The sequence below is a fragment of the Aptenodytes patagonicus genome, chromosome 2, assembly GCF_965638725.1.
Source record: "Aptenodytes patagonicus chromosome 2, bAptPat1.pri.cur, whole genome shotgun sequence".
Taxonomy (NCBI): domain Eukaryota; kingdom Metazoa; phylum Chordata; class Aves; order Sphenisciformes; family Spheniscidae; genus Aptenodytes; species Aptenodytes patagonicus.
In genome coordinates, this window is record NC_134950.1 from 96,124,678 (window position 1) to 96,196,766 (window position 72,089).

General features: G+C 40.5%; 1 protein-coding gene across 3 annotated transcripts; it reads right to left on the bottom strand.

Annotated features, from left to right (window-relative positions):
• Nucleotides 1–1,896: 1,896 nt before the first annotated feature.
• ECI2 (enoyl-CoA delta isomerase 2) lies at nt 1,897–35,246 on the bottom strand. Of its 3 annotated transcripts, XM_076330474.1 has the most exons (12): nt 35,121–35,185; nt 21,515–21,651; nt 20,527–20,582; nt 16,148–16,310; nt 14,749–14,847; nt 12,906–13,097; nt 12,008–12,077; nt 10,059–10,161; nt 8,348–8,468; nt 5,104–5,193; nt 3,273–3,416; nt 1,897–2,445 (listed from the first exon to the last, which is right to left on the bottom strand). In XM_076330474.1, exons 2-12 carry the CDS (start codon nt 21,530–21,532, stop codon nt 2,290–2,292), a joined length of 1,212 nt encoding a protein of 403 aa, XP_076186589.1. In that variant the 5' UTR covers nt 21,533–21,651; nt 35,121–35,185; the 3' UTR covers nt 1,897–2,289. The 3 variants fall into 3 exon arrangements, with proteins under 3 accessions (XP_076186589.1, XP_076186591.1, XP_076186590.1); XM_076330476.1 differs by lacking the exon at nt 21,515–21,651 and having other exon boundaries at nt 35,121–35,221; XM_076330475.1 differs by lacking the exons at nt 20,527–20,582; nt 21,515–21,651 and having other exon boundaries at nt 35,121–35,246.
• Between the last annotated feature and the right edge of the window lie 36,843 nt (nt 35,247–72,089).

Below are 72,089 nucleotides of genomic sequence, written 5' to 3' on the forward strand. Positions count from 1 at the left end.
CTCCCCCATCCCACCGGGTGGGGGGCAGTGAGCGAGCGGCTGCGTGGTGCTTAGTTGCCGACTGAGATTAAAACATGACAAGCCCCAAGCCCAGTGGCTGCCCTGGGCCAGGGCCACAGCTCTTGACCTCCTCCTTGCCCCACACAGCTGCCGCCATTTTGCAGCCAGCACCCAGCCTCACACCTTGGGGTGCCCCAGCAATGCCTGCCCAGAGTCTCAGCATGGTTCCTTGCCAGAAGCCCAATGGCTGCCCTCTCTACAGCAGGGTGCACCTGGGTGGGATAGCAGAGGCCGCTGCCTCATGGGGCTGGGGCACCATGGTGGCCCTGAGCCTGCCTAGCATGCCAGCAGCACTTGCCTCCCACCTGGGTCTCCACCTCAGCTTCTTCTTTCATTGCCTCTCCTGCCACCATCCCCTGGGCCTCAGCCACGCCTCAGTTCCCACCATTGTACTGGCCCTGGGATGTTGCCCATGCATGTCGCCCCGCAGAGACGTCCTTCCTCCCACCGCCATGCCTTGGGCCCTGGGGCCACATCCCCTCTCTGGGCGCTGGGAGGGAAGGCGGAAGAGTCCCACCGCCCCTTGGCTGTTTCACATCTGCTGGAAGCATGCCCTCCCCGGCCCTTTTCCATGGCAATAGGAAATTATTTTGGTTTCCCTCTTTCCTGTCAGCTGGGTCCAAGGCTGGCCTCAGGTCGCCCTGGCAGATTTACCCTCTCCTTCTCCCCTGTACCTCTCTACTGCTCCACTCTCCCCGTGTTTCTGTCAGCCCTGCTTCTGCCATCCTGTGTGTGACAGCAGACTTGTTTTTGCTGGTTATCCTATGTGGCAGCATCAACTCTCACAGAGGGTTAAGGAGGACCCTAAATACATTTAATACTACTTAACATCAAATTTAACTGCTGTAGCATAGCTGAGTGATGCATACCCATGCTTCTCATTTTCTTTTTCTCTGACCCCATTTACCTTCTTTCTCAACAGTTAAATCCCAAGGGCCAGGTACCACATTGGAGGCAAAGTCTGGATATTAAGACCTGCTTACCATGTGAGGCGGTGGTGACACTGCCGAGCAGCCATCCTGCACATCCATGCTGCTCAGGCACAGGTGACTTTCCAACAGCAGCACTGCAAGTCTTGGCCAAGGCACACTGGTGGCAGCCAAAGCCATCCATTTCTGACAGCTTGCTGCTCTGCTCCAGCAGTTCCCATCCCTGTGCTGCGCCCTGGTTCTCTGGCACTTGCATCCAGACGAGAAACAGGCACCCACCTCAATCTCTGCTGCACCTATGCCAGCCTCCCTCTGCATTGCCCGTAGGCACCTGCAGCAGCCAGGATCAGAGTGCCACCTTTTGGGTTTCTCACCATCAACATTCTTGTGATCAGAGTCTAGAGCACTGAAATTAAAGATAGCTTTGTTGTAAAAAATAATAAAAAAAAAAAAAACCAGCTCCTCGTCATTGAGAGGCTTTTCTTGATGAGTAACCGCTGCTTCTCCACAATTTCCTTTCATTGGCCTGAGCTAAATGCCTACCTACTTCCAGCAGCCTGACCCTGTCCTCTGCAGTGCCTGGTACACTCTCTACCCAAAGACATCCACGAACAGTGGAGAAATTTTCTGTTGAAAAAGAATTGTTTTGTTAATTTAACTCCAAAATGGTTACAGTAAAAGGTCATACTATCTTTAATGGGATTTTTCACAGAAAAAGAGCAACATGAAGCAATTTGTGGAAAAATATATTTAAGGTTAGAACCATAAAGCTCACAACAAACATCTTTAAGAATCTTCAAGTTCATTAAGTGAATACTTTTTGTAAGTATTATATTAATACACCTCCAGGAACTACTTTCCCTCTCACTGAGGATGTTTAACAGAAGGAGTAAGAATCAACACAACAGTAATTAAATACTTCTATTTATTTTTTCATTAATACAGTATTTCCTTCCCCACAGATGAATAAAAAGAATCACTCATAAGACATTTATTGAAGAGCTATCAAAATACAGTGCTATTGAATCTGTTGCTTCTTTTGGAAGACAATCTGCTTTAGTATTATTCAGAGACATCACTGCTGCCTACAGAATAATGAACCTTTTTTCCCCCACCTAAACATCCATAATGGATCCAAGGCACATAACACGGTATTAATTTTATGAACCAGTTTTAAGCCAGTACTCAGAACAGAAATATACCACAACAGAAGGTATAAGAATTATTTGAGGAGAAAGTTTACTAACAATAAGGGCAGATTAAGCTATTGCCAGAAGGTGAATTATTCTACTGGTGAAGATTAGAGTTTTGATTTCTTCTGAAAGAAGCTCATAATAGCATTTACACATTCATCAGATAACCACCTCTCCTTCAGGACTTCACACTCTTTACTGTTGACTGCATGGAGCTTCTCCTTTTCCATACTTCGTATCAGTTGCTTTGACACTGCCAAGGACTGGAGGAGAAAGAGAGGAACATTAGGAAGTTTGTTTTCCATACCTTAATTTAATGTTTCGGAAAATAGCACGATAAACACACTGGAATTCAAAGAGAGTTGTATTAACATTGTACTACTTAGCTTTTAGTCAATCTTTTCACTGGAAGTAATTATTGCATTTAATTACTAAGACTGCTAATAAGGCGGAGGAGGTTCATGGGAAGCGAAACAGCAGTCCGCTAAGTGTTGATAATCAGAGTAGATGGGCATAAGAAGCGAAACCCGTTCAACTGTCTGCAGTGCCAAATGCAACCTACGTTATCAGCAGTTGGCACGAGTGTCTCCTCTTGTCCAACGTAACATAGTACCATTGTGACTCAAGTAGTTTCACAAAACCTAAACTAAGTGAGCAGGATGACTGAATTCAGCAAAAAGTAAAGCCACCCAGCATCATCTTGAGCACCCACAGTGCACACAGTACAATTAATATTGTACAACCAGTGGTAAGGCTCTTGAACCTAAACTATTGTCAAAATAAAGATCTAAGAGAAGGCATCCAAGGCACGCACACGGAGACTGCAAGTGGATTAATTAGTTAGTTTTTAAGGCTCTTCAGCCACTGAATCTCTGTGTACAGCGCACTGTCTTAGACTCAGCCAGGGTAGAAGAGAGGTATCTGTTTCACAGCAGCAGAGGAACAGGGACAGATCTGTGCTTGAAGGAAGATATATTGAGTCTTGTTATTTCAATTAAGGATGAAGAGAAACCCAGTAACAGGATAGGTTTGGCAGGAGGATTAGGATTGCTACAGGCTTACAAGGTGGAGAAAAATTTGAAATACTGACGTTTTTGGGGAGGCTTGCATAAGCTTCTAATCTTGCCCAAACTTCCTTCTGAAAAGTCCTGTCGGGGAAGACTTCAGTCACAAGTCCCTGGGCACAGGCTTCTGCTGCAGTCAGCTTTTTATTGAAAAGCAAAATCTCATTTGCCTATATAAAGAAAAGTAGAAAGTGTGATTCAACGAGACACAAGACTTGAGTCATCTGAGAGGAAAGGTACAAGCTTCCAAGTCTGCCCTCTGAAAAGAACACAGAATAGATGAGGTTGGAAGGGACCTCCAGACACTGCCTAGTTCAAACTCCCTGCTCAAGCAGGGTCAGCTGGAGCAGGCTGCCCAGGACTGTGTCCTGTTGGGTTTTGAGTACCTCCAAGGATGAAGACACTTCTCCAAGGATGACGACTTCACAGCATCTCTGCACTCCAGCTGTGGTCTCAGCAGTGTTGAGCAGAAGGAAGAATCACCTCCCCCCTCAACCTGCTGGCAACGCTCCATCTAATACAACCCAGGATACCGCTGGGTCTTCTCTGCTGCAAGGGTGCGTTGCTGGCTCGCGGGCAACTTGCTGTCCACCAGGACACACAAGTCCTTCTCTGCAAAGCTGCTTTCCAGCCAGTAAGCCCCCAGCATGCACTGGTGCATGGGATTATTTCTTCCCAGGTACAGGACTTTGCCTTTTCCTTTGCTGAAGTCTATGAGATTCTCCAATTCTCCAGCCTGTCCAGGTCCCTTTGAATGGCAACGCATCTAGTGTGTCAACCATTTCTCCCAGTTTTTTATCATCTGCTGAGGGTGTACTCAGTCCCATCATCCGGGCCATAATGAAGAGGTTAAATAAGTATTAGACCCAGTATCAACTCCTGGGCTACGCCACTAGTGACTGGCCTCCAGCTCCTATTGTTCACCAAGAGTCTACGTGCCTTTTTGAGCAGAGCTCCAAGGTTGTCACCTGACATTACCAAATCATAAATGTGTTTGTTCACTTCCTGCAGTAACTCCAAGATTGCTAGAACATGTACTAGTAGGTTATATGTCACTGAATAGACTAGCCTTGATACTTGGATGTTTATGAAGCACTTGCTCTACTCCTTACAGATTTAAACCCTGCTCAACAAAAATACATTATATTAACGCAGACAATAATATCAGATAAGTATTTGAAACTATCCAGTTTTTTGTGGGATTATCAAAAGAAGCAGAAAGGGAGTTATGCCATTCTAAGAAAAGAAAATTTAGATTCTGCTGTCTCTCCTTTTTTTTCTTTTTAATTTTTATTATTTAGTTTCCTTATTTCTAGAGTAGACACAGAAAGTAAGAGTATGGACAGAAGACCAATACATATTAGAACAAAATAGATAATCTAAAAGGTCTGGAAGTAAATACATAAATGGATTGCTTCACATTCACATTTGGAGGAATGGTTGAATACAAATTACTCACAGGGTTGGCAGAAACCACTGCAACACTTGCTCCCTCGCCTGATAAAGGCAGGCTACCAAGACATTTCTTAAAAGTGCTCTTATTTTATTTTTTTGATCCTTCTTTATATCATTCCCTCCCATTGCTGGAAGAAAGTTACAACCTTTCGCTATATAGAAATTGTATCAAGAAGGTGGAAGAAACCATGAGAAAGAAAACCTTCATCGGTATCACAGTATGGCTTTACAAGCTGTCACTACTCTGTTATGGTGCCTGTTCTAACACTGTCATTACATTTCTTGATCTTTGTTTCAAAGATGCAAACAGGAGCTTTCTCTGAGGACTCTTGCTGTGACTCCACGTGCTCTTACAGTTGGAAGATACCAACACACAAAGGTCAGATGATCCCATATTCTTACCTTAGGTAAGCCCATGATTTTTGGGAACAGGTAAGAGGAACATCCTTCTGGGCTCTGTCCAAGTTGACTAAATGGGCTGTGAAATGTAGCCTGGGGGGGGGAGGGGGAAAAAGAAAAAAGAACAAAACAAAGCAAATCTCACAACAGAGCACAGGACTAAAGTACTAGGATTTAGTTTTCATTTTAGAGCTTCTACTGTGACAGAGTTCACCAGAAATACATTTGAACTGTTACCATAATAGTCTTTAAATACCATCCGGTAACACTGCTTCATCCTCTCAATGCACCTAAGAGCTGACTTTGTCTGTATAATTCAATTCCCTTATCATAACAACCCCACTGATGAAGTTACCTTATTTGAATACAGTGCTTAGAGAAACTAATTTGCATGTGCAAAATCTTTACAGAAAAGATGTTCATACACTTCTGCGCTAAGAGTTATTAAATATATAGCCCAAATAACTTAAGAGGTAAAGAGCATTTTGCTTTCTGAAGGCACACTAAGTTTACTCTACTCCTGAATAATTCAAGTCATTGAATCTTATTTCCTCAAATTTTATGCAAATTTAAGAAGAACCTGTGGCAGAAATGCATCATGGGATCATACAAAACAATACCCTAGTTACAAGTTAGAACTGAACTGCAGAATTTTATGTTTTGACAACTTACATCAACTTTAAACAAGGAAGACAAAATGCTTGCCTTTATTTCCATTTAAAAATATGAACTGATACACAAAGAGTGCACAAGTTGCCAATGCAGCTTTCACTGTAATAGAAGGTAGTCATCTCTTACTGTACTGCAGATGGCCATACAGTAAGACAGATCAATAGACTTCCTAGGAAGAAAGTGACAATTATATCATTGTAAGAAAAGATTAGACAACATCTGCCAGGATACAGGCTAGTGTAATTGGTCCTGCTTTAGCAAAGGGGTGGGGGGGGGATGAACTATACCAGGGGTACAAACTGGTGCCCCAGGAACTGGAGCAAAAACCAGTGCAGAAGGCAACGTTAACTGACCGCCCAAAATGCTGATCTGTTGTCAGACTGGGCTGCGCAGTGTCCTGTAATGTGGTTGGTAATGATCTGCTCTTGGAATACCTGGCTGAGAATAAAATCAGATCCTGGACATAGCAAAGCTGGCCACTTCTGGAGTAGGTAGTCAATGCCTAAGGCACCCCCAACCAAACTACTAGAAAATGTGAAATTAAGTAGTAATTTGGATGAGAATGACCTTACTGCACGAGAGTTCACAATCCTGGAAAGGGAAGAATAGAGAACAGTCACCTTTGAGAATGCTTCAATAAACTTGAAGTTAATAGGAAAGTTCTCATGAAGACTAATCTAAGTTAGACCCTACAGAAATCCTCAGAGAACTGTTACCAAGGGCACAAGCAAAAGCTGTCCCAGTGCAGGTAGGAAGGTACTAACAGATTGTCTCAGCTAAATCATGAGCTCGTCACTGACTTTAAATACAAATACACAGAAAGTGAAAACTACATCAGACAACTAAGTATGAAACAAATATAAGCATGCAGAGATTAAAAAAATAGAAATACAAGGCAAAAATAAGATGCATTTACCAATCATTATGTATACAAGTAGTAAAAGGAAGCTCAAGTATGAATCTCAAAGTATGAAGAATCCTTCGAGAAAGAAGGATACTATTAACAGGACAAAACATTTAATGCTTATTTGGATTAAACTTCAACTAAATCTATAGTAACTTATGGCTGTAGGAGATGATATGCCAAGGGGGAAGTGATTAGAATTCAAAATCGTCTTAATAAAGTGGAGAGGTATGAGTAAGAAGATGCTATTTAATACAGACAAGTTAAAGTTTGGTGCAAACTTGATATACTTGATATACAGTATACGATATACACTAGGGACAACTGTTTAACTGGCTACTCTACAGCAAGGGATCCAGGTGTTATAGCAGATCGCAAGTATGCAAATTAAGTAACATTGTGGAATGTCAAAACAGAAATACAGTCTGCAGAATGTGGAGAAGTTCTGCTCTACTTCACATCAGTGAGACATGAGCTGGAGTGATGGGTCTGGTTTGTACCACTATGCTTAAAGAGACACAGAACAATTGGAAGGAGTCCAGAGGAATGTGACTGCAGGCCTAAGAAAGCACATGAAGAACAACTGAATGAATGAATTGCAGCCGTTCAGCTCAAAAAAAGAAAAGATTGAGAGAGTGGATGTAAACCTGAGATATATCTAACAGTTTAAGTACACTGATGGCTAAGCACACTTACGGCTATTGTAAGGGAGGATGAAAAACAGCCTGTTCTTTAAATTCAGGAACAAGAAACAATAGGTTCACCCTGCAGCAAAAAGAGATCAGATGGGAAGGGAGGAAGAGGGAGAAACCCAACTATTTTCTAGTAAAAGAGGAGATCTAGGTACCAGAACAGACTGAACAAATCATGCACATTATACAAGCACACACAAGTATACACACGTCAGGAGTGACATGGTCCTAGCTGATCCTGTTATGGGGCAAGCAGAAGGAGTCGGTCCCTTGCAGATCAATTTTCCTAAGTCTCATAGTGACAAACCCAATCCAGCAGGGACTTTGAGGAAAAATCTGACACAGTGCTGAAGCAGGAGTCAAAGTACCACCCATCACAGACGCTTCTGCAAGCAAAACCTTGCCTAAAATTAATTAAGACCTTGGGTTAAGTTCTGTATCTGTCTAATAACCTTATGCAAATGAATGGCACAGAACATAAAAAAAAGGCATATAATGGGATTCTGTGCTATGCCTTAAGATAGCCTTTGGTTATCTATTTGGCAAATTACCTTAAAAGGAATCTCAAGTTGAATAAACCAAAGCTTTTCCAAAGTTACCTTGGAACACAGATTAGATAAAGTGCCATTTACTGCACTTCCATTCCATAATAATCTTTTGCTCCCCCTCCCACACCTGAAAGGGGCCTTACAACCATCATTTCACATCAGCTACTCTTTACTTTACCCACTGATACAGTAATGAGTTTCTAAACTGGAGTCAGTAACTTGATAACCATAACTACAGCAGGGAAATTCCATGCATGTTAACCACTGGCTGATGCACCTCTGTGCTGGTAATTAATATAAGTGTTTCTTGACATGATAAAAAGCCTTTACACTTGTGTGTTCTTTTCTGTCAGATTACCCCAAACCGAATAATATTTGCTACAGAAAGAGGCTTAAAGACTGCTTTGGGATCAGCTATGTAATGTACTTACCCTGTCAGAAGCATAGACAATATCACACAATCCAAGCACTGTTACAGAGATTCCAATAGCTGGGCCATTTACCACTGCAATCAGTGGTTTAGGAAAATCAATAAAATGACCCACGAACTCTCTAGAGAGAAGGAAAAACAGAATGTAAGAGACACATCCTAGTCTTTTTCATCAAATATAAGCAACTTTCAAAACACATGATCAGATACTGCATAACAAAAACCATGAGCTAGATTCTATGTTTTTGTCCCTTTCCCAAATTAATTCTGGCGAAGAAAATAAGAGCTATTTGAAATACCTGCATTTTCTTACCAACTAAGAATCAAACACACACATGACAGCACAGCTTTCCTAGTTCCTGCAATCAAGTTATGAAAGTGCTGTCCTCTTCAGCTACAGTTCCTGAATACAGCTCACTAACAAGAACAGTCTTTTGCCCTGCCTATTTATCTGCCTATATGTCCATCCCAACTCCACCCATGGCATATCCATTCCCTTCACAGATTCTGTTCTGCAGTGAAGCCCCAGCAGGCACCAAAATTGTGATGCTACCACAGCACAGAATTCCCTAGTGCTGTTCTGTCTGGGTTTCAGAAACAGTGTTGTTTCATTTGACAGCTACTTCTCCATCCAAGAAGTACAAAATACATTCTCAAAATATAGTATTTTTCAAAAGTGAACAGTGCTGTAAAAACTCTGCTTCTCTGGCATCTCTATGCATCAGTTGTAATGAAGCACTGTGCTTGTGCAATAGTAACAGCATAGCAAATACGGTCTTCTCACAAGAGCAAGACGAAAGGCCATAAAGTACATGTGAGACTATGCATCATGTTGAACACCCTACAAAACACTGCAGGCTGGAACACTTGCCAGATACTACTAAGTAACACCTTTGCAACAGATTCGGACTGCATGATTATCACTTTGTGGGGGCAAGCTGCAAAACCGAGTATGTACTTGCAGTTCATCTTTAAAATATAAATCAAAAGAGTTGTTTGCTTTTCTGTGTATTTTAGTTTTTCAGTCAATTGCAAGTGCTTGAGAAAGCAATCCAACTTGCAAGCATCTCAGATGTAATCATCATGTACAGAAGAGAGAAGAAAAAAATCTGCTTAAATAGGGGAGAAAGAAACATGTTGTTTGTCCCAAAAAACCACTTCAGCCACTGTGTCAGATGATGCCCCTGATCTCCTTGGCCTTAGAAAAATAAATTAGTTTAATAGGTAGATTCAGACCCAAAGATGGAACCAAGATCTCAGAATTCCTGGGCAATTTTGAACACGTTCATTACACCTCGTCTCTATTCAAAGAAGTCTGACAGTGAAGGTATTTTGGCATGTCCTGCTAGTGTAGACACTGCTGGATATCAAAAAATCCACAAATTTTTCATTGCAGCTTATAAACTATACAGTCAAAATCGTGTTTTTGTCATTACCTCTGCATGTACTTTGGGGACTAAAAAATAGAACAGTCTTTAGCATCACTGTACTTAAGAAGATTTATAATATTAATCTCATTTCCTCATTTCACACAATTAATACTACTTCTCCCACACGATCTTTGTGTTTATGCACATGATGAGCCCTTAGACACAGTCATGGATGTATTGTAGCATAACTAGGTCCCTGCTGTCGTGTTTTCTAACAATGCCTGCAAATTATATTTTACCCATTACAGTAACTTATGCATATATGAAACCAAGATGTTCTACTTGAGTAATACTGCTCCATCTTTTGCCATCTTCTCCATTTCACCAGGTTGGATATTAGTAAAATTATTCAGATCATTTCCACTACTATAGTAGTCTCCATTTCCTGCAGAGAACACATAAATAAATGCACCAATGGTTTCCAAGTAAGTAAGAGAAGAGAAGCTTTCATTTATTACATTTACAAAAGAATTTCATTCTAAGTGTCTAACATTATTAAGTCATTAGAGGGATTGTCTCAAAGTATACACACTACCTTAAAGGACATCTATGGTTTAAAAAATAAGTTTTGACTGACAATTCACTGAAAAACAATGGTTAAAAAGCCAAAGAATATTAAATTTGAAAGATTTGAAGGGGGGGGGGGATTTTTCTTCTTTCCATAACAGTGTCAGGTGGGGGGAAAAAAAAATTATTTCTTTCCCTCCATACTTGCTCAGGTTTTTTTTCCTCTCAATTCACAATCATTCACACAGTAAGATGTGAGAAACTTTTTTTTTTTAAACAGGAAAATGGAAATGTAAGTTTATGCATCTCCCTTCATACTGATGAAGGAATCAAAAGTAGACAGAATAACCTATTTAATATGTGGTAGAAGTTTCACATTTTTTATGACCAATAAGGAAAACGCATAGCATTCTAAGGATAAGACTGACAGCACTGCATTGAAATCATTATACTGAAAGATGTATTCTTTAATAAGAAGCAGATAACCTGTTAGTGAATGTATAAGTCAGTTTGAGGCACTGTCAAAAAAAGCAAGGAGTATTTAAAAGCTAGACTGCATGATTTAATTGTCTAAATCATCCTATGTCCATGAGGACATTCACAGGATGGACCTTTCACTGGTTAGCACATCCATTACTTTACGCTGCAGTGCTCTAACTATGTAAAATGGAACAAAAAGGTTTGTGCAGGGGTGTTTGCTCTTTACGCCTAGCTATACACATTAGACATTCCGGTTGTGTGAACTGCCCTTCTCATTTTGTAAGGGTTGTTGTGCCTAGTCATTGCTACTGAAAGGAGATTCAGCATCCTGGGAATACAAGGTGTTGGTAAAGATGACAGTGGAGATGAATATGTATGCAATTACCTCAGAAGTAACAAGTAAATGGGCTTAAGCCCAAATTCACCTTGTGTCCACACTACTTAGCTGCCAGCCAAAGCTCAAGCTTTGGCTAATTTCCTAAATGCACACCTATCTGCAACAAGGATGGGCCAGACAGGCAGCGCCTGCCCTCAGCCATTCTGTCCCTCCCACCTGCCCTTGCCACTGTGTCGTTCAGTCAGCACCAGAGACGGACCAAAGGGTCCTCTAGAGAATCCAAATGACATCCCCAGAGCAGCTAGACTTCACAGGCAGCATGAGTTTGGGCTGCTCTTTCACATTATCACTGCAGTCATCCAGCTGCACACATCTGGTGACTGGGATGTATATAGCTGGGCCAGGTTGCAGCTTGCCTGGCCAATTCTTTCCTACGGCAGCCATGGCAGGGACGGGGGGGAAATCAACATAGAGTATCAGTTTTTTTTCCAAATGATCATAGGTAAACATGCAGTATAAACTTTCTACTGGCCATGCCAGTGCAGGATTTGAGGGGCTTGTTTTTAGCATGTTCCAATGTGTCACAGAGGTAGAGAAAATTGACTAAACCGATACCAATGAACTTCAAAAGTAGTAGTGAAAATGCTGTGGAGCAGATACATCAGCAACTCAAAAGTAATAAAGCCCTTAGGAGTATTCCATGTCTATCTTCTCATCTCAGAAAGATGTTTTGATGTAACAGCAAGCTTGCTAAAGAAACACTTTGGAATATCTTTGGTCTATACTAGAAGAAAGAATTTCCTCATGCAATTCTATCTTAGTCTATATATAGGTAGATAGTTCATGTCAGTACTGTACTTTGACATAATATAAAACAAATCTGAGAGAGGCATATGAAGTTTGGTACCAGTAATAACTGCTATGGTAGAATCATCTTTTCCAGCTTCTTCAAGTGCTTTGATAATTTCTCTGTACATCTGCATAAGAGGAAAATCAAAGTACAAATGTGATGCTGCAAAAGATCATAAAAAGGAGATTCACACTGACAACAAGGAACTTGAGACACAGATCAACTATGGTACTTTTAAGTATGAAAAAAATTTGCATCCACAGAAAGTTAAGTATTACATGTGAGGTATTTCTGACCATAAAGACACATGCTTGCAATACTCAAGACTTCTGATGCAAATCTAAAGGACAAAATAAGGTCCTTTGGAAAACAGACATTAATTGGAAATAGCTAGTTTTAAAACCTGAGAAGTAGTTTAAGTGGGCAAAATAATATATTAAAGGATTAGCAGCAGCGGGGTGAAGTCCCTGTTCTGGTATCTTTGCAGTTGTGAAACAGGATGATCATGTTTCCAACAGGATGGACTTACTCATGAAGATAGCTATGGGAACCGGAAGACTATCTAGACATACACGCAACAGTGCTGAGCCAAAGTAGGCTGCACACATGCTTTGTTATACATAAGGCTACACTCAAATCTCATATCCACAAAACAGGCTAGTCTTCCTGCAGTTTGCCATTTTAGTTTAGTGCAGACCGCAATCCTACAGTAAGTTTGAAAAAAGAGACACAGAAAAGCCCAATCCGTAAAATTTTAGCTGAATGGTTTCATTTTGCACCAGATGTTTATTCCTTAGGTTGTCATTGGAGTCAAGATACTAAGCCCTCATAAAATTCAGACCACCATGCTTCAGTCAGTTCTGCTAAACCTGTAGTAATGATTCTTGAAAAACTTAAGTAGCTTGCCCAGGAAAGAAAAAAAAAATCATTAATCCTCCCAAGTTAATTTCTTTACCTTATGATTGATGGCATTTTTCCTATCAGGTCGGTTAAACATTATCTTTGTGATATTGTTTTTGGTGGTAACTAGTATTGTTTCATAGTCATCACGTCTGCTCTCTTCTGGAGAAGCGTCCTTCTTCTGGCCAGCAGATTCTGCAGAAACCAGACTTGAGACAAGTTCAGTATATTTCTGTCTAGCATTATCCTGTAAAGACAGAAAAGAAAAAAGAAAAAATCACACAAGATTATCAAAGGCTGAAATGGAAATCAGTTTGTTATGCTATTCATAAGATGGGTACCTATGGGGAAAAAAGGGGACTGTGCTTCAGGACACACATACAAGAAAATCTCAATTAGAAAGCATTCTAATTAGGATGAGAAGAGGAACATGCTGTATTTTAACACTGCAGATCATGCCTAAAGTCATCTAGAAAGCAGCAGCAATGGATCCACAAAATAAAAGTGCACAGATGCTGGGATGATGACATTTATTTTGTTGAAGTGTCCCCATCCACGCCTAAGATTACCAGAAAGACCTTTGTCATATTCCCAGCATTTACACATTTCTATGGATCCTTTGTTTCTGTGTTGCAGTTGGACATTTCTCCAACAAAATAAAAGTTTTTATTTTAGAACATGTGCTGCTGAAAATAAGAGTGCTGAAATGGGTCTATGGCATTTTAGAATTGCTTGAAGACACTAGTTTTCATTTAGCACAAACATGACATGCAAAAGCCTAAAGAATCCTGCCTCCCTATTACTATAGTAAGCCCTGATTTAAACAAATTCTAAGTTCTTGGTTGTTACAACCTATTTTCTTGAAAGGATAAGATACTTTGAACAATTCTATAATCCATAATTTGTAGCACATGAAATTGTCTATTCCCTCTCCACTATAACTTCAAGAGCAGATTCTTTTCCTTAAGTGTTTCCTGGCTATTCCTAAAAGCTACAGAGCCATCTCAAAAAAAACCAACCAAACAAAAAAAACCAAAACACACCCCAAAAGCCCTAAAGCAGCACAAGTTGTTATGTTCATGAAATTATGCAAGCATGTTTTCTTTTAAAAGAAAAAAATGCAAAAACCCCTCTGTATCAAGTAATATCTTTGACTGACCTCAGAAACTACTCCTGAACAGCAGGCCTAATGCAGCAGTGACACAGCTGGTTTGTAAAGCTTATGTTTCCTTCATTTAATGGTATGGTTTTTAATAGTTTCTATTAAATAGAAACTGTGGTAGCTATACATGATGTCAGACTTACTACAGTCTGCATGAAAAAAGAACACTTATGTATCTTTGCATCTATATTATTTCAAGTGAAGCAAGCACGAAGAAAGACTTCTCTAAAGGTTATGAAAGGTATTACAGATGACAAGATATACTGAGAAAGAATGAAGAGAGGCTCTCAGTACACCACTTTTTTCTAGTCTTTTGATCAGTGGCATAAGAGACTGACTTTTTAAAATGACAAAGTTATCAATATGCTGGATTCACAAATTTGCTCTTTGTTGTTAAGAACCGAGAAGCTCAGTCCATCTTTCTTAAAGGGAAGAGCAGAATAGAACATAGTGTGAAAAACACTATTTTTATTGAAAGTCAACACATATGTAAGATATCTTAAACTGGTACAAGCTGGTAGTAATAATATAGAACTAGGCTTACACAGTAAAAAACCCTCCGAACATTGAAGCAGTGAAATGACTGTAGAATACAGTGCAAAACATTTTGGTGCCTGAAGCAGAGTCGCTGAACTACCATAGAATATGTTTAGACATTAGCCATTCACTTACAGACCAGGCATTTGAAGGCAGAGTAATCGACAAAGTATCTAAGTGAAATTGTAGGTATTGTCACCTGAGACAAGTTGCCAAGAGAATTCCATGCATCCCACTTGGCTTTCTTGACAAAGTCCAGCATACCTGGTTTTGGAGAATTGCAGGGACCTTCAGTAGCCTGAAAAGAGAGTGAAACAAAACTTATTTAAACCTTTGATTAAAGTTCAGATGCCTTGGTAGAAAAGATGACAACTGTTAGGAATATTTACCTGATCAGGATACAGACTTCATCTCTGAGACAGAAGGAATACCTACTGGTTGGGCAATACTCAGACAGTTCACGTACCATGAAGTTTTCAGTGCCTGCTATTTCCTAATACCTGGTGCTGGGCTCTGAGAAGCACCTAACCGATATGAGACACTAGTTTCCAAAACACCCATGCATGTTAAGTTCTCCTAGCTCAAAAATTGTGGAAGTTTTATACTTAAAAAGAAAGTTAAAGACTTGTAAGCTGCATAGGATCTATTAAGCTAGATCTTACTTCAAAGTTGGCCCTACTATGAGCAAGGACATCAGACCAGTTGAATGCCAAGAGTCCAAGCTATCCTGAAGTACTCTATGATCAGTTTTCCTGAAGAAAAGTACACTATTGGAGAGAAATATTTCAAGTGGGAGGCGGGAAAGAAAGAATACATTTTACTAATTAATAATAATGAGCTCATAAACTACCTGGAACAGTCAGCTGTCTAAGTTTTTATTTAAAGGAGCAACTGATTGCCTTCTTCAACATAAGAAGCCACAGCCTGTACTGACCCTGCAACCAACCTTGATCCACAAATACTTCCCCAAATACCAGTACAAACCCCACTAAGGACTAGCAGCTATTTCTACAAAGGTCGCCTTCCATGCTGTAATAAAGAATAACCTTCACGCAAAGTGTGGAGGAACAGTTCTTTGATTTAACCACCTCCCCCCCTCCCCCCAAACCAAACAAAAACATACCCACACTACAATGACCATGCAAAACAAAGAAAGAAAAGAAAACCCAGAAATCAACCTTCAAATGTCAACACCGTTATAATATAGGCCCAGCTGACTGACTGTAGATATGACAAATTTAAGAGGAAGCATGTGGCATACTCTTTTTTTTCCTAGGCATAAGCCATTTTCCAAAGCTGCATCAATATATGCCATATTATATGGAAGGCATCACACAATTGATGTAAATTGGCTCTATTTCTTTGAATAGGGGTTTCTATTCAAAGCATGATTTATATGATGAAACAGGTTTGGCTTCCCTCAGAATTCAGGCAGGGTTTGAGGGGCTGGCATTTCAAGAACAGAACTTCAGCACTTGAAATTGAGCGCTTGTTAAGACACAATACATTTGAACAATGCCTATTTTAAGTAAATATTTTACAGGTCCACCCCCTCAGATTATAAATGCCCCTTACGAAACAAAATAAGTCAAGCCTACCTGTTTAAACAAAGCATAGAGCTTCAACTTAGTTTCATTCCCAGGATCCTTTTTCAAAAGCTTCAGTTGTTCTTGAGCCTTTTCAAAGTGTTTCTGGCTGACTTGCATGGTGGCTGCAGTCATGTGCAGGTGAATTGCTGGAATGCAAACAGCCTGCGCTCGCCTGTAAGTGGAAAAAAAATCCTATTGCTTGGTTTGCGTGTAAGACTAGAGGAAAAACAAATATGCTGCTTTTTAAAGTCATTTAAAGTAAGTGTAAAACATTAAATATTTGTACCTGCACTGACTAAAACAACAACAAAAAGGAAGATACTAAAAATTACAAGAAAGTTGCTTTAGAAGTTTGCTTTAGCTGCAACATAATTAACCTTTGGAGAATATGACATTATCTCTCTCTAGTATGTAAAGTGCTAGATTTAATGCTGCCAGATGACAAAGAAACTATGCAGTAATATACTGGATGATCACATATAGGCCACTAAATGGCAGTCATGGTAAACTAATGTTTTGCTGTTTCTGGAATAAATCAGAGCCCTACAGGTTCTGTCCATGACAACCAAGTAAGAAACACAGAACATTTTTATTAATGGTTTAAATCTCTGTATGCAACATTAACAGCTTTATATGTCTATGAATTAAAACGAGTATGCAGCCTGTCTGGTTTTTTGTGACCTTTTCAAGTTTGTGTGCTTCTATCTAGAAACAATTCAATCTGAAAGCCTGGTTCTCCAATCAGGGCAGCATAAGTGAAGGCTAATTTCAAAATGTACTTTGGAAAAGGTCTGGCTGTGAAACAGCCTGTAGACACTTGAAAAAAAAGAGGTGGTCAAAATATTCTGGGAGAAGAACTCTCCACCAGAAAAAAAAAAGGTAATTCCATCAAAAAAACCCCAAAAAAACCAAACCCCACTCCAAAGAACCAAACCTAACCCAACCCTATAATGCTTTGTAAAAGCAGGTTTACTTCAACAGAGTTTGGAATCAAAAGCCAAGAAGTCTAATAGTTTTGGCTTGTTTCAATAGGGCAAAAGCATGTTGTCTCAGCTTTCTTCAGTTAAATTGCAATATACGTTAAGTATTTTTACTATTTTTAAAGTGTTAGCCGTTTATGTATCGACGTTCCTTCTCTATTTTGGTAAAAAAAGAACAAAACCTCCCCAACTTTCCCCATTCTAACTTAGAAACACAGCTGTCATGTTACAACATCATATATGATAGATTTCATAATCATTAATTTTTCAAATGTGACTGGTTATCTCAAATGCAGACTGATAGAATGTTTAATCATTAATTTAATCTGTTAACATTTCAGTTACAGAACCATCATTTAAAAATCATACTTAACATGAAAATTCTGCCTTTTTATACACACCTAATGAGAATTTTAGAGAAATTCTACTGCTTACTTCGAGAACATCCTCATTGCTCTTATTTCTTAAATAAAATTTCTCTTCTGTTGCAAGCCTAGAAGTTACAGGCAGGAAGCATGAAGAATGCCAACTGTGTCCAATTAATTTTGTTACTCTTTCATTTCATGCAGATAGGTTTTAGTTATCTTGTAAAAATGTTTGTAAGATCTATTGGTTTTATGTCCTATTACTGCCCTTCTGTATTAATAAAATCTAAGTTCCTGGTAGTTTGGGGCAACCAAGATTGAATGACAGAAATGGAAAGAATATTTTCTGTTATATAAAGAAATTCTTTCAAAAAGAAAGAATTCCAGAATCTGCTTCAAAATCTTATGCTAGTAAAAAGAAATCTATCTGAACAATACAAAATGGAATAGACTATCAAAAAAGGCTGCAGGAACAGAAAAGTCTTCTTACTTAAATTGATCAGCTGTAGGCCTTTATTAACATAGCAGTGCACCCAGACAGACATGGGTTAACCATCTGCTAGTTTAACTAACATTCAAACTGATGTGTTCAGAAGACTGTGTCAGAGTTTAAAAAGTTTACCCCTTAACCAACTGGGAAGCTATTTAGCCAACTTCTGGACGTCACCTCCAGCATCAATAAGAGCCCTTTGACAGGCAGAAGTGTACCTAAACAGATACAGATACAAGTTTTTTAATACTGAGCTGCTTTGACTAGTCTGTCCTGGAGTCACAGAACATGATGCTCGCTTTCAGATCCTATCCCCAAACATGCTTTTAAAGTCACATTCACAGGAAGAAAAAAAACCAAGAGTGCAGGAAGACAACTAGGGGTTTCTTTTGGTTTTGGTTTTTTCCCTCCAATTTTGCTAGCCATCTTTGGAACTACTTGAATGCTGCTGTTCCCAAGATGATCTGTGTACCTAGGACAAATTTTTTTTGTCAGTCTAGGCAGTGACTATGCTGAAGTGGATTCAATGTTTAAAAAGGGAAATTTGGGTTTACAACATGTTTGACAATCTGGTCTTCACTCCAGCTTGGCTATGGTCATTATTATAAATAGGCTTTAAGAATCTCTTTTATATACAATTTGATAGTGACCATAAATTAACAAGAGTTGAGGATGGGCAGCTGGGGAGAGGGGAACAGCATAGCAGCCAGTCTGAAGATATGTATGCACACATATTCAGGGTTAAGGGCTTTTGGCATTTAGCAGGTCACAAGTTCTCTTCCTTATTAAGGATGCAAAGTGGACAAGTTAGAAGATGAGAAAACCATTAGGTGAATAAAAAAAGTCTGTTTGGGGAAAAGTGGAATGATCTTTCAGTAAGTCCAAACTCAGAGTTACTTTCCTTTGCTGTTTGGTTATACCCAGTTTTACTTCTTAGCTACAAAAATGTTTGGGTAAAACACATTATCTATCCATCCACTTCAAATACTCCATCTTGCATTCTTCTTTTCTTCCTTACCTACTGCTTTGTAATAGGAGACTGTGCAACTTAGCTGTTTATTAAAGTCTAAAGTTTATTAGAAAAGGCCTCTTTTCTTTAGTTCTTTCTTGCTGCTTGTAGCTCAGTTCTCTGCAGGATATCTATGATTCACTTCTTTCTCTTTGCCTTCTGATCTCAGAGGAGATTTACTATACATTAGCGATGATTACCAGTTCTCAATATGCTAAGGCTAAGCTAACTGCTGCTATTTCTCTATTAAAATTGCAAAGGATGAAAATGCAAAGGAAAAGTTAAGTTACTTCACAACTTATTCATCTTGGGCAGGACCTCATCCTTCAGGGAGATACATGAAGAGCAGGAGCAGAGCTCCGTGACCCCCAAGTAGATCACATAAAGAGTGAAGAGGAGATGACTTGCCACCTGTCAGCACATGCCATCTCTGGGACCACACAGTGACACTGTACCACAATCCCAAAGACTGAGGAGCAGGAGAGGCTGCTGTAGCCCACTACAGAGAAGACTTACTCCCTCCATCTGCTGCTCCCTTGCTGTGACACTGAATCCTTCTTACTCCCTCACTGACCAAATCCATGCCTCATTTTAGCAGCCTCACTGAAACCACACAAGACTTTGCCGAAACCACACAAGGCAGGCAGATAGCCTGGAACCTGACCTACAAACTACTGGTGTTGAACCTGCACTTGTTTCCATCCAAGCAGAAAAAGAAGCCTAGGAAGGGCAATCAAAAACCCCTCTGCATTCCCCCTTCTCATCTACCCACTGCAACAAAGCTAAGTGATTTCCTTCCCGAAACTTCCTCTCTTCATTGCCCTGCACCTTGCAGGCAATTAGCTGTCACTGCCCCACTGCGACAAATTACCTTGTTGTACTGGCACCCATGGAAGAGCAGTAAGGGCCCAGCAACCTCCCCCAGCTGGGTAAAAAAGAGCAGCTTCCACCAGAGAGAGAGAAACTAGAGGAGTCGTAACTTGGCAGAGCAGCCACAAAGTCCATGACAAATGCCTGCACACTCCTGCAAGAGTACTTTGCAAGCTGTACACTCTAAAAAGAAATAAATCCTGGGCATCACTGCCTGAACCTGAAACATCCAGGCTGACAATCATTTCATATGTATTCCCTTGCCTTGGACATCTCTTTGTTCCCATTCAGTCCTTCTGGATATCTTGCAAGCCTGTCACTTATCCCGTTCACTCTACCTGTTCACATAAATGTCTCTTATCCTGATAAACATTCAAACATAAGGTTCTTAGTTAAGGTTTTAAAAGTCAGTTACACTGCAAATAGTTTCTTACTGTTTAGCAAAGACTGCAAAGCCTGTTAAAGACAGGGCCCCTCATTACAGTGTAGTTCTGTCACTTGCATAAGGACTTTTATAGAGTTAAAAATGCCAACTTTTTGTAAAATGCTGGCTGCTTACTTTCTAACTTTTAAAGCAACTTAACAGTTTCATCATTAAGACTAAATGGAAGCCAAAAGATCTCTTTGCATAGGAAACATCAGACATGTTCAGCAAAAGAAAGGGATGGATATACCTGAACTTCATCTTCTGTTTACTTAATAAAGGTTTTCTTTTAAGCGTTAGTAGATCCTGGGGAAATAAAGCACAGACAAAAGCAGTTAAAAATCCTATTAGGATTAAAAGCAGCGGGTGGTGCTAGAAACATGGGTTTAAAACTGACAGAACTGGAAAGTGCTCATTTCACATTATTGTAACTAGCTTTAGAGAGACAAGGAAGAAAAAGAACAGGAAGTGTTGTCAGACAGAAGCAAGCAGTACCTTAAAGCATCACTCAGATGAATCCTGGAACATATGTTTAATAGAAGATGTGGATATCTTTTGCACATTATGTGTAATACTTCAGATAACGCATATGACATCTCTTTGCCACGATCACTATCTCAAGGTGCTGTGATCTTTTGCACTGCTCTTTCCACACGTTCCTCATGCAGAACAGTGAGCAGCACAGTAACCACCCTTTGCCATTTCACACAGACCTGTTATTACAGCATCATAAAGTGGCAATATTTCTGCTCATGTTCTTTTTATCTTAAGAGAAAATTAAACAAAAAACTGTTTTGCTGCTGCTACTGTAGAAAGAGTTGTACGGGTTTGGTTGTTTTTTTTTTTTTTTTTAGTTAGGATATAAAGCAATCAATTCCCACAAACCTCAAGGCACCAAGTGTTTGGTTATAACCTAAAACAAGCTTCTGATTACATGCCTCTCCAGAGTCCCTGCAAAGAGGAGACAGCACACGTTGCCCAGCCCATCACTGTTTCCGAGGCACCAGCCAGAGCCTCAACTGTTCTACAAGGTTCAGGAGTCTGAAACTTATCCTGAGCGCTTCACCTGGTCTGCTCCAGCACCAGCAACCGCAGCTCTGAGAGGCTGCTGTGAAGTCAAGCAGGAGAGCAACCAAATGAGATCTCCTCACTCCCTGTCCTCCTGCTGTTGGGACACTCACAGCCACAGTAGAAGAACCACAAGACCTCCCCGGTGGGGTGACTGGGGTAGTCCTCACCTGCTGGCACCTGGCCATGAAGTATTCCTACTCCAAGTAGAGTTTCAGGCTTCAGTCCCCCTCTTTCAGCAGCACTTCTCCTATTTCAATCCTCCCTCAAAATTATCCTGATTTTTCTCCACAGAGGAGAAAGGGATCTGGAGAAGGAATAGCAACCTTTCATCATTAGTTCAGCTACATCAAGGGGGACAGGAGCAGAGCTGGTGGGAAAGGTTGTCACTGTTGGCAATTGCAGCAACTGTTAGGAAATGAGGCATGTGAGACGAATAGAAACCAGAACTTAAACTGTAACTGAGAAAAAACTAGAGCATCTGGAAAAAATATTCAACCCGAGACACCGACTTCTCTTATTTTTCCCCCCCAAGACTTCATATTAGAATCTCTAAAAAGAAGATTAAAAAAGGAAAAAGAAAGGTTGGTACTCAAATAATAACAAGCGAAGCATTAGTAGTGCCAGCATTTCATAGCTTTCTCTGTAACTAGGAAAATAGTGTTACTGTTTTCCATATTCACTTGCAGTATTTTCCGCATGCAACAAATTTAAAGTTGTACTTCACTTTATTTTGTGAGCGAGAGGCTACCGTCTATGCTGTTAACACAGAAATCATTACAAATTTTAATATGCAGGCTGTCCAAATCACCATTCATCATGCCATTGGTTATATACTACTGAATCCAAACAGATATTTACCTACACAATAATGTAACATTAAGGATTCATAAATTTTCACATAGCTGGAGCACTTAAAAAGCAATAAGAGCTTTCCCCATACAGCTGAACGTGGACAGGGCTAATGTCAAATTTCTGCCATACCTCTCAGTCCTCCAGTTATTCTTTCCATGCAAGCTACCTAGAGCTGAGCTGGGAAGAGAGGGGGCACCTGCCAGTGCTAAAGCAAACTGAGCAGCCTGTGGCATGTTTGGAGCAATCATTCCTCCTTCACTGCTGGAGGGGGGGAAAGAAGGAAAAAAAAAAAAAAAAAAGAGTGGTATGTGGGGGGTGGATAGTTAATCAATACAGAAATTCTGGGTAGAGGTTCTTTTGTCTGTAGAAGCAAAGCAACCCTCTCTTTCTTTATGTCATCCTGTTACAGGCTTCTCCCAAAGAACTTCAGATCATTTGACTATACACACTATTTCTTGTCATATATTCTTTTCAGGTTGTTGTTTCTTTCCCCGCCCACCCTTGCAAAATTATTTTGTTTCTCACGAGTGTCTATCAAATGAATATGATGTCTGCTACAATATCTTGTCAGACTTTCAGGTGGAAAGCAGTATCCCTGTAAGCTGTACAGACAGACTTTCTTACAAACAGGAGTTGTGTAGTAGGCAGTGACGGTGATATACTAAAGAAACCTCAGCTTGATTGTTTGTTTGGGTTTTTTTTGGTTTTTGGGGTTTTTTTTTGTTTTTTTTGTTTTTTTGTTTTTTTTTTTTACACTAAAGTCAAATTACTTCAGCTGCTAATTTCTAGTCCTGTCCTTTCAAGTTTCTTCTCTTATACTGGGAAATGTGGAGTAACCATATTTGACACATGAACATCTTGAAAAAGCCTGCATCTGCTTCCACAACCATCCCATGTGAAAACTTCTACTTCTCCTCATTTGTATGCACCTCTTTCAAGATCCCCTGCCATTAGTTAAAACTAAAACAATTCAGAACGTGGGCAGATGAAATTCAGTCTTCATTCGGAAGATGGAGAAGCAGAGACTGCCTCTAACAATTTTTGTCTGTTCAAATTTCAGTAACTGGTATATTTTCTAATATCTAGCAACTACAAAAGAAGGAAACAGTTAATAATTGAGTTGCTCCTTTGAGTTAAGCCCAAAACCCCACACTTTTCATGACAGCAACTTTTACACCTTAAAATCAACAACTAACTTGCAGTAACTACCGCACACAAAGCAGTCTGTACTTTCCCCACATAAGTTCACAGGCTCACTCTGTTGAGTCCTGCATTGCTATGACCTGCTAACATGCACCATGGCAGTAGGTTAGCAGTAATTAATCCAAGTTAGTAGGTTGCAGCAGGTTAGCAGTAGGTCAATACCAGCTTAGCAGCCAGAGTTGTTTTATTTCTTCACGCAGCAAAAACTAATGGACAGGACTGTTTGGTAAAGCAACACTGCTGTTCACCAGGCTCCTGCAAAGACCTATCATAACAAGCACATCACCTCTTAGACCAAAACCAGTAGCCTAAGAAAGTCTTATCAGCACCAAGGTTATTCTCAAGAAATCAATGCATTTGGTTCACTTGTGGAAATACAAGGTTTTATTAATCATGGTGATAACATGGAGGTGTTGACGACTCAGTAAGACAGAACTCCAGTTTTCCTAAAAAAACATAAGAAAATAACTATCCCTCCCTGTTGTACCAGCACAGTCCCTGGCAGTACCTCATTATACTGTAGCTAGTATGGAGTAACTAAAACATACTGCTCTCAGGTTCTGGCATTTCCAGTGTATCTATCTAGCAGAGAAAAATCAGTGCAAATACTCTACAACCAATTCACTTACTGCTGCTTTAATAAACAGAAAGAAATGAAAGTCAAATTATTTCCTCTTTTCTATTAGAACATTTCAATAGTCATTCTAAACACAAGTTTGGTGTCCAAATCATTATCAGTTTTTACTATTTTACACTCCTACACTGTTTTGACATATAAAAACTAGAAGTTAATGATGTCTGTTGGCAAATTGAAGTGCTGAATCACTGTTTAGTGTAAGTGGCTCAGCTGTGCTTGATAGGGTTTTTTTTCAGTATTAAAGAATAGCTAAGAATCAAAGATCTAGATTACCATTCACTGAGATCTGAAATGGGCTGCTCTGTGCTCTATACAGGCACAGTTAATATTCTCTCATCACAGCTGCTGGGAGGGAAAACGGGATCACCTCCTGAAATCTCTGCAAGAGCTCTCTTTCCAGCAGACTTAAGTTAACTGGACATAGTGAATGACTAAAGCATGAGAGAATTTCCTGCACATCCTCAGTCCATGTAAGACATCTCTGCAAGCAGGAAGATTTACAGAGAGATATCCTCCAAAACACATTCATAAGTTATAAACATGAATGTTAACAGAAAAATACAGAGTTGTGAGACTCACTCAAAGATTATTGTAGTATTTGGAGAGCAACAAACTCACATAGGTTGTTTATATATCTTTATCCAAGGTGACTTTAACAAAACAATTATGAACAAATACTAAAAATAATTTTTCTGCTAATGGAGAACGGAAAAAGCCATTTTTGTTTGGCTTCTGGGGACAAATCTTGCTGACTAATGGAGAATGGAAAAAGCCATTTTTGTTTGGCTTCTGGGGACAAATCCTGCTGACTAGGGAGAGCAAGAAAGTATGCACTTTGATGTTAATGGCTTTTGGCCAAGGTAGGTAAGTTTCTGACAAGGATACAACCAGCTGCTGGAGCCCCCATCCGCATCAAAAAACCCACTGACAGTCCTGCTAGTTCAGCTGAACCAGTGAACGAAGACAAACAATTTGTCTGAAGATAACTTTCCCTCCTGAATCCATGACACCTAGATACAATGGGGATGACACAAAGAATCCTGAACAAGCTATATGACAATAAAGAAGCAGTATTTGTCAATGGCTTATCCTGTCCAAATCCAGAATTCTTTCAGATAATTTAGAATTAAATAAGTTAGGTCTAAACACAAAGTAGCACACTGCTCTTGGTTTTGGTACTATTTCCAGTACCCACAACTAGACAAACTTACAGGTGTCCTGTAAAGACCCAGGCCACTTTACTCAATAAAAATCTAATGGTGACTTGGGCTTAGAGCTAAAGTTCTCACATACACGCAAGACTTGCAAGTACATTTCTGTCACAGCAGAATTTACAGCTGCTCTATGAATAACAATGTTATTGAAAAGTCTTATCAATTTCCAACTGATAACTTTCTCTTTAGATACCCTCTGTAATATACCTCGCTCTTAGTTTTATCAGAGAACGATTGAGCTTGTAGATGTGACACACTACAAAGTCTTACATACAAAATAAAGCACTGAGAATGTTTGTCACTTTTAGAAATGAAAGTTATCCACATTCCAAGGGAATTCAAGTCATGTCTTACTAAAACACTAAAAAGCTTAAATCATAGCATTTAGAAGGCTGCACCTATAGCAGCAGCTCCCAAGACAGAGGTCAGAGGATCATGTTGGATCGTGGCAGTTATTAGTGGAGATGCAACATGTACAGAATCATATTGGCTTCTGCTATCATTGTAGAGATTATGAAGAACCATTGGTCTGGAAAAGCGGCTGACAACCCAGATAACTTGGAAGTTCTTCCCCAGAATAAAAGTGTGTTTCATCTGGCATCTTACTGGCAATTAAGAAAAACAACACAAAACCAACCAGAAAGATTCTTTTTGTTTCAGGAACAGGCTTGCTATACTGATGAATTTGAAGCAGTAAGCATTTTACAAGTGCATTTATGATGGTATAAAATGATAGCATATTTGAAATGAAAATTTTTACTCTGTTTTAATGGTTGGCTTCCAAGGACCAAATTATTCAAGAATTATTGTACATTCTGCAAGTTACATACCTCTTATACCATATTTTCAGAATAAATATTATCAGAGCACCTTACTACAAAAACAGTAGCCACTTTTTTGGAGGGCCAAAGAGTCAGCAAAGAATCCATACAACACAATCTAATCCTTAAGAAATCATTTTTATTCCCAATTAAGAATGGAATCCCCTCTACTCAGCACTGGTGAGGCCACGCTTGGATTACTGTGTCCAGTCCTGAGCTCCCTAGTACAAGAGAGATATGGATGTACTGGAAAGAGTCCAGCAAAGGACCACGAAGATGATTAAAGGACTGGAGCATCTCACATACGAAGAGAGGCTGAGAGAGTTGGGACTGTCCAGCCTACAGAAGAACAGGCTCAGAGGGATCTTATTAATGTATATAAATATCCAAAGGGAGGGTGTAAAGAGGACAGAGCCAGGCTCTTCTCAGTAGTGACTGGACAAGAGGCAATGGGCACAAACTGAAACACAGGAGGTTCCTCCTGAACACGAGGAAACACTTTCTTACTGTGATGGTGACCAAGCACTAGCACAGGTTGCCCAGGGAGGTGGTAGAGTCTCCATCCCTGGAGATACTAAAAAGCTGTCCAGACATGGTCCTAGGCAGCCAGCTCTAGGTGGCCCTGCTTGAGCAGTGGGGTTGTACCAGATGACCTCCAGAGTTCCCTTCCAACCTCAACCAGTCTGTGATTCTGTGAAAAACAAACACATTTAACCTGCTAGCTATACCGAAGCAGCACACAAGTGGCCCACTAACTTTAACAGTTCATCTCTAGACTAGACTTTGAAGCTATAGCTCTTCTCGCCTTCATGTGAAAGCCTTCAGAGGAGGCTTCCTCCTCCTTTCAGGGGAGGAATCTGAATGATCTGTTCTAGGACACTCAGAAAATAGGAACACTACATTTGCTATTGAATTGTGACTGTTCAAATTCTCAGCTGGCAGGCTCACTCTGTACATTCAAGGACAAAACCAGTACTGAGATGAATGTACACATCCAGTCTTTGTAGCCAGGAAGTCCAATCAAAGATCAATCTGCAGGATCATGACAGAAAAAAAAAAAGCCCCCAAACTACTGACTGCCTAAATTAGTGAAGATCTTTCACAGAGCAAAGTACACTATGAACTCCTTGAAATCATAACACTTGCTCAAAGCAAAGTTCCCCCCCTCTGCCATTGCTCAGACAACCACAGACCAGGCTGGGATGAAGGGCAGGTGCACATGCCCTCTGCCACAAGGAAAGAGGTTCATCTGCAAGCTACCCTAGCTACAGTCAAAATATGTGAAATACCAAGAATTACATCAGGACCTACAAGGGACAACTCTTCTGTGGCTTCCTTCTCCAACCTAACCTTATTTTTGACAGAGCGGGGGGGGGGAGGGGGGGGAGACAAATAAAAAAAAAAAATAAAAAAAGGTGGAGGGAAGGGGAAGAAGAAGAGGAAAAAACCTTTCCCTCTGGGGAGTCAGATGCCAACAGAAGACAACACTTTTGTGAGCAGGCTAAAAAGAACTCTACGATATTCAGATAGGAAGAAGTTTTTGGTTTTGGGGCAGGGGTTTTTTAGTTTGTTTTTAAACATGGCTTTGCACTGCCACAGTCAAAAAGCTACTATGAACTATGTGGTCAGATAGCACTGAGGGCAAAGTTGTGTTTACTTGTTTCTAAACCACAGTGATTATTTCCATTTAATCTTCAATTAAAATAGACTTCATTCACAGAAGTTTCCACTTGGAGTACTCCACATTGTCAGAAAAAAGGTAGCTTTCATACACACAGCAAAACAACAACATAACAAAACATTACACAAGTTCTCTCTGGATTTCAGCACAAACAAAATCTGTCTACCTACTGAATTTACTGCTATCTAGTGCTGTTATCCTTTCTGTAGGTATTCAGGTGAACATGAAAAGTCAGTAGCTTATGAACAAAATAATGACGTTATTAGCTCACCAATAATGCTTATGGTCTCCTTTCCATGGCTGGCTAACCTGCATTAAAAGCGCTAGCTGATAAAATACTATTCTGACAATTGTAAGAGTGATTTTCTTCTTTAATATCATTGCTTTCAGTGATAAAAGACTACTGCCAGGATAATTTAAAAACCAGGATGTTGGCAAATTATCAAGTTGCTATGTGTTAATCACTGGGCCAGACCCCTCTAAAGCCAAACAAATAGCACCACTTATTCAGTGACTTAAAACCTGAGTTTTGATGGAAGAAAGAAGCCTTAACCAGAACCCATTCCAAGAGAGCTTTTGCTTCCTCTTTTCTGGTGGAGCATCCAGTACTGAATTACTTGGCAATGGTTTCTGTTTCTCTGTGAAATAAAGGATGGTTTAACAAGACCTTTAAAATCTTAGCTCACAGTTTTTGCTGTAGTTTACTGATTACAGTCTAAATTTTATTATAATGAACTTCAAGGGAACCTGAAAAATACTCGCTGTAATCAGTGGGCTCATCACAATAGAAAGGCTCAATCATTTACTACATCAGCATAATGAAAAACATCCAATCTGAACTGAATATCAATATATAATAGTTTTAGGCAGATTATTTTACATTGATCAACATTTAAATTATTCTTTTAAAACAGAACAGTCAGGAAATAGGAAAAAATCACAAATATTCTTATGCTAAATACAACAGTAAAGTGGAAAAAGAAGAGACTGACATAACTGGTTCAATCTTCTGTATGTGCTCACTCTAACAAAGATAACTACCAGTGAAACCTCTGGGGTCTACTTTGGTGTTACTATAAGTGGAGGTTACTTGTAAACAAGTTTCATTACAGTGAATTAAGTCTGCTTATCAAGCCCAGGTAGAATGTCATGTTTTGCACTATGAATTCTGAATGCCTGACATTCAAGTGTTTTTCATTTCTTCATACGTGCAACGTTCCAAAAATTTTGCTAGAAATAAATAAACCGATTTCCATCCTAATGAGGACTGCTGTGCAAGAATGAAGTATAGCTTGCTTGCTCTCTTCACTAGATCGCAGTTGCAGACGGAACATAGTTTGCACAGGGGGAGAAGTACAAGGGAAGAGAGAAATAAGTAGCTTCTTAGAATGGTACTATTCAAAGACAGTATTTTCTACCCTAGCAAAAGTTCAAAATTAATTCCTAACACCATATTAAATTAAAAAAACCCAAACATTTGAAAAAGTATTTATGTTCTCCTCGAGAAACTCAGAACTAGCTTCTGATGGGGAGAGAAATCTTAAAAAGCGAGGGCAGAAAGAAACCGTGGTTCCTCACTTCAAGTGGGAGCTACTTGAGAGCCCACTTTGGAGAGAATGGATGTTCAAGCCTAGAAAAATTCAACGACAAAAAGTGTAGTTAACCACTACCTTATCTGCATTCATATTATCAGATTCTTTTGAACTCAGCAGCAAAGCTGCTACAGAACCACTTAGTGATCACTGACTTAAGCAGACAAAGCTGACAAGGTCACACTGACTTCAATGAACAGCTGCTTCAAAGCAAATTAACTACAACAGAAAGCTGTGTTCTAAGCCAATCCATCTTCAAGACTTCCAGACACCTTGGCTTGATATTAGCTGCGAACTGTCAAATCCGGCTTAATTACATACAGTTAGTGAGCTTGCTGCTCCGGATTTCGTTTTGTTGATTTTTAACTGCTGCGTGTATTTCTGTTCAGAACAGTTTAAGAGGATGCTTAAATAAGGACATAAGTTTATTAAGATGCTTTTCTGGACAACTGTTCAATCATTTCACCACTACCTTTTGGTTTTGGTTACCGTATTGGTAAACCAGCATGTGCAAACAAGATGTAGTAACTCATGCAATTAACATTAGTATTTGCAGAAAAAGCCTCCCATTAAGAGATTTAATTGTTCATTTTCCATTGACTAGTTAGGCTCAGTATTCAAAAGACAGTGGATGAGTTTACTCTAATGGCTATGTTTCACAATCCCAACCCTTAAAGAAAAAGAGAAAGTCAAGATTCATCGGTGGTATAAAGACCCTTTCTGAAAGACTCTGAAAGTTACCTCACAGTCACAATGTTAGTGGAAGCTGATTTTACCAGTATTTTGCAAAAAGTTACTGCAAAAGTCAAATTGGGCAAGGTTTCAAGAAAGGAAAGAAGGTGATTTTTTTTTTTTTATTAAAGAGAAAATTATTATGACTTAAAAGGTAAGGGAAACATGATGAGCTCTAAGCTTTTTATTGACCTGCACCAAGACAGAAAAGAATAAGCTGGGGGGGGGGGGGGGGGGGGGGGGGGAAGGGAGGTTTAAAAATCAAGGCAGCTATGTGCTCTGCTTTCTTTTCTGGTGGTCAGGCAAGGATCTGTGGTCCACAGTTAGTCCAAGGTTGGGCAAGACAACTTGGCTCACAAGCATCAACTAGAACTAGAGGCCTGACCTATCGAAGGGAAGTTTGAAAAGATAAGCACAGTTATCTTGAGCAGGAGGAGCAGAGCAGAGCACCCAAGACCTACAGAATCCAGTGTAAGCCAAGGAGAGCTGATAAACAGAAATCTGTCACAGAAAAAAAATGTTGGCTGACTGGCAGGGAATAGCAAACAGCTGAGCAAGGCAAGCTAGTACAGCCTGAGACACAGCACTGAGAGGCATGACTGAAGAGACTCGGAAACCAAAACGCAAGAGCCCACGTAAGACAGCAACAGGGAGTAAAAAGCATACTCCACAGGGCCTCCCTGGTGTAGGATCAGGGTATGCGTTTTGTGCTGTGGATAAAACACAACCCTGTACATGGACACATTTCCTATGTCAACATGCCAGGATGCATTCCCATCCAACTGCTAGCGGGTGGGGAAGTTGGTGAGCAGACAGTCAGGAGGCTGCAGGACACCTGCTGCCTATGCCACACTGAGATCAGGAGGGAAACCGTATCCAACTCAGGCAAGACCTAATGCCTGAAACTTTTGCCCAGATGTAAAAGCAACTTCTACTGCCAGCACCAGAAGTTTTAGTACAGACCCACAGAAGACCCAGGAGTGTTAGCAAACAGGGTTTTTAAGACTATAGTCTGATATATTACTTGAGAGCAACACTACAAAAATCCAGTCATCCTCCTTGTAAAAGGGCATTGGATTGGGGGGGACAGCGGACAGTAGGAAAGCAAAGGAAAGTAGCTACTGCAATACAGAAATAGGGCCTGGCAGCAGGAAAGTGGGTGAGAAGTAAAGAGGCAATAGTGTCCTTTTTGCTCAGCCGGCATGAGAATATCAGAACAAAGCTACTAAAATTTGTATGTCCATGTCCAACTGCAGCTATCTGAATAGTATTGACAGAAAGGACTAGACATTTTCCACTACAGGGATATGAGGCAGACTCCCTCTAAGGCGGATTAGCTCCTCGTGGCCAAACCTGGAAAAAAGAAACAGGACAGAAGAAGGGATACCACCAAACTTACTGGTCATCTCCAGGATGATAGTAGCCTCAAAGAGGTTTTCCACAAGGCAAGGCTTACATGCGCTCTGGGTATGCTAACATCTGCAATTATCTCCAAATACAGGAAACTTTATTGCATATCTGTAGCAGTGGAAGACTGTGTTTCCATCCTCCTCACATATTAAAAACAAGCAAACAAAAACCCATGATGCAGTTGATAGGCCATTAACAGCAATAAAGAAGTATTTTCAGGGAATGACCTGGAATACTGAGCCTCTTCTCACTGAGAGAGGCCCCAGAACACAGCCATTTGATGAAGGCAGAAATAATCTCTCAGCTGCAAGAGATCAGATCTTCCTCCACCCTCAACAGAGGAGTTTCCTCAGAACACACACAGTTCCAGGGCAAAGACAAACCTCCTGGGCCTCTTCCCAGGACCTTACATCTGACTGCCTTAGTGGGAAGGAAGGCAGAAAAGAGCTATAAGGTCTGCAGAGACAGGAGAAGGAGGAGATGCAAGGGTTATAATGTCCTGCTTTGTTGCAAATGTATCAAAGGGCCCTTGATATAATGGCCAAAGAATGCAACTGCGCTACCACATAAAGAATAAGCAATTCAGGGAGCAGGTTCAACTAATTCCCAGACAGAAACAGAAAAGGGCTGCAGAGACCGAGTAAGGACGGTTGCATATTGTGCTGGGACTTAATAGCACCTGAGCTCCTGCCGTGTGGGTGGGCTTTAAACATGCAGATGTCTTGTCATGAGATGATGCAGGGAAGCCAAGAAGAGATTTGGGACACTGCTCAAGAGCCAGGATGGAAGTGAACTCGAACCCTTAAGACTGCTGCCTCCCAAGCTGAAGAGCAGATACTGTAGTAAAGACAGATTTACTGCAAGCAACAAGTATTCCAGGCATGGGCAAAGACCAACAAGGCCCCATAAGCAAGCACAAGCCAACAGCTTAAGAGAAAATTAACCATTTTTCAATCCACTTTATTTAAAGACCAGCATTTAATAGCACTCCTCTGAAAAAGGCTCTTTGGAGCTGCTGAGAAATAAGAGTACCTCATGGAAAGATTGGTCTTTGATAAGATCTGACCTCCTTTAAAGTTGCTGAGATAACTGTACCAACTAGGAAGTTAGGGGGTGACTATGCTACTGTCTTAGTTTGGACCAGGAGAGTGCTCTTGGAGCAAGTCTCTAAGTTGATGCCCACTCCATTCCCCTGGTTTGGGCCACAGAGCTGTCTTGGCACATATGAGTTAGATCCCTTCTAGAGTACATAAGATCGGGAGATGTCCTCCAGCTGCTGATAGGCATTCAGTGCTGGGATCACACTACAACCAGCCTGAAGGAAACCCCCAAAACAAGGATAGCGTGGCTGCAGGTTTCCCAGCAGCAAGTGTTCTGCTCCCAGTGGTCTGACCATCTGTAAACGCAGATACAGCCTGCCTCATAGCAGTGGAGTTGTGGGGCCTCCGATCTCAAACAGCTGTATGCAAAGACTGTCGAATGGCTACAGCCCCAGTAAAACTCTTCTGAATGTGCATTTGTGTCAGCGTTCCCCCTCCTCAGGCAAATTCAAACTTGGAAAAATTACATATTGCAACAGGGCAAGGCAAGAAGTGGGCACGTGGTAAAAGAACCCATGGAACTCACAACTCCATGTCTGAAAGGATTAGGAATATCCTGCTTTGGGAAGAAAAAAAAACCCAAACCACAAAGTAAGAGGAAATCTTGCATTTTGTCCTTATATTTGTAGGAGTGTTTCTCTCCCAGTGCTCCAGGGATATGCTTCTTTTTTTTGAGTTTAGACTGCAAAAAAAGTTTCCTAAATTCATTGGCGCAGCAAGGCTGCCAGTGTCTTTGAAATAATTCTGCTAGCAAACTGCTGATCCAGAAAATAAAGCCCACCTGTCTGGTATTCCACCATTGGAAAAATTGCACCATTTTCCTGTATTATATCTGATTATATACTAAAAACATTAACCCATTATTAATATTGATTTATGACCTTATTTCATACAGAATCTTGCTGTTTCAAATACATCTGATTCCACTAGCCTAATGATGTCCAGCAGGCCAGTCTTCTACGTGTTTTCCAATTTAGAACTGCTTTCCCTCCCTCTCATTGTAACAACTTAGCTATATTAAATTAATATTATTTATCTGTAGAAAACTTGCCTAAAGAGTTATTTATTTGAAGTGAGGGCAGAAGTCATGCTGATCACACAATTCGCATTCTCTTTGTTTCTCCCTGTATCTTAAGATGTTCATGTACACACTTCAAATAATTTCTCACAAAGCTTTGGGAGAAAAATATTACAATTTAATGCATAAGTGACTACAGTTTTCTGGTCAAGATGCACTCGTGCCTAATGGGTATACTTGGATACTTGAGTAAAAGCATTTCATTTATGAAAGTGTGCATTATAACAGTTGAATTTGCATGTTGTTAACAATCAGAGTATCACAGGTCTTTAACCTATTGGTATGATGATGCCTGCTTCACTATTCTACTTAGGAACTTGCTTACTAAGTATACTTAACACAACAAATACTTACTTTTCCTTAACTGTGTATTTATTAAGCTATTTTTGGTAGGAAGAGAAAGTTCTACGAATTGACAACTTTTGTGATTCTTACTCATACACAAGCAATTTTACAGTGGAATTTCCAATTTAACCATTTTCAATAAAAACAAAACATCAATCCTGCAATTTTAAGTCTACTTGCAAGTCAAGCCTTCCCTTCCCCTTCCCACAGCCCAACTAATGCTGAAGGTGCACAGCTGCCACAGTGTACAATACTGCATGTGACACTTGATTTGGAAACAGCTTAAAAGCAATACATAATAAAGGCACACCACAGGAGATACTACACCGCTATTCAGAAAGCCAGAGTACTCTTAGCAAGAAGCCTTAATTAATCAGACACACAATTAAGCTTGTTTCTGTGGGACTGACAAGGGAAAAAAAAACATAAGAAAACATGGAATCACACATTCTTCTCTGTATTTCAGTACAGTTTCAGGTGCCTTACCCCCAGCCTAACCAACAATTTCTTTGGTGGTTAAACATTTGCCTCAGGAGACAGAAACATAAGGGTGTAGGCCCTGTTCGAGGAAGGCATCAAATGCAGGTTTCCCACACCCACAGTGTGTTCAATCACTCAAAGGGCAGGCGATATGGCTGGAAGGGTCCCTCTCCTAAGCAGAAAGCGATCTCCCTCGTCTTAGGATGAAAGCAACGTCTCCTCCTGCGCATTAACCACGTACATACGGGCTATACAGAGAAAGCTAACCCAGTTCATCAAGCGGCACAGGCAGGAGGACACCTGGTTTCCACGCCGGGCCCCGGCAGGAGGGAGATGGGACTGCCCAGGCCTGAGGCAACGGCCGGTCCTCCCGCCGCCCCACGGCACTTACACCCCCGGCCCCGCCGCTGCCTGCCCCCTGCTCCCCCGACCCCTGTGAGGGGGCCCCGCCGGGCAGCCCCGGAGGAACAGGTTGGCGGGAGGGGGAAGGCCGCCCAGGGCCCGCTGCCGGCCACTCATCCCGGGAGCGCGGCGGGGAAACAGCGGCTCGCGGAGCGGACCCTCCCCGGGGCAGGACGGCGCCAGAGCCCCCGACCACAGCGACGGTGCGCGGACGACCGGGGCTCACCTTATCTCGCAGAGCGGCCGCCAGCACAACCTCCGGACGAAGGTCAAGGCTGTGGTCGCCATGACTGGAGGAAATATGGGCGGGAGGAAAAGGAAGAGACGGCAAACTCCGCCCCGCCGGAGCCGTCAGGCCCTCGGCTGAGGAGACGGCAGCCGCCCACTCCCTCCGCGGGGAGGGCACCGCCTCCAGCGCCGTGGGGAGGCCGGGCTGCGGCAGGCTGGCAATTGGGGTGGCGCTTTTTTTTCCCCTCATACTGCCGAGGTCGTGATGTGAGACCCTGGTCAAATCACACGTAGCTGACTTTTTCTGACATAGCCTTGGATTTCAAGTAGGGGCGTTCTTCTTTGAACTTGATACACCTTGAATGTTACTAACGATTACAGATCCAAAAGCCTAGCATTTTTCAACTTCAGACACAACCTTTGCTGGTTTGCACCTCTAGCCGACCTACTTAAAATAGGTATTTATTTGCTTTTTAGCCTCTCACTGGCAATTTCCTTCTCTGCTACACAGGGCTGTGAGGTGAAATTAATTCACATTTGTAGAAGGCTTTGAAAGCACCTTCCCGAAGGTGGTGTAGTAAATGCTATTGTTGATCTATATCCTTACTTAGCCCTAACCAAGCAAAACTCATGGCTTGTAAGTATGTACCTTGTTAGACAGAGACAATATTTTGAATGCATAAAACAAAACTATGGGCGAAATTTTGCTCTGAGATGTAGGAATGAGACTTTCTGTAAATAAGAGGAGAATTTGGCTCTAAAAAGCTAGCATTTGTTTTGTCAAATAATAACCCTTTTTTTACTGAAAGCTTATGCACGCAACAGTTTTAGTCTTGTAGTTTGAAAAGGCCAGAAAAATCGTTACAGAAATGTAATATAATGAACATCAGTTGAAAGCTTACTGTAGCAGTATTGTTAGCGCTAATGTAATGAATCTAGAGAGGACTCCCTAGAGAACTCATTTGGTAAGTTGCTTCAGATATATTGTTTGACAAACAAGTCCTTAATGACAATGCCCTCTCTAGCATTTTATTGTTAAGGGTAAGATGAAGGGTTTTTCCTGGCTGCATTTTTTTCCCTGTGTAAAATTCTCATATTCTTTCCTTTAGTTCAAAATAGTACAGCCTCACGTTTTGTGCTACTGTCTAGAAGCTACATGAGGAGGGGAAAAAAAAAAAAGTGCACTTCTCCTCAATTCTCTTTGCCTTTAAATTATTACCCTCTTAAAAACATAAGAGCCTTTTATATATTTGCTTAGTTGAAGAAAACTGACAGTAATGAAAGAGTTCCATTAGACCCAGGTCACCCATTTCAATTCCAAGGCAAAACAGTCGCTTGCAGTATGTTTTCTATTGCCTCTATGCAGGTGAAGACAAAGCACAGCAGCTGTGCTTTATTTGGGAGCTTCCTTCTCACCCAATACCTCTTGCAGAAAGCTTTTCCTGTTAAATATCTGAGAATAAATATCTTAAATTTTCTTTTTCTTAATTACTTTCTATTGAACGTGTATCAGTTTAAATAGGCCTGCTTTTTTAATAAAGTGTGCTGGTTTTGGCTGGGATAGAGTTAATTTTCTTCAGAGTAGCTAGGATGGGGCTATATTTTGGATTTGTGCTGGAAACAGTGTGGATAATACAGGGATGTTTTCATTATTGCTGAGCAGTGCTTACACAGAGTCAAGGCCTCTTCTGCTTCCCACCCCACCCCACCAGCGAGTAGGCTGGGGGTGCACAAGAAGCTGGGAGGGGACACGGCCGGGACAGCTGACCCCAACTGACCAAAGGGATATCCCATGCCATATGACGTCATGCTCAGCCTATAAAACTGGGGGAAGAAGAAGGAAGGGGGGCACATTTGGAGCGATGGTGTTTGTCTTCCCAAGTAACCGTTATGCGTGATGGAGCCCTGCTTTCCTGGGGATGGCTGAACACCTGCCTGCCAATGGGGAGTAGTGGATGGTTTCCTTGTTTTGCTTTGCTTGTGTGTGCGGCTTTTGCTTTCCCAATTAAACTGTCTTTACCTCAACCCACGAGTTTTCTCACTTCTGCCCTTCTGATTCTCTCCCCCACCCCACCGTGGGGGAGTGAGCAAGCAGCTGTGTGGTGCTTAGTTGCCGGCTGGGGTTAAACCACAACATAAAGACACACTGGAACTCCTGAGAATGAATGAACATTTTCCAGTTTTACCTGAAGATAGCAAAAAGGCATCTCTGGGTTCAGTCAAAGATGGATTGTATGCTATAGGAATTAAATACAGACACCAGCAGTATTCAGTGCTCACCAGAGAGGGGCACAGAGAAATAATAACTGCTGTGACTTCTTTTTCTTGTCACCTTTTTAAGATACATATCACAGTCCATGTATTGTGTCTGCAAGAGTGCACTTTGCTGTATGTGTCTGTCTCTAGAAACCTATACCTGCAGATGTCCTCCTTCCTTTTTTCTTCTCTCTTTTTTTCTTCTCTTGTCTTCCTTTCAACTACTTAGCTACTTAGCATTTATCTGACTGCTCAGGTGAGCTAAAATATTAAAAAAGCACTTTGTGAATAGCATGTCACATAAACATCTTTCTATTCTATTGGTGTTGTTACCTTTTCCTGACATACATGATATTACTTCTTTTCTTAGCATGCTTTTAACTGTTTCTATTTTGCAATGTATTCTTACTCATGGAAGTGGGATCTTGGGGCAACAAAGGCACATACCTCACAGGATGGGATTTAAATGTGGCTTAATGTTACACACTTTTGTTCTGGCCCTTTGTATATGTGCATAAGTGCATTTTACGATATATGTCCTGTCATAATAACTATAAAGCTATGTGTATGCTAGAGAAACTATTGTGCCCTTATTATGAAACACAAAATCACACAATAAGTTTTCAGATCACTGGATCCTGATGTTTTGGTTGCAGAATGAGTGGTTTGGCTGTTGTAATCTGTATCTGTGCGCTATGTGTTTCAACATAATTGCAGGTTCTTTGACATGCTGATACAAGCCTGAAGAAAAAGTATTTTGCGTAACTTCATGGTGGAAGGAAGGAATGGTGCTGACATCACGGGAGCTGATTCTGATACATCAAGGTGTTCACTATATCATCTGCATCTCCAGTTTCTTCAAGATTGCAAAGTATTCTACAATCTGACAAGCACAACCATCTTTTTTTGCTATAATGATAATTCTTATATCTTTACAATAATTTCTGCAGGCTTTATGTTAAGTGTTTGCCAGTTTTTCCCATAGATTTTCTGAAATATGCTTTCTGTAATGTCACTGAACTGAACTCAGTATTAAGGAGTTGAATATTTGTCATCCTTTATCATGACAAGGCAGCTGTTCTCTCTTTGATAGAAATTGTTTATCCAGGAAGCAGATGTGTCGGGTACTTTATTATGCAGAATTTTATTTCCATGGCAAATGGTTTTGCATTATCAGTACAGGGAACTTTAATACATATTTAACAGAAAGTTATCTTGATGATTTGTTCACCTTCCCCTTGAAAATCAGTCCAATAAATCCTGCAGGACTTACTTGTGTGATGATGTTATCATGTTTTTTGCATAATGCTGACAAGCCATTTCAGACGTGGGAGAGGGGTTTTCATAGTTTTGCTGCTACAGTGTAGGAAACTACAATGTTAGCAAAGGGCATTAATCACTGATGTCTTTGTAAGCTTGGTTTTGGAAACCCCTGTTTATGTGGGCCACGTTTGTACCTCAGCATGAAAGGTATGCTCAGTTCCTGACACCCAAGAAGAAATTAGACTTGGACCCATTTACTTAAGCAGAGATTTTTATCGACAGAGAAATATAAACATGAGCTCTAACCGGCAGCTAACTAATTATACAGTGCTCTACTCCTCTTTTCTTGGCTGGATTGTTGGTTCATTCTCAGGTACTCAGTAATTCTGAAGGAATCGCCTTTTTGCAGCATTGTCTTTAGTTCAGATCTAAAATACCAAGTTCTTAGTCCACAATTCTCATTAATCACCTCCACTGACCAACTGGTGTGTGCTTTGAGCTGTCTGTGTCTTCTCACACTCTGCAATAATGTTCCATCCAAAAACATCCTTGCTATTCCAAATCATTTCAGTTCTTTTACCATGAATGCAAATTAATTTACCCCATCTAGCTGCAGATTATCCTCCTCTAATAAAAATATAATCTCTTCTGTCTTGAATTATGAATCTTTCCAAAATTCTCAGCATTCAGTTGGACAACACATACCATTTTTATTAAGATCATAGGAGCTGGACTATAAATTTAGGCCTACTTCACTGAAATATTTTCACAAATGAGGATCTGAAGGGCTAAGCCTCATGTCTGGAAAGTGCTGCAATTATTTAGGTACTTTGCCACTATTGAAGGACTTGCCTCAAGTGTGCCATAAAGTTAGCTGTCACACTATGGTTTTATTGCTTAGTCCTCCTCTCTATGTGCTGTACTGTTTCTCAATATTTTCTCTCAGTTTTTCACTGTACAGTCTTTCTGATCCCTTTACAATACAGCTACAGGAGATGTCTGTGTTGTGCAGGGTCTAGTACAATTTTCCTTAGGTAGAACATGGGCAGATTCCTATTTCCTTTGGTCATTCACCATTTGCTTCCAGTATTCAGAAACAGGAGGCGGCTATATGTAGCCATAATAACTTTTATGCTTCTTATCACCAGCACTAAGCTGCTCTTACAAGTCACTGTTGCATGTTTAAATAAATTATTTGGTAATCTTGTTTTGAGGCTTCTCTCTATAACTAGTGTGTTGGTGTTCAGAAATTGCTACACTTTCCTCAGCAGGTTGCTCAGTGTATTGACTGAATATTTAAATGGCATAGGAATATTATTTTTAAGATATTTAACCAAAATAGAAACAAAGGTGCAATTACAATTTTTTTTTTTTTTGAGGAAATAACATACAAAAGAACCTCAAAGAGATTTTGTAGAGGTTTACCTGGTAACCAGCAAATCTATATATTTAGCTTTTGAAAGACCTGTGTGTTTTTAAATACATTGTAGATTTGCAACCCTTATTAACAATCTATGGAATGTGTACATTCTCATCCTGCTGTTCTGAAGTGCTACAATTATTTGTGAAAGGTTACAGATCATATCCTGTTTGCCAGGACTGGCAAGATATCCACTTCAAAATAATCTGTGAAATGCAGGAAATGAGAAAGTACTGTTTGAATGCATCTAAAGTGGTATGTTGGGTTGCATCGGTTTTTCACACTAAGAGCACCTGGGAAAGAAACATTATTGGCAGGAGTTCAATCAGGAGAATGTGGTTACAGGAGTCTTGTTTTACGTGTGAATCAACTAACAACAGAATTGTTCTTAATTAAAGGAATTCAAATCTTCCTAAGCTGGAGTCCTTTTTAGTTTCCTGAACCATTAAATGGTGCAGGTGTTGGCTGTGGGCTCATCAGACTTTTTCGCCAAAAAGCTTGCACTCCTACTTTTTGTACTTCACTTTAAAAAAAAAAAAGTACTTTGGGCCCTCATTTCACAGTTTAAACTTTAAGCCAGCATAAGCAAACACTGCTACTGAAAGGAGCAGTCTTTCTATTGTCCTCAGTCCCTCCCGGTTCACTTCCATGCTTTCTTTTCTGCTGACACAGCTATTTTCATGGCCAAGCATTGAACCGCTTCAGGGAATGGATCTGAGTTACAATTAAGAAGGCAAAACCAAGTAAGTAAATGAATAAAGGTTAATTGTGACCCAGATCAAATCCCTGATCTTTTTCATCACACAGCTGAATGCATGCTCATGTTGGTGCCAAGGAGGGAGATGTAAGGGAGCCTGACAGGCAGTAGGATTGCTTCTTTCAGCAGCAGTGCTTTGTTACATCAGCTTATGACATTAAAGCATTAACGCATCGCCTCTGAGGGATTTGTTTCACTTTCTGTCATAACCTCTGAGGGATTTGGTACGCTTTCTGTCTTGGGCTGTTTATATTGCTAAATGTTTTACTCTCATATCACAGAAAGTATCTCTATAAGTAGGTATAAATGGGGCTGTTAGCTTGCTCCTCTAGGAAGTGAGTTATAAAGTGATAGTAATGTGCATCTATTAGCATGTTAACCAAAGTTGACAGAGGGGCAAGGGAAGACATTTTTTTTGCTGACAGAGGAAAGTGAAACTATTAATGGTCCCAGTAAGCAAAAGACTGCATCATGAGCTTCACCCTCTATCAAACAATTGTCGTAGTAAACATTTTTCTCATGTGTGGAATTCTCTGGGCCTTGATGTATTGTAAGTGGCAGCAGTCTCTACCTCTGCTTGTTTGTGTTCACCCTTGCATAGCCCATTGTGCTGTGCCAACACCAGTATTTGTGTGGGCGTTCAGTGAACCAGATCAGAGAACTGATCCAGTTAAAAAATAACCCACCCAAGAAAACCCATCAGCTGGACCAGTTTCCCATTTTGATTTACTCTCTCCACAAAAACAGTGGAGCTGACACAGCTCAGAGCATAGTCACTATTCAAGATGGCATGATTGCTGAAACATTTATATTTGGACTACATCCCTATGCCTAGTAAGACTTAGTTCCTTCACTAGGTTAGTGTATCTCACTTTCCATATAGTGACCACAGTCTAACTGGGATAGATCTCCACCTGGCTTTACTAACATGAATATTAGTGAAAAAGGTATCAACTACCTAATGACTCCTACCAAGCTGCTGAATTCAGGGCAGCATAAACTTAGAGCAGTTAAACCATTTAAGACTTGGGTTTACCAGTGTTGGACTGCACCTCCTACAGCTCCAGCACTTCAGCAATCCCAGTTTGGCCCAGTGAACATCCAGACTGTAGGATGTACGTGCTCAGTGTGTAATTTGCTTTGCAGGCTGCCTGTTGTGCAGGACTGGTTTACTTGTCAAGGGCAGAGTTGTTTTCAGGATGGTCTCAATTAGACTGCTAAGTAATTCAACATGTTCTTTGTCTGCATGTTCCCAAAATACTTCAGCACGTACTTAATATATCTTTTTGCTAAGGGAGGATTTCTGATTTGATTTTCTTCATCTAGGGCAATTCTGTTCCAGTAAAGGCAAAATTCACCTCAAAACTTCCCTTGCGGATCTCTTTAACATAGCAATGTTCTTCTCATTTGAGGGAAGGCAGACCCCTTTCCATCTCTCTCTGTATTAGCCTTTAGGAGTTCATAGGTAATCACATTGCCTCCTAACAAAGTTTAACTGTTGGCATTCTTTCAATCTGTAACTTTGCAGTCTAGCAAAATGCGTCTGTGTTGCTTTGCCCTTTAGTGTATGCCACTATCCCCTTTTCTCCCCCCAAATCTGATGGACAGTTACTCATCTAGCTCTGTTACAATGCTTTCCTGCAGTTTCTCACCTTTTCTGACATAAGTCTTGGATAATACATTCAGACAGTTAATCTACAGTGAAAAAACAAAAGTTTTAAATAAACTATAAAATAATGTCACTTCAGTAAACAAGTTTCATACTGTGCTCTGATGATTATTTGTTGATATCTACATTGCATCTCCACAACCCTTAATCTCTCTCTGCTTTTGTCTAGACCAGGATATGACCAGGATATTCACTTTCCTTGGTAGCATCTCTCCTTCTTTCTTGTAGAAATGTTTTTGGTTAAACTAGGTAGCCAAAGTAATCACAGACCGCGTCTGTGAAAAATAATAATTATTAGTGTGAGTTATTTTGGATTTTTTTCAGAAAGAATGTTTGTCAGAACATTTTGGGCTCATCTGCCGCAGTGCAGCTTACTGGAATCCAGCCAACTTGGTATTTACTACTTAGCAATGGAATGGTAGTGAATTTCTGGTTAAGGAATTATTTTTTTTTAATGAGGACTGGCATTCCAGCGGGCATTTTCAGATGACAGTGCTCATACTTTTTTTACTTCTTAGGATTTAGGTGATTTTTAATTACTCCTTGATTTATTCAGGTGCATGCTTAAATTGTCCCTTATGGTCAATACATATGCATGGTTTAGTTTACGTTTAGCACAGAACAGCTCTGAATTTCTCAAGGGTACTTTGCGGAGCATTCATGTCTTCTGGAGGGTTGTGAAGCCCAAGTTTTGTTTCGTTGTTTAACACTTGTCCTGTGGTAGCATGAGTCATAGGCCTGCTCCCCTTAGTGATAGGTTTTGTACAGACACAAGACAAGAAGACATTCCACGTCAAAAGGATTAAGGTTTACAGTGTCTTGTAAGACTGTAAATCAAGAGACAACATACAGATATGACTGAGTGAGACAAGACATAGCAGTGACAACACTGGTCAAAGGAACAGGCAATGGTCTCGGTGTGTCAGGTATTTCGTATTTGTCAGGTACAAAACAGAGTATTAAAGTACTTATATTTTATATTTTTTTTTGTCCTCAAATTTATTTTACATTGAGAACTGGATCCATTCTGAGGCACACTGGTGATGATACTAGGAAAGGTTAGTAAAACGATGGTCCTGAGGAAGTGGTGGTAGATATGCATGAACCATCACAAATTTTTAAGCAGATGGAAAAATAAAAAAACTCAACAAAATAAATTCTAGGCCCTGATCTTCTAAAACATTCTCAGTGGAAAAACATTTATATCCACAGTCACAGTGGCATACGAGTCTATGTACCTGCTGATAGGTTCAGCATCCAAAAGTGGCGTATAACTTGCTTTCATTTTATTTAAGAGATCTATACCTCAAAAGGACTGAAGTGCCTCCTACTGTTGCCCAACTTTTAATTTCCCATGCAGTTGTACAAGACAAAAAGACCTCAGAAGGATGACATTAAAATTTATCTGCTGTTTAGGGAGCTGCCTAAAGCTCACCAGCATGAATTGCTAAGTTTAGGGGAATGCTTCCAGTCTCATTCCTCTCTAGAGCTGACACAGGGTTGCAAATAGGATCACCCTCCAATGAGGGGTGGTGCCCATAGGATTCCCCAAAGGGTATGTTACCTATCTTCATTTCTCGAGACAACTTTAAAAAGCTTGTTCTTATTTTAACATAGGAATGAAAGAAATGGCAGGGAAAGGGATGGAGCAGGAAACGTAGGCGTTGCCCATCTTTTACACATTATCTACAGGTGAAAGCACCCAGCCAGGCCTTGAGAGACTTAGTTTCAAGCCTATAGCTCTTACAAAAGAGCCTTAAATTTATTTTAGTATTGCTTTACTAGTGTTCTGCAGTTTCCACAGCACGTAAGTCATGTACAGGCTGTCCTCTTACATTGATTTTAATGGCAATAGAATTAGCATAGGGCGGATAGAAAAGAGAACCAGGCAACTTCATATCTTGAGGGAGCTGCAAATGTGTTTTGAGCTGTCCTCTCAGCCTTGACTTTCTCAAGCTCCCTGCCTGCAGTGAGTGCCTGGTTCCTGTAGGATGCCTGTGGCTACTGCCCTGGCTCCTGCTGGCTGATTACTGCTGCACCTGTGACAAATTAAATTAGCCACAGCTGGGCTGGCTGGAGGCCATGGCAACAAGTTGTCAGGCAGAAAGAGCTGGTTCAGCTTTGGCCTGGGTTGCAAGCTCAAGGGAAGACAACTGTTACTTGTTTTCCTTCCAGGTAAAGATTTCTATATTCATTAAAAAATCAAAATTGTCACTAGATCTTGGTTAAGTCTTTTTCTTTGGAAGACACCAGTCTTTCCCTTTGATTGTAATGGTGCTGTATAGCTCATAATTTCCAATTGATTAATTTTCTGAAGTCATCAATTCTGTAAGGCATGGAACTGTAACATGCTTTCTATATTTGCTGATCTCAGTGGGATTGTTCAGCTGAACAAAGTAAAATACACGTGTGCTGGCAGCATAGCAGCCTTGGTATAGGTTTATTTAAGTGCTGTTTTGCAATCATGCTCTCTCATTCTTATTGTTTATATTAATATCAATATTTTCTATATATTTATCCAAAAGTGTAAGAATCACCTTCTAGTATAGGGATAATTGATCTTCCCATGAATACAGTCGTGTATCAAACTCTTCATATAGCTAAGAGCTAGAAGACGGGTGTTAGCAAACTAAGGAAAGAAGGAGGTAATTCACTTCCTCCCACAGCCCAGGGCTTAGATGACCTAGCAGACTCCAGGCCACTACAAGCCTATTGACAAGGGTATGATGTAGGTCCATGTCAAGAGCTGTGCTTGAACTGCTTGCAAAGTTCAGGTGTCAGAGGCTGGTCACCCCCCTTTAAATGTGAGCTAGTGAATTTTTTTGCTGTTGATGATGCTCTTGGAAGCTACCCTAATACATAATATTTTTCCTTTGTAATTCTTCTTTGCCTTGTCCCTTTGCTTTAAGGCAAGTTTAGTTTTGAAATGTGATTTTAGTCAGTATCTATTAAAAGACCTCTTAATTATGTGAGATTGATAGAAATTATTAAAAATGAATAGAATTTGTAAGGATGGATAAATATGATATATTCTTTTGGCATGTTTTTACTAAAGAGTCATAGAATTATTAAGTTTGGAAAGGACCTCTGGAGATCATCTAGTCCAAGTGCACTGCTCAAAGCAGGGTAAATTTAGAGTAGCTTGCTCAGGACTGTGTCCAGTTGGGTTTTGAATATCTCTAAGGATGGAAACCCCATAACCTCCTTGGGCAACCTGTGCCAGCGTTTGACCACTGTCACAGTAAAAAAGTTTTTTCTTATGTTTAAATGGAATTTCCTGTATTTCAATTTGTGTCCATTGCCACTTGTCCTGTCACTGGGCAGCACTGAGAAGAGTCTGGCTCTATTGTCTTTACATCCTCCATTACACACCTTGATAAGATCCCCCTGAGGCTTCTCTTCTCCGTAATCTCCCAGCCTCTCCTTGTGCATCCGATGTCCCGATCGCTTAATCATCTTGGACAGTGGACCCTCTCCAGCATGTCCATGTCTCTCTTCTACTGGGGAGTCCAGAATTGGGCACAAAACTCCAAATGTGTCTCATCTGTGCTGAGTAGAGGAGAAGAATCATCTCCCTCAACCTACTGACAACACTTTTCCTAATGCAGCCCAGGGTGCTGTTTGCCTTTGCCACAAGGGCACATCCATGGCTCACGGACAACTTGTTGTCCACCAGGACCCCCCAAGACCTTTTCTGCAAAGCTGCTTTCCAGCCACTTAACCTCCAGCCTGTTTTTGTGTATGATCCCAGGTGCAGAACCTTGTTGAACTTCATGAGATTCCTGTCTGCCCATTGCCCCAGCCTGTCCAGGTCCTTCTGACTGGCAGCACAACCCTCTGGTGTATCAGCCGTTCCTCACAGTTTTGTATTATCTGCAAACTTGCTGGGGGTGCACTCAGTCCTGTCATCCAGGTTAAACGGTACAGGTCTCAGTGTCGATCTTAAGGATGCACCACTAGTGACTGGCCTCCAGGTAGGCTTCAGGCAGCTGATCACAACCGTTTGAGCCCAGCAGTTCAGGCAGTTTTCAGTCTGCTTCACTGTCCCCTTATATAGTCTGTACTTTATCAGTTTGTGTACGAGGATGTTAGAGGAGACAGTGTCAAAAGCCTTACTATAGTCAAGATAAATAACGTGCACTGCTCTTTCTTCGTCCACTGACCTGATAACTCCTGATGGAGTTATTCACAGTAGGAATGATGCATGCCAATGGCAAAGATGTGCAGGACATCATGATATGGACCTGTTGGAGCAGGTCCAGAGGAGGACCACGAAAATGATCGGGGGGATGGAACACCTCTCCTATGAAGAAAGGCTGAGAGAGTTGGGGTTGTTCAGCCTAGAGAAGAGAAGGCTTCAGGGAGACCTTCTTGCAGCCTATCAGTACTTAAAGGGGGCTTATAAAAAAGATGGCGGCAGACGTTTTAGCAGGGCCTGTTGCGACAGGACAAGGGGGAATGTCTTTAAACTAGAGGGGGGTAGATTTAGACTGGATATAAGGAAGAAAGTTTTTATGCTGAGGGTGGTGAAAGACTGGCACAGGTTGCCCAGGGAGGTGGTGGATGCCCCATCCCCGGAAACATTCAAGGTCAGGCTGGACGGGGCTCTGAGCAACCTGATGTAGTTGAAGATGTCCCTGCCCACGGCAGGGGGGTTGGACTAGATGACCTTTAGAGGTCCCTTCCAACCCAAACTATTCTATGATTCTATGATTCTATATTGAGTGACTGGATGATAAAAAGGCAGATGGATTCAGTCCAGATAAATGTTAAATGATATACATGTGAGGAAGGAAATAGTTATTTTGAATAGAGATGCTAAAGTGTTTATTTCTACTCAGGGTCAAGACTTGAGTTATAATAGATAGTTAGAGTTATAATAGATAGTTCCGTGGTAACATCAGTTTTGTGTTGAATAGCAATTAAAACAGCTGACAGTATGCATCTTTGTTCCACATCTGTATGAATTGGATCAAAATGCCTCTACATCATATGCATCTTATGAAGTTAAGTTGAAGTACACCTAGATGCTTTGATACTGGGGGTACATTACTCTGAACTGATGAGGTATTTTGTGTAACTAATCTGACTAATTTCTTTCATTTGTTTTAAAACTGTCAATGTTTTAAATTGGGTTGATAAGCAGCTTTTATAAAGGAATCTATTAATCATTAGAATAATAGCAGTACTTTTATAGGGAAAATCCCCCTCCCCCCTTTTTAAAGAATCCTGTAACTTGAGAGTCAATTCAAGTAAAAACTTACCATACTTGGTCAAAATTTTCAAATCTCGAGACTTAAAATCTAGTCTCCCTTTGCTTTCTCTTAAGTAATTTCTCTCTTTTCTTCCTGTAGGTTTTTCTTCCCTTTATCTTGTTTCCTCTTCTCAAATTACCTTCTCAGTCTTTATTCTTTTGCACTCCCCCGCAGTCTAACCTCAGACTAGCCCCTGTGTCACTAGTTGTTTAAGTTTTGTTTTTGATGCAAATCCCTGGCTGCTAAAATAATGGAGAAAACCTTTAAAACATGAAGTAGTTGTGATGGAAAATGAGGCATTTACCTGCGTTTATCCATTTGGCAATGATCTGACCCTCCAATACTACTTTTCTTTCCGTTGCATGGAAGGACCACTAATGAAATCAGAGGGATTTCATGACTATGAATGAAGTGAGAACTTGGGCTCCAGCTTGATTACAGAATGAACTGGGGCAATCCTGGGGTACAGTACTTCTCATTGAAGCATCACCTGAGCATCACCACTAAATGGCCTTGAGTTGTAGGTGAAATGAAAGGCAAGACTGCTTCTGCTCAAAAGGGAAGTCCAAGCTGCATGAAATGGATTTGGCATAGCTGGGAGTGGAAGAAATTAACATCTTTCAGTCTCTGGTTCATGGACTTCTTTGTGGCTTGCTGGGTGAGAGAAGATGCCCAGCAAATGACTGGGACAGCAACTTTAAAAGTGGCAAAATGTTATATTAAATTACCTCTTGAGATCCTGTCAAGTCCTAATGTCACCCGTTTTGTTCCAATAAGTCAGACTGTTTCTCAAACAACTAGGTAAAGTTTGCTGAAAAACATGATGCCTCCTTCCTGTACATATGCACTCAGTCTGTGCATCCCACACGTGCTATAAACACTGTGAGCCATAAGCATTGACTCATACTTGAAGGGGCAAGCCATGCCTGACAAAGAACTTAGTGGTGTTGTAGTCCGTAGAATTTTACTCTGTCATGTTGGAAATGCTTGGTTGAGGAAAGGATAACGGCGTTCTTCCTCCAATATACAATGGATACCCTTTCATTGTCCAGCTCTAAACATGCTTTTAGTCATGTGTGGAGAATGTTTTCCAGCTATTTGTCTTAGCATTGGACTATTATGTATTCAGAAGGTGCAGAGCCACAGTATGCCTCTGAGAAGATTTCAACAGATTTATCTTTGGAGACCCTAAATATATCTGTTGTGGATTTTGGATTTGTTCTGGCAATACACAAAGAAAGTGGAGTGATAGTTTATTGAAAGAGTGTATGCTGTATGCAGTTATATTCATGACAGCAGCTTTTTTCTGTATAGCTCCAATTCATATGAGGCCCTAGAGACCTCAGCATAAGTGATGAAAGCTATTAGTAAAACATCTCAGTGCTCCAAATTATCCTGTTTATTATATCACTGAAAGCAAAATTGTAAAGTTCCTGCGATTAAAATGAAACTTCATTATTGACTGAATGTCCTGGGATGATGCATTTGAACAATGTGTCAAGTTTGGAAATAGGGATTTCTTTTGCAAAGTAAAATGCAGTCCTAAAGAGGCATACAATGGAATTAGACCAAGCTTGCTGCTACTTCCTAGCAAACAGCTGTCCAGATCATACCAGTCACTAGCACCAGATGTCATGCTGGTAGACCGCAGCATGCAGTAGGGAAGGAAAAGGATGAACAGACCTGAAGAATGAACTGATTTCTACTGCTCATACACTGGGAGAAAGGGAGTGAGAAGGAAAGGTCGGGACAGAAGAAATATCAGCAAATGACTGAAATATCTGATTCAGGAGAGGGAAAGCTAGATGCTGAAACACAGAAAATAGGATGAAAAGAAGAAAGATATAGTGGTATTTTTTCATTTATATACTTATTTCCTGTGAATTGGTGAAAAATTGTGGTAATACTCTCATTCTTTTCTACTTCATAAAGAAATGTGTCATTAATCTGAGTTAGGAAAAAAGTTAAAACATTTGAAAGTATGGTTGGCTTGTAAAATATTTGTTATGATTGTTGCTTTGAATAGCGTGTTCACAGTATGCTACTGGTGATTTACACCTCTATAACTAAACAGTAAAGCTGCTGTAAAATGGAGCAGGAAATAACATAAAATTCCATAGGCTTCAGACAAAATTCTTGACTAATTTCTCCTCTGAGATTTAAAAATAATGTGTACACTAAACTTTTGGAAGACATTAGAATGTAATATATGCCAATCCATTTCCCCTGCTTCTCTGGAGACAACTCAGCCAGTTTAGTATAGGCTTCAGCTTGTGGTAGACTTGTCCGCTTGAAAAAAACCCTCCCTCGCAGAAGGGACCTTTGCACACACACGCGCATGTGACTACGCATGAATTCCAGTGCTAACAATTGGTTCCACTCATCCTGCATTTGGGAGAAGAAGTGGAAGCTAGAAATAATAGCTAGCTCTTTTTATTAGTAACCTCAAAAGTTTTTTTTGTAACACGCTAGAAATTGCATTGGATAATTTTAGGAGGCAAGAGCCTAATGTAGCCGTTGATTTTCAGCCATGCTAAGTATTCTGATTATAAATGTTGCTGTAAGCAGTTGGCTGAAATACTTGTTTCCAGTAGTGGCTGAGTCTGGAGCAAATGTTTGTTACTTGTGTGTTCAAAGATAAATTTTCCTGGAGTTTTCTACCTCGTTATGACGCACCTTACAGCTCCTCCTGGTGGTAAAGCATTGCAAAATGAGGACAAGGAAGATGTTAGGACAGTACCCTTTGTACTGGAGAGCACAGGTAATCAAATACAATATAAAAAAACCCCGCTAATCAAGTGATTCACGATCTGTCAAATCCTTAAAGTAACTGAGTGTGGAGAAATAAGTGTGTTGTATATGCTTGCTTTCCTGTAGAATAGCTTTCAGATTGCGAGCTGCAAAGGATAGAAAATGCAGGGCTGAATGCAACCCCAATAAGTAAATGAAGGAAGATCAGAAACATTACCAATCGGTAACATCTGAAGCATAAATTCTAATGATGCTTTCTGAAAATATGTATGCCTATGTCCAGGGTTTAGTAGCCTTTGGTAACCTGGGACATAGCAGCATTGATGTGTATTTTTAATGACATTATCCTCCCCGCTACTGGCAAACACAAGTTGTAATGCTTAAGCCATGCTTCTTTAGTAACTAAAGATTCTTAACACAATCTAGGATATATAACACATACCCGTTGTTTTATAAATAAACACAGTATCTTTCTTCTTGGAGAAAGGCCACTAGGTGTACTGTAAGTTAATTATAAGGAATTAAATGTAAACTTGAGATAACCTACTAATTCTCCTCCCACCAATCCAGCTCCAAATGATCTTTAGCACCTTTTACTTCACTGGTCTTTTGAACAGTGTAAGTTTATAGCTAATACAGCTCTATGTTCTAGGTTATTTGCTGCAAGCCAGCCATTTACTTGTCTGGAACTGATACCGTGGGCCAATACTACAGAAATCTCCCAAATCCAGCTTTACTTTTGCATGGAGCACAAGCTGGTATAGGTAGCTTTCGCACAGCAGGAGCTGTCTGGAGTGAAATAGCAGCTTTCTGGAGCAGAAGAATTGCTAATGCCTTTCACTAATATCAGTTGCTGCACTTTTAGGGACATATTGTTGACATGTGAATTCCTGCAAATTCTGAAACAGAGCTGGGAAAACTCCAGACTTGCTGAAGCTCTGAAGAGGTCTGCTGATAAATCCACCTGTTTGCAAAAACTACGGTGTTTTCATTTTTCCCTAGCAGTGCTGATGGATAGAAGTTGTAAACAGGAATCCTGCGAAGGCCAGCCACTGGTTTGCATGTATCGATTCCAAGGGAGCATACTCTCTTATTAAACTTTGGTTTGGTTTCCCCCGGCTCCTTCCTTTTCTGGTATGTTGTATAGGATTTCAGTGCTCTACTCCCCTGGTTGGAGTACAGGGACATTTGTGTCTTCAGAAATGACTGATTTGTTTGTACCTATTGAGAGCGAAATAACAGGAGTGCATCTCTCCTCCACAGGTAATTTCAGGAGTTAGGCTTCCTCACAGTGATCTTTGGCTAGCTTAAAGCAGAGGAGCTGATGCTATTGTAGATACCTTTGTCATGCCTATGCTTGTAATATCTTTTTTACTGTCCTTTTGGTCAGGCATTTGATAAAATGCAGTTTATTGAGGAAGCTATGCAAAAAAGTATTAATCTACCATATTGTGATCTGCAGCTGTGTTCTTAAAACAAACACTTTCATAAGTCTTTGTTGTACCTGTCAGCACATTTTATTGCTGTGCCCCAGCATGTATGGATTACCACATCAATTCTAGGTTTTTGCACTGTTTTGCTTTGCCAATGACCAGGCACTTTCCACAAACTCTGCAAATTACTATTAGCAGTGTTCTTTGGCTCAGACTTACGCCAGCAATAATACCAACCTGGCCTGGGGCTGGTTTTAGCACGACTTGCATTCTTTGCTGCTCCTTTTCCTTAAGTTGCTTTGTTCGGTTTTTTTAATCATGATCTATAGAAATTAAACCTACTATGGGGGGAGGAGGGCAGTTCTCAGAGCAAAAATAGGACATTAGAGCAACACTTAATATGGTCCAAAGAAACCTGTCTTGTTTGACTATGACATTGTTTCCTGTGAGCTCTCCACCCTTTTCTTTCAGATGCGATCCAAAACCATGTAAAGTTCTAGCAGATATATTACTATGACATTTCTCTTTTTTTTTTCAAGGCAGATCTGGAAGCTGTCTTCTCTTTTCTCCTAAGAAACATATGGCAGGACTAGTTGCACAGGCTGACAGCCACCTGATCACTGCTTGCTGGATCCATCCACTTGTTCTTGAGTATTTTGAGCAAGATCGCAACATCCTCTTGATCTCTTTGAATCTTAGGCCTCTGTCATCTGCAAGAGTTCAGATTAATTACTCAGTTGTATTGTGTTTATCCAGATGTCTGTATACAAGTGCTCTGGTGGTCAGCAATTCTGTGATACCTAGTCCTCTCATAAAACTAAATCCTTTTAAAACCCCTGAAGTCTGAGAAGCATTATTTACCACCTGGATTAAGGGAGCACTGTCAAAGGGGCTTTGAAATACAATCTGAACAAAAATCTTCTCTTTCAATATGTGTGTAGGCAACGGGATGGCTAGTTGGCAAAGGTATTGTATTTACATTGTAGACAAACAGATATCATGGATCAGCTTGTCTGGTCCTTTGTGCCTTGACTCTCTGACCCCTTAGTAATTACACTTGTGGCATCCAGTTCCTTTTATTAGATGCCTCTACTCATATGGACATGATGGGCATTATACCGAGGAGAAACATCAAAAAAATGGTTAGGTTTCCATTACTACGATCTCATGGGTAAGCAAAGAATGCTTCAGTAAATGTCTGATTTGTGAAAATAAATGTCTGAAAGATGGTATTAAATTTTTCTTGGTAGATGTCATCGTAAGTACTGCTGATTGGTTGAAGTGCCCACTTCAAGTAGACAATATCAGTGAAGTAATTAATCCTTTGTGATTCCTTTGTGCCTTGAAGCATTTGTTTCTTGTCTGACAAAAGAAACATTCTGCCTCTGTATTGTTGTTTCGCATGAAATTTGTTTGTCACTTCCTAGAAATTTATTCCTAGCTGGAATTATAGCTGCCTTGCTCTTTTGACACTAATATTTGAACACTTTTTTTCACTGAGAACAGGGGTACAGCACTTATTGAATCTGTTTTATTGAAGTCTAGTTTAGGTGTTCAGGCAACCTGTGGATTTACAATATGATTGAAGCTCTGGGGAGCTCTTAGGAGAGTATCCCATGAATTAATGCTTTGGAGTAACACTAGGTGGACACCTGGATCTTCTGAAGCTGTGTGAATTTTATGTTACATGTTCTCATTTACAATGTCATGCACTAGATCCTCCTTCATTGCTACTTCCATACTTTCAGCACTTATCATTCAAACATGTATTCAGTATTATTGTAAACAGCATCAATTACTTGCTAGTATTATGGAAATAACTGCAGTACCAGTAGGTGCAGGAAAAACACTGAGTTTGCTGCACTCAATGTTGATTTTCAGTGACCATCTCGGAAAAGCTGCTCATGTGGAAAAGCCACCCTGTATACTATAAGACTCTGATAACCCCTATAAATAGACTTGGCACCACTGGTGATTCATTGGATTTTTATCACTCTAAGGGACTTGGTGTTGGCTGGGAAAGGACAGCACAGTCTTCTGTCTCGCATGATGTCCTGGTACAGCCAGTACTGATGGGGTGTGGTAGAAAACTGTCGCTTCATTAGTCTCTTTCCCCTTGTGAATCCTCAGCTGAAATATGTGGAGTACTGCAAGGTAGTAGAGATGCGAGGGACTCTGTTCTCAGTGTAAAATAAATAAAAGTCAGCCTTGTAAGATGATGCACAAGAATCCTCTGCTGTTTGCAGGATCACTTAAAAATGAGCTCAAATTATCTAGGTGTTTCTTTTTCACATGCAGTAAAAGGAAGTAATGTCTTAAAGTGTTTATTATGAGCATCTCAGAAAAACTAGCAGACTTGGGAACAAATTATTAAATGGTAAAAGAAACAAACTCTGAGAGGCAGACCTTAAATGTTTTGCACATGCTGGCTGCAAGAGCTTAACAGCTGCACTTCAGACATAATGCTAGTTCCTTAGTTCTTCGATCTTTGATAGAATTGCATGGTGTAAGGTAAATGTGATGAATTTGCTTCAGGAGTTTATTACAGACACGTTTAATACGGTTTACAGGTCTAAATAGCTGAAATCTTAATAGATTCATGTGGCATAAACCCAGGTTTCAGAGCACAAGAGATTCTCTCAAGAAAAATACACACAAAGTACAAAATATTGTACAAGTCAGGCTTCAAGGAAGGTCGAATTTTAGTTTTGCAGTTGCTTAAAAGTGTTGGGAATTTATTCACATAGCTGAAAGGAGAGACTAATTTATTCAAATCTTGCTCAGAATAGATAGTCACTGCTGGAACAAAAAGGTGTTCCACCCAAAGTACCACCACAATGAAACGGTTCTGACATATAGACACAAATGAGAATATAGAGTCATTCATCAATATTCCTGAAAACACGTGCTATTTTGATTATGCTTGAGTAGACTACATAGCTGTAGACTCTGTTCTTAAACACTGCGGCTATTGGGATGAGAGTGACTGTCAGTAATGAACTGTCTGAAAAACATGGGTCAGGTGTCAGGTAGTTGGACCGCCTCTCTGTTGACCTGAGTAGTGTCATCTCCAGAGGCAAGAGGTATATATTTGTTGCCTCTCCCCAGCAGGTAGTGGCGTTTCAGTAGCACTTGCTAAGCTTTGGAAGGAACTCAACTTACCAACTAATTGTAGAAGGAACAGTGTATGTACCTCTGAAAAGGGGAAACAAAGCCTTTAGAGACAGACTGTTTTTACTTTCTTCACTACCCATGAAAAGTGCACCTACGCTTGTGGGGAGTGTATAATTTTTTTAAAGGTGAAGTTTATCCTACATGACTGTGTGTCACTGAAGGCATGACAAAACACTGGTGTTCCGGTGTTCCAAAGCTTTCAAAAATAAAAAGTAACCTTTCTCTGGGCCTAAGTGCATACTGTAAAACCTTAAGTACAAATATGCCAATTCTTCAGTGGCAGTTAGTTAATAAGAACTCTCTTCCTCTCTCATGAAGAACAATATCATGTTCTTTCCAATTTGTCTTTCTGTTATTTTTGAACAAAACCACTCACTGTAACAGAGATCGTTTTGCTCTCTCTGGCAATAGCAGCCTATAACTTGGTGTCGTGGTTTAACCCCAGCTGGCAACTAAGCACCACACAGCTGCTTGCTCACTCCCCCCTGGTAGGATGGGCAAGAGAATCAGAAGAGTAAAAGTGAGAAAACTCGTGGGTTGAGATAAAGACAGTTTAATAGGGAAAGCAAAAGCCGTGCACGCAAGCAAAGCAAAACAAGGAAACTATTCACTACTTCCCGTTGGCAGGCAGGTGTTCAGCCATCCCCAGGAAAGCAGGGCTCCATCACGCATAACGGTTACTTGGGAAGACAAACACCATCGCTCCAAATGTGCCCCCCTTCCTTCTTCTTCCCCCAGCTTTATATGCTGAGCATGACGTCATATGGCATGGGATATCCCTTTGGTCAGTTGGGGTCAGCTGTCCCGGCTGTGTCCCCTCCCAGCTTCTTGTGCACCCCCAGCCTACTGGCTGGTGGGGTGGGGTGAGAAGCAGAAGAGGCCTTGAATCTGTGTAAGCACTGCTCAGCAATAACGAAAACGTCCCTGTGTTATCAACAGTGTTTCCAGCACAAATCCAAAACATAGCCCCATCCTAGCTACTATGAAGAAAATTAACTCTATCCCAGCCACAACCAGCACACTTGGTCATCTTTTTGTGCCTCTGTCTCTCTTCGGACAGCTGATTATATCTGTAGATTACATATTTGGCAGTATTTACGTTACACATATTTGAAGAAGAGTATTTGTAACAATCTTCTGCTCACTGCAGCTGAAACCACTATTTTTGGGAAGATGTGTATGGAGCAGTTTCTGGAGTTTGGCTAAGGTGGGTAAAAAGGGTCTAAAATGTCACCTATATAGATATAAAAATAGAAAAATATGCATGAACATTATGCTTAGTATTAGCTTAGGAACCTCATTCCTCGTTGTGCTGGGTGCCATCCAAAAAAACCCACCACAAAACAATGAACAAAAGGCTTTTCTGCCACAAAGAGCTTACAATTTAAGAGACAACAGGGTGGAGAAAGACAGTGAAGCATAAAGAAATAAACAGCTGCCTCTGAATTCATAGGAGACTGGTACAGTTGTCATTGCTGGGCATTTAAAAGAAAGTGGATAAGAGCACAGCTTCAAAATCCCCAGTGCCCTATTCTATAAAGAATAAATGTATTTATTTGGCATGTCAGGATTGATAACTGTATCTTGTAAAAGCTGATATAAATTCCCCTAAATAATGAAATCCATACATACACACAGTACAGCCTTTGCCATTTCCTACACTTTTTAAGAAGGAAAAGAAAATAAACACATTTTCTGCTGCACAATGAACCTTCCTCTGCAAGTGTTTTGAGTTCTGGGACTTAAGCCTTACAGGAGTGGTCTCTACTATGTGTGTTGTAGGACTGAGTACCTCAGCCCTTTGAACACTGTCATCTGAGATGATGTGGTTTGTTGATGAGATCAATGGCAGCCTTGCCCCTAGTGACCATGAAACAGCGATATTCAAGATCCTGCAGGGGGTGAGGTAGGCAAAGAACAGGGAACAGACCCTGGACTTCAGAAGAGCAGACTTTGGCTTATTCAGGGAGCTGGTAGGTGGGTTGCTGTAGAAGGCAGCACTGAAGGGCAAAGGAGCTCAAGAGAGCTGACTCACTTAGAAGATACTGTCCTTAAGGAGTAAAGAGTTGTCCATGCCAGGACTCGGGAAAATGTGTATACGTATCACAAGACTGGCTTGACCAAATAAGGAACACATGACTGAGCCCCAATGCAAAAAGAACATATATGGCATGTGTGGGACAACCAGGGGATCAGGCCCAGCCAGCACGGATTCATGAGACGCAGGTCCTGCTTGACCAACCTGATCTCCTTCTATGACCAGGTGACCCGCCTAGTGGATGAGGGAAAGGCTGTGGATGTGGTCTACCTGGACTTCAGTAAGGCCTTTGACACCGTCTCCCACAGCATTCTCCTAGAGAAGCTGGCGGCTCACGGCTTAGACAGGTGTACTCTGCGCTGGGTAAAAAACTGGCTGGACGGCCAGGCCCAGAGAGTTGTGGTGAATGGAGTTAAATCCAGTTGGTGGCCGGTCACGAGCGGTGTTCCCCAGGGCTCAGTACTGGGGCCAGTCTTGTTTAATATCTTTATCAATGATCTGGATGAGGGGATTGAATGCACCCTCAGTAAGTTTGCAGACGACACCAAGTTGGGCAGCAGTGTTGATCTGCTCGAGGGTAGGAAGGCTCTGCAGAGAGACCTGGACAGGCTGGATCGATGGGCCCAGGCCAACTGTATGAGGTTCAACAAGGCCAAGTGCCGGGTCCTGCACTTCAGCCACAACAACCCCATGCAGCGCTACAGGCTTGGGGAAGAGTGGCTGGAAAGCTGCCTGGCGGAAAAGGACCTGGGGGTGCTGGTCGACAGCCGGCTGAACATGAGCCAGCAGTGTGCCCAGGCGGCCAAGAAGGCCAATGGCATCCTGGCCAGTATCAGAAATAGTGTGGCCAGCAGGAGTAGGGAAGTGATCGTGCCCCTGTACTCGGCCCTGGTGAGGCCGCACCTCGAATACTGTGTTCAGTTTTGGGCCCCTCACTACAAGAAGGACATCGAGGTGCTGGAGCGTGTCCAGAGAAGGGCAACAAGGCTGGTGAGGGGTCTGGAGAACAAGTCTTCTGAGGAGCGGCTGAGGGAACTGGGGTTGTTTAGCCTGGAGAAAGGGAGGCTGAGGGGAGACCTCATCGCTCTCTACAACTCCCTGAAAGGAGGTTGTAGCGAGGTGGGTGTCGGTCTCTTCTCCCAAGTAACTAGCGATAGGACAAGAGGAAATGGCCTCAAGTTGCGCCAGGGGAGGTTTAGATTGGACGTGAGGAAAAATTTCTTGACTGAAAGAGTGGTTAAACATTGGAAGAGGCTGCCCAGGGAAGTGGTTGAGTCCCCATCCCTGGAGGTATTTAAAAGACGAGTAGATGAGGCGCTTAGGGACATGGTTTAGTGGGCATGGTGGTGTTGGGTTGATGGTTGGACTCGATGATCTTAGAGGTCTCTTCCAACCTTAATGATTCTATGATTCTATGATTCTATATATAAGAGGCAGAAGCAGGAGCAGACTACAAAGAAGGAATATAGAAGTTGCCCAGGATGGCATGGGTGGTAGTAGGAAAGCAAAAGTTCAGCTAGAGCTGAAACTGACAATAAACATCAAGGGCATGCTTACTGCTACATTAGCAGTAAAAGAACAAAAGAGGAAAATGTAGGCCCATGGCTAAATGGGCTGAGTAAATTAGTGGCAGCAGATACAAATGAGACTGAGGTACTCAACACTTTCTTTCCCTCTGTCTTTACCAGCATATCGCAGGTCTTTGTGCCTGGAGACAGGTTCAAACAGGAGAGGAACTGCTGGTAGTGGAGGAGGATCAAGTCAGGGTTCACCTGAGAAATCTCAACCCGTACAAATTCATGGGACCAGGTGGGTCAACCTCACTTATGTCTCTAGAAAATTATGGCCCATGTCCTCTTGGAAGCCAATTCTCAGCACATGGAGGAGAAGAAGGTCACTGAGAACAGACAGTGTGGATTTGCCAAGGGTAATATGTTTGACCAACCTGATTCATGTTATGAAATGACTAGATCTATGGATGAGGAAGAAGCAGCGGATGTTGTTTACTTTGACTTTAGCAGGGTGACAAGGCCTCACACAGCATCCTTCTGCCCAGGTTGGGGTGTTACAGTCTAGGTGGTAGAAAAACTGCCAATTCTAATACTTTCAGTTTATTATTCAGATGACTTTTAGGTGTTTCCAGTAGTGCAGCTTCTATAAATGGCCTTTTACTGTCCCATATTCCAGTTGTTCCTGCCACTACACTTAACATCAGGAAATATTTTTTTTTCTATGAATGTTCCTTTTCAGAGGTAATGATATAAAATAACTTACTCTGTCCTGGCTAACAAGTCATCTCCCCTCACCCCCTGTCCCACTTAGGGTAGATAGTTGTGGGGTTTTGGGGTTTTTTGCCCCTGTTGCCTTTTTTCTGAGTTATATGTCATCATTATATTCTCTGGTTCTTCTCAGTGTTGATTCATGCAACACTTTTATCACATTGGTAGCATGTTCTTCTGTGAATTGCCTTCTGGTTTCAACATTACTTTCGTTGTTGAGTTACCAATTGTAGTGTTGATTTATTGATCCTGGATAAATAAATAATCTAAATTTCCCAGTCCTTAGAGTTATAAAGAATAGTTACGTTGCTTAAACAGCAATTAGACTCTTACCTTCTGAGGTTATTCCTCCCTACACCAGTTTTTCCACTGATGCAATACTACTGACTTAGACATCTTGATCTTGATGTATGCAAGTTTGTGTCACCTGTTTAGGCAGAAACATCTATTAAAAAAAAAATCTACAGTTTCTGAAAGTCCTCTCTGCAAAGAAGTATCAACCGAACGTCTTGGAGTATGTTACATTCATATCACAAACAGATGATTCCATGGCCAAGTCAACTTGGAGGGGAGCTTCATGAGTGTAGGTCTTAAATGGGCTGGCCACTGGGGTTCTCACTGATTTTTAACACAGTATTGCGAATACCTATGAGTGCTTAAACTTAGATTCGTATTCACTGGGGTGATTAATTGCATATAGAAGATTTGGTGCAATGGTGAATTTTTTGCCTTTTATCTACTAAAGTGAAAATTCATTTCACTTTGCAATTTTCCTTGATCTTAATTCACATAATATAAAGGAACAAAATATTCATTAATCCCTTAATAAGGCTAGTTATAAATTAAGATTGACTTACATTTTCATGTACCATAGACACTTATAATCATTTATGCATTATAGAACAGGATTGGTTTTTGAAGAAAACAGTTCTCTTGTGACAGTCCTTTGCCATAAAGAAAACACAGTGTTCATATAACTCACAAATGCCTCTTTAAATGGCTTCAGCTTTAAAGGGTTTTCACATTTCATTTTCAATCTGAACTGTAGCAGCATCCACATTCACAAATGTCAGCATGAATTTGTCTCCTAAATTAATTTAATTATCTAAATATCAAAAGTAATTTCACACCTGCAACTCTTATCTAATTCACAAAAGGCAACATAACTATCCCGGCTGCAGAATTCCAAACAAACTGTGGCTCTTGAGTCCAGCTAAAAGTATTACATTTCCCAGAGTTTGTCTTAGTCTTCTTTTTCTTGTCTTAGCAGGTTTGGTGGCTATACAATAATGTTACCTTAACATCTGAAAAATGTGTTTAAAAAATACCCATATCACAGCATCTAAAGGAAAGAATACTTTACTGTCTCAAAGTATATGAGTACCCCATTTGAAAAAAAATGGTTGGCAGACAGAACAAAAATTGTACTAATTTTTTGCTGCATCCTGAAAGACCAAATGCAAAGATGTATCACATCACTGTCATAATGTATCATTTTAATTGTGGTGCTCAACAATGATGTGGTACTGTTATGACTGCACTATAAAAGGCTTTTCTGGTACCTTCCTATTTTTAACTTTCCCTGATATTTGAAGAAAATTCCATTTTATTTTTAAAAACAACCTTTTCAATAAAGTAAAAGTGAAAAGAAGGTCTTGACTATTTTCATTTTGTCTTAAGATTTTTGGGGAGGGAGGAAGGGAAGTGTAAGAGCTGGATTTAATTAGATAAAAGAGTTGCTTAAATAAGAATGAAACAAACATCTTGTTTTATCGGCCTTTATTATCAACAAGCAAGCACTGAGTTTTAAATAAGGGAAAAGCATGTGCCTCTTCTTGGTCTTGTCCCAAGAACAAATGTGTATAAGTTGGCCATCAATAGAATAATCCTGCGGTTAGCAGGAATGCCTTAGCAGGGCACTTAACAGCATTAACTTACGATGTTCCATCTAGACCTGTGTTTCTCTGCTAAAGGAGACGAGAGGTTACTGTCCTCTTCCTGTCTTGAAAAATGGTGCTCCCCCCTCCTCATTTCCTTCCTTCCCTCCCTCCCTTCATATGTGCCCTGGAGCCTCTCTGCTGCTCTAGCTGGTGCCGTAAGAACTTGCCCTTTCCAGTCTCAACCTATCTATCTCAACCATTGTGCAAAGGAATAAGTCACAACAGAAACCGGCTACCTCTGAACTCATTGTGGGTGGCTCGACATTTTACTTAAATAAAATTTGTGGGACTTTTAGTACTTTAAAAAACTTATTCCATGTAGGAAGACCCTTGTAAGCAGACCAAAGACTTATTTTTCCTGAAAACTGTTTTTAGAATTATGAGAGTTAAGAAGAGTGCAAAAGCCTTTATAGAAGTCTGAGATGCAGTAAAATGAGGCTGGATACATGAATAATTAAGATCTGTAGTGGGAGGAGATGCTAAAAAAGCCGTGGGACTTGTGTTGCAAATAGACCGATGTAGGGATAGTCCTATTTTCTCCTGAATTCTCATAAAGTTTCCTGGAAAAAACTACTGTTGTCAACTGACTACCACTGTGGTGGTACAAATGATGTTTCAAAATCCATCTGTGTCTGTCTCAGAACAGTGCCCATAGCTTGCCTACATTACAGATAACAACGCAACAATCTCCAAACTAGTCCCCTGAGCCACTCTGTCTGCAGGCTGTAGCTCAGTCTAGAGTACAGATATTACCTGAGATCTGGAAACAGTGTAGCTGCACCAGCAGAGGTTTTGCACCAGGTTTTTCTGCTGTCTTGGGTGGTCTTTGGCTCAGGTTCTTACGGACCAAAGTTTAAAAATGTCCTTTCTTAATTTAATTACTCACCTTCCGAATTTTCTGCAAAATTGTTGAGGTTGTTCCCATGACAGTAGTAATTGCCACTTCCTGAAACAACGAGGAAGTCTCCTAAACACACCAATGCAAACTGATGCTGTTCTTAAATGTGGGATTCAGCCACTTTTATAGCAGGTACAGCCTGATGATGGAGCTGTCTGACAGGCACAAAGGAAGTGATGGGGTAAGGGATCCAGAACAGCCTTCCAAGTGGTGATGAGGCATAAGACTGGGCTCAGCTGGTTTGTATTTTATTTTAATCAGGATTCCTCCAGACGCTCACCTTTGGCTGTCAGTAACACAGCATTACAGACGTTGAAGGTGCTCTGAGTTGTAACAGAGGTAACAGACATTTCCCTGTTTCCCTTTTGTTACCGGCCATGGTTCTCTGCCATCCCTGCCTGGATCCCAAGCAGCCTGGCCTTTAATGGACTTGTCCTCTTTGCAGGCCTACCGATTCCTGGAGCCCCTTGTTTTACTCTACAGCCTGTACACGAGAAGGCGGGAGGCAGAAATGAGGAGTTGGTCTGATGTGTAGTAATCCGGTCAGTGCAAGTTTGGCAGTAAATGCCCACGGAGGGATTCAGGAGGTGCAAAAGATGCAAGTATTCAGCTCCCTGCCTAGTTTTCTAAGCTTTGAAGCTCTTCCTGAGGGGCTTTCCGTGAGTTTCAAGGCTGGAATATTCCCAGGGAACTAAACTCCTTGCATTCCCACCAGCTTCCTCCTGCTGCAGCTTTGGCCTGGTAGATTGGTCTGTCCTCCGCTCGCACATGCCAGAGGTCATCTGATCTTTCCTGCATTACATCGAGGCTGGCTAAGAAACGCGTGAAATATGATGCCTGTTATGACACTTACAGCTGAACTGTCCTTGGCAGCTTCTCTAAGTGCTGCGTAATTTCTATGTACCTCTGAGGAAAAAGAGCAAAAGAGAGAGAAAGAATAAGAAAGACTGTTTTTCTGCCAGGATTTCTAGGAAGAAAAGTGTAATATGAATCAAGGGGAAAAAACTTTTGTTTTAAATAGAAGTTGTGAAGAGGTTGATACTAGACTCAATGGCATGACTGTGGTCGCGCCTACTCATTTTACACTGCCTCCAGTTGAATCACACGTCGTTGGTGCTGGTAGAAGCATAATCAGGGCCAAGAACTTGACAGCCAGCAGACTTTATTGTAAATGATCCCATAGTTTCAATCAGATTACTTTGTTGTTTGGCTTTCCAGGAGTATTAATATTTTGGATAAATTTAAGGCCCAATTCTTTGACTTCCCCAGTTCTTTGACTTGCCCTTAACTCCAGAAGGATTACACAAATGCGACTAAATAGAACTTGGCTTGTACTCAGCTCACCTATTGAAATCTGTAATAATTGTATTTTATATGAGTAGTTTTATGAACAAATCATAGACCAATTTGTGCCCTTCCATCCTTTTTGAGCAAGTGAGAAACAGAATATTGCAAATTTTAAGCTATGCCTTAAAGGTGTGCCTTCCCTTAAGTCAATTTCAGATATATTTAAAGTATGGTAAACTTAATTACTTTTTCAAATGCATGTTATTTTGTCTGCCATTAGTTGGCAGGCAGTGAATGCCTTTAACAAAAACATCATGAACTGCAGTTACTAAAAGTCGAGTGTACTAATGTTTTGTAAACTACAAGACTAATTTGAGAGGACATTGTTCTGAAAACAAACTTCACAGGCTGGAACAAATCTCCTACCTAGAATTACAAAACCTGATGTTCAATAATAAGGAGGTGACTTCAATCAGTCCTTTGAGTATTTTTAAAGATAAATCCATAGCCTCGGATAGGTTCCAAAATTTGATACTCCTCAGTTTTACTGGAAATTTTATTCTGCCAGCTGAAGTTTAGGTGTTCCTTTTGATGGAACCCCACTTAAATTAGTAAGTTTAATAATAATATATTATTTTCATGGATAAAAATGTATAGTTAAATTTTAAGGGGAGCTCTTGGAAACTGTTGTGTTTCGTATGTGTTGTTTGACCGTTTGTATTTCTACTTAATATTTACTTATAAAAGAGCAAAACAGTAACAAATTACTTTTTTTTTCTTTGGATTAGAACAAAAGTTCAGTGCATTGTTTCCAGTCTTGAGCTAGTCATGCTCCTGATAGACAATGTACACTTGCTTAGATGTGCTTCCTTTTGTCCTGATTACACTTTTGTTGAAATCAATAGATGTTAGCGGGATCAGCAACTGCTTTTGACAGTCCTTTGAACAGATCTTAAAATTCATTGCACAAGCTTGGTAATCTGTAGTTTACAGTATATGTATTACTCAGTGCACCACAAGATTGTATCATTGATTTTTCTGGGCAGTTTACTGTTGTTTTGGTATTGCTGTTAGTGGTAAGTTGCAGGAGTCTTTTGTTTGCATTTACTGTTATCAGAGTCAATGTCTTCCTGAATGAATGAGTTCAAATTATAAACAAGATAGGAAAATTAGGAGGGATGTTATTTTATAGTTTAAGAGAACTCAATTCCAGTAGAATCCAGCATCAAACAGGTGCTTTCAGTCAGACAGTGTTTTGTGTCTAAGGTTTTTCTCATCAGTAAGAGCATTAGTGCATACCTGAGATACAAAGTCAGCAAGCAGACGTAAAATTGGATATGAATGTAATACTTTTCATCCACGGTGCCCTCCACAGTAGTCTTCCATCAGCCTCAAATCATCAAAAGGTAATTGTTGTAAATATTATTGTAGGTGACTGTATTTGGCTTGAAGGAGGTCTTTGGGATGAGTTGCATACACCTCAAGGCTTTCTGGATGCATATAGGATAGAGGAGTTGCTAATCCGATGCACACGATGTGTTTTTTCATGAAGGCTTAGGGCAGAAACGGAGTGAACAAGCAAAACTTGCAGTGTTCCAGCACCATCAAACAGACCTACACAAATTAATAGACTACAAGCTCTTGAATGCCCAGGTCTCTTACAGTGGACAGAAGCTGAAGAGGTATGTGCCAAGAGGTATGCCCAACACCATCTCTCATGCAGGAATCTCTCATACAACTTCTATTCAGTCATGGCAGAGACTAGCAGGAGACATGAAGTATCTTTGGGGGTTGTTTGTTTGTTTGTTTGTTTTTATATAAATGCTTTATACTTCCCTAGGAATAATAAAAAGTATTTCCAGACAAATTATTTTCTAGTTTTTAAAAAAAGAACTTTGATAAAGAGATTTCCTTCCCAACACTTATATTAACATTTGATAGGATCTCGCAGAATACTATTCACATATTTAAAGAAATGGAAAAATGGCAATAAATCCTTCATATTTGTATATACAGTATACACTCTTAGACAAATATGCTTAGTCACCTGAGCTGGGAATAGAGAAGTTAAAAGAACCAAACATGATGCCCTGACTTGCACAGCACAGTGCCAACTCATATTTAGAAAAGTTTCAGGACATCTGTAGTTACCCAAAAGACTGGAGCAGAGAACATTCTGACAAGTAAGAAAGACAATGGGAAAGTGACAATTTTCATCTAGCTTATTCAGGAATTACTTCTGGAACAGAAACACATCAAAACAGTGCATGAAATCAATGTGAATTAGGCATCTAAACTGCATATGAAAAATTTGAGAGGTCTGAGACATTTTTGATAAGTCCACCTACCCATCAAAAATCCCATCCTGGATTTCTAAGCTTATATCCAAGGAGACCATTTTCTGGAAGTCAGAAAGGATTCCTAAGTAGTGGCTGTAAGTACTTTAACGTACTCCGCCTGATAGTTCCCTGAGATCCCAGTCACAACTGACTCTTGGTGCTGGTTCTCAAAAAAACTAAAAAGTAGATTTGTTCCCTGCTCTGAAGTGTCTAGACAGATGAACAGCAAATAAAGTGAGGTCAATATCAAGTAAGTTCCTTTTTTACATTTCGGATGTGTGTTGTTATGTTTGTTTATGCAATTATTATATATGCTTTCTAGTGGCAGCAGTCAATAGCTTTATACTAGGACTATGTCCATCTCCAGCCTTGAGGCTCTATGGCCCGGACCACGTCCTGTTGCTAGTAGTGTGTTGGTAACAGACAAAGATTGATTGTGTCCTGTTTGTTAATGCAGATTTTAAGCAGTACCAGTACCAGCACCAAGATCAACACTTTAGAAACATCGCTAGTAGCTGGCTGCCCTTTGGACATTGAGCTCTTTGAGGCTGGGAGCTCAGCTAGTTCACGCAAGCCATACCTTCCCAGATAGGCTGAAAAGGTGCTTTGGGAGACTGAGACAAAAGCCTTACTAAAGTCAAGGTAAATGACATCCACTTCCATCCCCTTGTTTACTGAATCAGTCATTTCGTCACCTTCGTCTCCCTCGTGTCCAGAAATGGTGTTCAGGAAGATTTGCTACATTTTCTGCTCAGGTACTGAGATGCGACTGACCAGCCTGTAGCTTCCCATATCTTTCTTCATCAAATGGGAGTGATGTTTGCCAGAACAGCCTCCTGCCACGCCTGCTCGACTTACCGCACATCAGAAAGGATTGTTGTCTAGGTTTTGAGTTTGCCTTGGGAGGTCAGCCATTCTTCTGTTCTATGTCTTGTTAGGAGACACAGGAGATACTATTTTGACTGTAGTCCTATTAAAATCAACGAGACTGTTCACATGCTTAAAATTGGACAGGGTATTAAATATGTGTTCAGTTGAGGTGCTGAAGCACTCTCATTTCTGACTGGCAACAAAACAGGCATTAGCTAAAAGATATCATATTCCAATGTCTAATTTTGTGTCTCATTTTCAGGAGTCAGAAAACAAATCAGAAAACCAAACCCAAATGTTTGCCAAGTTTTGAGGAAAACTGATCTTTGGAGCCAGGCTTTGTTCCTTAGGTCTGTCCCCATCAAGAAACCAATTGGTAGTACTTCATTTCTGAAAGATACAGCAGTGGGAAAATTAGTTTTAAGCTGTTTCAGACAGTCCACTGGATTATTTGTAGCAGTGGGAGCCAGGCCTTCTTGAAATCATACAGCCAGTATTTCACCCCGAGAAATTTCAGTGGGAATAGTGCAAGGTTTTATCCCATCTAATTCCAAATTTAATGCATTCTTCTTCTAATTGCTGATGATACTTCCTGAAGTTGCTAAATGCTTCAAGAGCAAATATTTATAGCTACACAAAGCTCCTGAATTTCATAAAAAGATTGGCAATACTCCTTAGCAAATAAGAGTAGACTTATTTAATTTTATGAAATCTCATTCTTTCAAGACTTCAGAGAATAAAAAGAAAATGCAAATGAAAGAGCCCCTAACTGATAAGGGAAACGTATACTATCAAGGATGAACACTTCGTATATTTTACATGCAGTTTATTTAAAGTATATACAGTCGTTAGTCTTCTCCCTGGGTGCTAATACATGTGGAATTAAAATGCCATCAGAAATTTTTGTTTGTGGCTGGTTTGCTTTTTCATTCTGCTTCCTAGATTGATCACAGATTTCACACTTGAGTACCTTTTATCTTCAAAGGAAACATTCCCTGAACCTTATGTAAGACATCACTGTTTTGGAGCTTTGCCATTTGCAAAATTGTTTCCATCTTTCCTGGATTTGATCAAACTTGTTTGGCAATGAGCATTTGGTTTATGTACTTATCCCAGTCATTTCAGCTTAGTAGGTCTTTCTCCTCTTTTTCTTGCCTTCTCTTTGGCGTATTGCAGAAGTTTCTGTTGCAGAGCCCTGTGTTGTGATCGTGATTTTCTGTGTGCTAGACACGAGGTCTTTCACAATCTTATTTCCTCCTGATCCTGTTGTGTAAGAAGTGATGTTTTGGGACTTAACTGCAAAATGGGATAGCTTAAATGTATATTTTTCAATACATGAGCTGAAGATGCAGAGTTTTATACATTCTATATCAGGTCAAACCTGCCAGAAATGTTGGTTTTCATCCAAACCTGAAACTATTTGAAGTTTACCTGATTATCTGGAATGTTGTTATGGGGAACCGCAGATTGTTTCAGTCATATTGAAATCATTGTGCCATATTGTGTTTATCTCCAAATTTAAAGTAGGAAAACAACTTTATACCTAGGTATGGTGTATGTCTTTATTATTACTATCATTTAGAAAGCACAGTTCTTAATAAGTCTTGCAAAAAGCCACTTCTCGTTGAAAACTTTTACCTACTTCTCTCAATAACGTTGCTTTGACCAGTTAGACTACAAAAACCTTGCTCCCAAATCTGTGCTCTCAACTTTTATAGCTTTATTTTATTTTATTTTATTTCATTTCACTTTAGATATCTGTAACACAATGGGAATAGTCTTGCCAGGTAGCTGATTACTTGTGAAGAAAAACACTTTTCCTGGAAGAAAATTTTAACAAAACAAAATTATACTTTAAATTTCTGGCTGACTTTGTCTTGCAGTATAATTCATGCTCCAGCTGGAATAATTTGTGGGTCTCTCATATCTAGTTACCAGTTTAGCTTTTGCCTGCATCCTACTTCTTTCAAAGAAATTTGGAAGAGTGGGAACCATTCTCCTACATCACATTCCAGAGGATTCAGGTGGCTTTTGTCACCAAAACCCCCTGAATTTTTTGGTAAAAATGGATCAGAAATTTTCCAGTGGTGCAATTTTTTCCCCCCAGAAAATGAAAATTCTGTGACTCAAACATTTCATTTGGTAGAGACTGAGTTCATCAACCATATTTTTGATGTACCCAAGACAGTGTTTATCAGACAGACATTCAGAGCTCGTGGACTCTGAAGCCCCAGCCCCTGGAGCTTGGCACAGTCTTTCCCGTGGGGGGCTGAGCCAGGAGTGCTTCTGCTGGGACACTGCCACACTGAAGACCTGGCCAAGCTTGGAGGCCTCCAGCTGTGGTAATGAGCCACAGAGCAGCATGAAGTCTCTTCCAGTCTTCTTGAGAACTAGATCCTTGTTATTATACCAAGCTGTGAATAAATGACATGTTCTCATTTGAGGGAAACATCTCTTTGTTCTACCTTCTCATTCTTTTCTTTTTTTTTTCCCCCTACTCTTCCCATTTTCTTAAGAAAAAAAAAGGGTTTAATACAAAGCTGGTAGAAATCAATATTTCATAATTTTTTACCAAATCAGAAGCTCAGATTTTTTTTTCACAAATGCTTATAAAGAGTTTTCCAAAGTGTGAAGTTGACTTTCACCCTCATTTCTTTGTTGGTCTTTCCAGGTCTACAGAGCAGCTGCAAGAAAATATATTCCAGTTTAGAAAGTGTGCCCTAGTGTCTTTGAAAAAGGTATTTCCTCTATACTTCTGGTCTGCAAGTGAAGGGATTTGCAAGAAGCCTTCAACAGAGCATCTGTAAAGCATAGGCAGGGCAGCTTTGGGGCCTGATGTTTGCTGGTAGTCTAAATTCAGCGCTGAGGGCCAGCCCTATAACTGAGCACAGGAGCAAAGCTGACAGGCTCACCTGGAAGCCTGCAGGAATGGCAGACTACATAAAAGTCCCAAAGACCGTTCAGTGGTACAAACTTTGTGTGCTCCCTAAATGTATTTGCAGGAAACTGTGTGGTGATGAGCCAAGGAGGAGGCACCTCCAGCAGCAGGTGGAGATGTACATTATGCTTTATGTGCGTGGCCCAAAGTGGGTGTATGTCGACATCACCAAGTCATTGCAGGCAAATGCTGAAGTTGTCTGGAGCTTGATTTTTGACCCACAAACATGCGTGTAAATACAGATGACGCCTTTGCAAATCAGGAAGGTGTTTGTGGGGCCCTGTTGAAGAAACGGTCTCTAGAAGAATGCTTAAAGGAAACGATGTTAGAAATATGGTCGAAAGAAGAAACAGAAAGGAGTAATGAAATTGGTGAGATGTAACAAACAGGACTGAGAGAAATACTCACCAAACATTTGATTTAGAGAGATGTATATCTCAATACAGTTGCCAGTGTAATAGCCTGGTAAATGAGGAGCTGCAAAGAACTTTTCCTATAACACTCATTGAGGCATACATACTTCCGTGGCAGTGCGGGAAGCTTGTCCTACTTCTCCCTCTGCACTTGTTTGTTTGTATTCCTCTTCTTCAGAAGATTTGTAGACTTTCCTTCCCATAAAGTAGCGCCACTTTGAGTGCAGACGGTTCTCTGCCACCCAAACCCACCAGCACATCAACTAGTTGTCTATTATTCCTTCATTACTCCACGGAGCAGCTGCTGTCAAGCACATGCAAGCCATCCCAACCATCTGTCTGCTGTTTGGAAATAGCTTCCAGAGGTACTTCCCAATCCTCCTCCTTTCTTTTCTGGTTCATCTGGAAACTTCATTATCAGTAGCTAAAATACATTTCAATGCAGAAGTTGTTGGTTTTGGTGTGGGTTTGTTTTTTTTTTTTAATTTCAGTTCTCGTTCTCCGTCCAAACTTATTTTTTTCCCTTATCTTCTTTCCCCTCACACTAACATGCATTTTTACAGCAAAGAAGAACCCATTATAACACAACCTCATTAGAGATCTCTACGACAAGATGATTTTCTTCATGGCTGTGTATAAAGAAAACAGGCAACAGAACACATAAAGAAGAAAGTTTTAGTGTTAATAAGGCAGATCCCATCCTGAGAGGGGCGAATCAGTGCAGCTCTACAGAAGTTAGTGGAGATTCACTGCCCGTGTACTTCTGAATGAAGTCTGTTCCCTCAAGCAGTGGGCGTTACAGACTGATCTGTTTTATTGCCTTCACCATGTTATCAAGTTGTCTCCTTGATAAATTAATAATGTGGTTTTTAGAGAGCTAATTGATATTACTGTACAAGAGCCACAATTTCATTAGCAGTACTGTAATTGCTTCAAGAAAAATTCTAGTTCATGTATTTAAAACATGAATTTAGGAACTATTGTACTTATAGGATATAAATTTCAAGGTTATATATATTTTATTCAATTTGAACTGTGTTTTTTTTTTAAATACACTACTTCTTTTTCTACTGAATCCATAGTTTTATGTTTCTTTCTTCCCTTTTCCTTGAAGTATTTTTGGTTCTATACTGAGGCCTCCTCAGCTAGACAATGAGATGAAGGCTGATATTGTTGCCCTTCAATTCCTCAGTGTCTTTAAAAAAGAGAATGGTTTTGACATAAAAGCAAATCAGAAACTCTACTTTTGATTTAAAGGCCTGATTGCAAAAATGTATTCACTAACATAGCTTAGAAGTTTAGTATAGATGGAGAAGTCATGCTTAACACACATTTAAGTGGCCAAAGCGCGCTGTCAAGATCCGCCTTTCACCCATGTTTTGCGAGTCCTCCAAATTAAGACCTCTGTCTCTGCTTTCTAATTGCGACTTCCCTTGTTAACATACAAGGTATTCCCTGATCTAACTTCAGAGCAGATAGCTCTTAAAATAGCTTATACTATTAAGCAGAGGAAGTAATTTAATTTACTACAGTCATTTACTGTAGTATGTAAGTGTCAAGGGAGAGGGGCAACATCTTTTTTTTAATTTTGCACTAATATCCATGGTGGCTGCACTAAGGAAGCACAGCTCACCGTGGACTCCCTGGCCATACCGCACTGCAGTCCTGTTGGGCATAACAATGCTTTATAATGGAGCTTCCCAGCAGGCTCCACCATCTGATTAAAATGTTACTGCTGCTCTCTGTGTTATAACATAAATTGGGGAATTCCCCCTTGGTCAGAGTGCCAGGAGCCTTTGCAAATTGTGCTTGACAACTGGCCCGTAGGAATTGTTCAGCCCGAATAATCGGAAATGCCAACTTCTGTGCAACTTTGGAGTTCTTCCTAACTGAACTTTTTTGGTTGGACAAAATATAGAATCGGTAGCTGTGCTCTGCGTGTGCTGCAATATAGTTTATTTGCAGCAAAGAGGTGCAAAGCCTTTTT

Coding starts and splice junctions, on each gene's coding strand:
- ECI2 (XM_076330474.1), bottom strand. Junction 13,098..14,748: donor CTCTTGGCAACTTGTCTCAG/GTGACAATACCT, acceptor CTGTCTTTACAG/GATAATGCTAGACAGAAATA. Junction 3,417..5,103: donor AAATCATGGGCTTACCTAAG/GTAAGAATATGG, acceptor TTCTTTATATAG/GCAAATGAGATTTTGCTTTT.